A 60948-nucleotide genomic window follows, 5' to 3' on the forward strand; every position below is an offset into this window, starting at 1 on the left:
TTTAGCTAAAGAAGTATGAAGCTAATTGAACTATAAGAACAAAAGTGAAATTTGAATAATATTATGTCAAGCTTAAATATTTAAGTATTTGATAACAAAGGGTAAAACTGGAGACATAATAGTTGAAACATATAATATAAAATAAGATTTGAGAGCAGGTGAAGTATTGCTGAACAAGATTTTGTAAATGGGAACACAGAAAAGGGAGATGTGAGGGAGTCAGAAAAGAGGGTTATGGAAATTTGGTTGATGAAATTGAACTATTTTTTATGTCTTTTTAATGATTTTTTGTTGTCTTTTTTTTTGTATGTCTTTTTTATTGTGGGGATGGTGCTTTTTTATTGTTTTTGGGTTGTGAATGGTGTTATATTGTCTAAAACTTTCAATAAATATTTTATAAAAAGAAAGAAAGAGAGAAACAGGGTTCTTGAGACGCTTCACATGGGACACCCGGGAATGGTCAGGATGAAGTCGCTAGCCCGATGTTATGTGTGGTGGCCTGGAGTGGACCAGAGCATAGAACAATGGGTACGAACATGCAAGGCATGCCAAGAGGTGCGGCCAGAAGTGGCCAGAGCACCAGTCGCCAGCTGAGCTGCTCTTGGGTAGGAGACTGGTAACGGTGCTGGATTATGTCCACCCGGATAAAATGCCAAACCGTAATTCAAGAGCAACCCCCCAGGCTGAGACTGACACAACAAGGTATCTCGCCCCTGAAGATCTGGTCTGGGTGAGGAACTATTCACGAGGTTCGCGGTGGGTGGCTGGTGTGGTCACCCGGGCTAGTGGACCTATTATATGACCTTGGAAAATGGGCAAGTTTGGAAGAGACATATAGATCAGCTGAGGCACTGGGCGCTCAGCAGGGGGGAGTCAGATAATTCATCCCTGGCTTACGATGCAGAGCTGCAAGACCAGAGTGAAAATGGCCCAGAGGTGCAGTCACCAGGGGCTTCAGCAAATGAACCAGGGTCTGCTAGTCCTCATGATGACGAGGTACAGGTAGGGGACCCTGAGATGTCTGGGACTCCATCTGTTCCTGACGAAACCCCGATAGCAGCCCCTCTACCACAGGTAACACCCAATCCAGAACCGGCAAGATCTGCTGTCAGGAGATCAAGTAGAAGTTGTAGGACCCCACAGTACCTGAGAGATTACGTCTGCTGTGCTCACTGGGGGGGAGGGGTGTTGTGTATTGAGTCAAAGGATTTTATATCTGTATTAGTATTGTCTGTGTTTGCATTAGGGTAAAGTAACTGCCTTTTGGTTTCAGAGGGTACAGCTACTATTGGTTCATTTAAGCTGCTGTATTTGGATCCTCTGTCTTATTGGTTTCCTCCAAAAGGCAGGACTGTGATTGCCTGATATTGTTCCCTCCAAAATGTATCCTTTCTAGCTAGTCCCCTGTCCCTATAAATGTAGCTTTCCCCTCCTCAGGTCTCAGTCTTGTTGCTTTAATAAAGAAGTGTTACTAGAGAACTGTCTCCAGCATATTATGTCAAGAGAGCTGAAATCACAAACCCCCACGTCACAACAGACACTACCGTGGTGCCCCCAACTGCGCTCATGGCTCCGGAACAGAGACTTACAGATGCCGAGGCTCCACCTACACCTCTCTCGCAAAATGAAGGCGTGCAGCCGAACCATGCCGCTTCGCACAGACTCAGACCACTGCCGTGCCTGACATTCCGCCAACTCCACTTGCGGAGGTTCCACCCACAGCAGCGGATCCAGGGGACTTGGTTTCAATGCCACCTAGGGTCACGCCACAGCCTCAGCAAGAATTGGGCGGCCCCCCGGACTTGGGTACCGCTCCCCGGCAGTCTGGCAGAGTTTCCAAGCTCCCAACTTATTTAAAGGACTATGTTGTTGGACATTGTCAGAGCTGCTTGAAGATCCTAGCTCACACAGGATCACGCTAGCCAGCGATCATTAAGTAAAAGTCTTTATTGAATTACAGTTTCCATTCTCACGCTGCTGCGCGCAACTCTACGTCTAGTAGCTAGATCGGCGAGGCTCCGTCTGAGTCTCCGCCCCGTGTGCACCAACTTAATATCCTAGCCTTGCTCCACCTTTTCCGCCTGACTGTCCTCCTCTGGGTCCCTCTACCCCCCGGGGTTTCTTCCTTCCGGGATTCTTCTGACGCTGACCCGGACCCTCCTGTCTCCTTGCGCCGGGCTTTAGGACCTGGCTCTCTTTCGGGGCTGCTTACTGCGCCGCCTTCCTCTGCATTTGAACTTGGCGCGCGCGCCCAACCTTCCACTTTCCTCTTAACCGTTTCTTCGCTCCCCGATGGAGGTGTGGCCACTCCTGACTCATGCCCTCCCTCCTGTGGTGAGCTGCCAGCGCTTCCCCCCTGGCTCCCTTCCTCTTCCCTGCTTCCTGGCGGTGACGCTGGTCCCGATTTCCAGCTGCTCTCCCCTGAGTCCCCTCTGGCTCTATCTTCCTGGGGTGCCCCCCTAGACTCCCCCCTTGCCCTGGCCACTGGTGCTCCTTTCTGTGAATCCTCTGATTCACTGGAAAGACTAGGAGATCTCGGGTCGTCGTCATCACTCATCTTTTCTTCTGCCTCCTCCCCTTCGCTCTCTGTTTCCTCCCTTGCCCGTGCCTCTGCTCCTAAACCCCTGACAGACATGTAATACTGCCAGTCTAATGGAAGTAGGTGAAATGTAACCGATATGCTTTTGTGCCTAATTGAATCATTACGTGTAGTGCTGTATATAAGGAAACCATTACGATTGTAACTAACGCCTTATCTCGGTGGGGAGGGGTGTTATGTACTGAAGAGCTGTTTGAAGAATCACTGTGTTGTCCCACAACTTAACACAGGTAGTCTTCTCATGCTGTGGCCAAAATATTGGAGTCTCAGCTTCAGGATCTGTCTTCCAGTGAGCACTCAGGGCTGATTTCCTTAAGAATGGATACATTTGATCTTCTTGCAGTCCATGGGACTCTCAAGAGTCTCCAGCACCATAATTCAAAAGCATCAATTGTTCGGCAATCAGCCTTCTTTATGGTCCAGCTCTCACTTCCATACATCACTACTGGGAAAACCATAACTTTAACCATACGGACCTTTGTTGACAAGGTGATGTCTCTGCTTTTTAAGATGCTGTCTAGGTTTGTCATTGCTTTTTTCCCAAGAGTTGTTGGGAGTTGATAGGCAGGTGCAAAAGGTGTCAGGCACATGGCAAATTTCCAAAGCTGCTGCTGAGATCATGATCACAAAGCAAGTGTGGCCATATACACAATACAGCTGGGCAAAGGTAAAAGGAGCCCAGGAGCGTTGCAAAGGATGCTGAAGGCAGCAGAAGTTGTACAAATGCCAATACAGATATGGAATGACTTTCCAAGAGAAGCTATACTACTGTAGTGCACTCTGATTATAGCTGCCACCGAACACTGCCTGGAAGCTTTAGAGAAATGCAGCACCTCTCAAAAGACTAGAATATTTTCTAGTTACAATTCAAGGTGCTGGGCTTGACTGAGAAACCTTGAATACAAGGGAGATTGCCTCCTTCTCTTGTGAACGCCAAGATCAACAAATTGGTATTTAACAATGCCATCCACGAACTATGTTCTGATGCAAGTAATGAATAGAAAGGCTGTCCGTTAGCTGAAGCACAAGCCTGAGTATCATTCCGAAAAGTTACAAATACTCATTTCATTTTTTTACTTGGTGAAGGCTAAGGTAGCCAAGGTGAGAACTTTCACACTGAATATACTTAAATCCATTTTTAGTCCTGAGTCTTCAAGTTTGGAGGAAGCACACATTTTATGAACGAGTGAATGAAAGCTTAATGAAGGATTTGAAACAGAATGAGGAAGCAAGTAAGCAAGGGTGAATAGAAAGGAGCAACTTGTCCAGCAATAGGGAAGGGCTTGCTAGAAGGTCACAAAGACAGGAGTGGCAAAGGGAAAAAAGAACCAATGTGGTTTTTGTCACAAAGCTGCACACTCCAACACTTTCATTTAGCTGATTTTCTGCTAAATGATTTTCTATCACCATGATAGGCACGGAACATTAGTTAGATAAGATAAAAGATAGTATCTCCTAAAGTCAGGAGCTAGATCCCAAGGCCTGTGAGGACACTTACTTGCTTGTCCTTAGTTACAATTTTCAACCTACTAATAAATACACTGGTACCTCAGGTTAGGAACTTAATTCGTTCTGAAGGTCCATTCTTAACCTGAAACTGTTCTTAACCTGAGGTACCACTTTAGCTAATGGGACCTCCCACTGGCGCCACGGCACGATTTCTGTTCTCATCCTGATGCAAAGTTCTTAACCCGAGGTTCTATTTCTGGGTTAGCGTCTGTAACCCAAAGTACCACTGCATAGCTTTTGCTTCTCTCTGTCTCTCTGAGAGGACACAGAGAGAGATCACATGTTTCTTTGTCCTGATTTATGATTAATAAATCCATAGTATGCTTCCACAAGCCTCACGCCTATTCTGTTTGCGCAGTTCACTCGGCTGATATATTGTACCCTAGCTTTGAAGCCTGGGTCACTGATTTACATTGGAGCAGATGGGTCTTCGCAGCGGGATGGCTGGAAGGAGATGACCCAGCTGGGGATACCCAGCTGGCCTTGCGACCCTCTGCATGCCAACAACTACAACTAAAAGGAATGCTATTTCTCTTTCTTCTTTCTGAAGCACTTTCCAAAGATGGTGGGTGAGTGGGTGAGTATATATTGGGAAGGGACCCCAAGGGTCATCTAGTCCAACCTGCTACTGAAGGAGCTGAGGACAGGTGACCCCACCAAGGCCCGAAGTCACCCCAGGCCTCAAGACTTCACCCCAGACCTCGAAACCAAATTTTCCCTTTCTCTCTTCTAAAAATCCACAGCTTCAGCTTTTCTCTGCTCTTCTCTGCTTTCTCACAAGATGCTGCTGCATAGGCAAAACATTATTTTTATCAGTACGAGAGAGCTTCAAGAAGCTAATGAATAGAAGCTATCAACGCCAAGAATAAGCAGGCCTGGGAACGGAGTCTTATCCAGTTGCAACACATCTTGGACATGCTGAAACGCAAGGCTCCTCAACCCCCTTGGCTTCTCATTCCCCTTTCCTGGGAAGGGCGCCAAGAGTCCCAAGACAGGAGTCTTCTGATCATGCTCAGGAAAACTCATGAGGCCAGACTCCTGAGGAGGGGGAGGGGGGAGGGAACTGGAAGGGAATATATGCTCTGTGCAAATGGCTGTGAACTTCTTCCTTTCTCCTCCTGCGATGAGGCTACATTTTAATATTTTAATGCTTCAATATTTTAATGTTGCTATTTATGGACCTTAGGGTCCTCCGTGGGACATACCGGGAGAGGCGGTCCCGTAGGTACGAGGGTCCTAGGCCGTGAAGGGCTTTTTTTAAAAAAAAGTTTTTTATTTATACAAGAAAAACAAACAAAAAAACACAAATACCAAATTATACACAAAATACAAAAATAACCATAAACACATAATATTCTTAGCAAACAATAAAACATCTATTGGTCTTAACACTAAAGACCCAACCTCCCATCTATTCCATACTTCAAATTCATATTACTTATTGCCAATACACTTTTTTTTCGTAATTCATATTACTTATTGCCAATACACTTTTTTTCTCATTAAATCTAATTTCTTATATCTACCTTACAACTATTACTGAAGTTCCTCGAATGCTGCAACAGAATTTAAACTACTATATTTATTTTTCAGATATTCTTTAAAAACCTCCCATTTAGAAACAAATTCCTGTTTTGATTTATTCTTTATTTTTTCTGATAAACCATCTAATTCAGCATATTCTGTCAGCTTTGGATCCAATCTTGAATAGAGGGGATTTCATTACTCTTCCATTTTGCTGCGATCAAAACTCTTGCTGCCGCCGTCGCATATAAAAAGATACCCTTCCTCTTTTGTGGAATATCCAAATCTGTTATTCCCAGGAGGTAGGCCTCTGGTTTTTTATTGAAAGAGATCTTTAGCATTTTTTGCAGTTCTGCATGTATACTCTCCCAGAATACCTGTATTTTCCTACATATCCACCACATATGGAAGAATGTTCCTGAGTCTCCGCATCTCCAGCAATTACTTGATACATTTTTATACATTTTTGAAAGCTTCCATGGTGTTAGATACCATCGATGTTACATTTTTCTGAAAGTTCTCTAATCGTGTAACAATTTGTGAATTTCCAATTGATCTTCCATAAATTGTCCCATTGGGTCATGGTTATTTAGTGGCCAAAATCCTGGGACCACCTCACCATTGCCACTGTTACCTCCTCCTCCTTGACTGTCCAGTCAAGGAGGAGTCGGTAAGTTTTGGAAAGAGTTTTTCTTTTAGAATTTACAAGATCAGATTCGAATCGGGAAATTTCTGTTGAGAACCCCTTTTGTTTGTCAGATTTAAATTTTTCAAATAACTGATGGTACAGTATTGGAACCAGTCTGAAATGTGGTCTCTTATTTCCTCAAAGTTTTTTAATTTTATTTGGTTATCTTCATTTTTTAGAAGTATTTTATATGTTGACCAGCTTTCCTGAGTATTTTTCCGTTTTACTGCTATGGCTTCTACTGGAGAAGTCCACCAGGGGACTTTAGGCTCCATCAGGTCTTTATATTTTTCCCATACAGCAAAGAGTGACTTTATTATTATATGGTTGGTAAAGTTTTTATGAATTTTTGCTTTTCCATATATTAGGTAGGCGTGCCATCCCCAATGGTTGTCAAAACCTTCCAGGTCCAGGAGGTCCGAATCCTGCAACGTGCACCAATCTTTAAGCCAGGTGAAACAGGCTGCCCCGTAGTAAAGTTTTAGGTCGGGTAGGGAAAAGCCTCCTCTCTCTTTTATGTCTATTAAGATCAGGTGTTTAATCCTAGGTTTCTTCCCTTCCCACAAGAATTTGGAAATTTCTCTTTGCCATATCTTGAGACAACTTGCTTCGCCCAGTATTGGAATCATTTGAATTAAAAAGATTAATTTTGGAAGCACAGTCATCTTTATAATGGAAATCCTACCCAGAAATGTTAATTTTAGTTTACTCCAGGTTACAGTTTTTTCTAATCTCTAACCAAGTTTTGGTGTAATTATCCTGAAATAAGTTTATGTTCTTGGGGGTGTTCCAAATACCCAGGTATTTCACTTTTGAGGAGATTTTCAGGCCTAATATTTTTTCTAAATCGTCCTTTTCTTCTGTGGTTACATTTTTAACAAGCATTTTTGTTTTTGTTATATTCAGCTTAAAGCCTGCCACTTCTCCAAATTCTTTAATCAATTCCAGCACTCTTTTCAGACTTTCTTTAGGGTTTTCAGTCATAACAAGTAAATCATCCGCAAAAGCTTTAATTTTATATGTTTTGCTTCCCAGAGTGATGCCTTTAACAAGCTGATCCTTTCTTATCTGATTGTTCAATACTTCCATCACCAAGATAAATATCAGTGGTGACACTGGGCAGCCCTGTCTTGTTCCCTTGTTTATTTTGCACTCCTCAGTAATTCTTCCATTGATGATCAGTTTTGCATATTGTTCCAAATAGATGGCATTTATTCCTTTACAAATATTTTCTCCCAGTCCGATTTCTTCCATTATTTTTTTCATAAACTTCCAGGACACATTATCAAAAGCTTTTTCAGCGTCCACCAACATAATAACCTGGTTTATCAATTTTAATATCCAAATATTCTAATACATTGATCACACATCTAATATTGGATTGCATAAATCATCCGGGAAGAAATCCAGTTTGATCTTTATGAATTATCTCTTTCAGCACCATTTTTAATCTATTTGCAAGACTGTCTCCGAATATCTTGTAATCGTTATTTAACAGTGCAATGGGTCTGTAATTGGCCATGTTTGAGGCATCTGTTCCCTGTTTGTGGATAAGAGTAATAAAGCTGTCCTTCCAGGTTTTCGGTAGCTTTCCATTTGCCAAAATATTATTCATTAGGTCTTTCATGGGAAGAAATAATGCTTGTTCTAACTTTTTATAGTAATTAGCTGGGAGACCATCTGGGCCCGGTGTCTTTCCTAATTTTGATCTCTGTATAGCTTGTTGCACCTCCATAGCTGTTATTGGTGAGTTCAAGATTTCAGTTTTTTCCTTGGGTATCATTGGTAGTTTATTTTTGCCCAAATAATCAATTATTTTTTCTAGAGTCTCTGGACCTTCTTTATATAGTTTTCCAAAAAAACTAGCAAAGTTTTTACTAATTTCCTTCGGTTCTTGAATCCATTTGTCTTCAATTTTAATTTTATTGATAATTCTATCTTCCTTTTTCCTTAGGGCCTGGGACCACTAGGGTGTTGCTATCTATGGACCCTTAAGGTCCTCCGTGGGGCAGAGGCGGTCCCATAGGTACGAGGGTCCTAGGCCGTGAAGGGCTTTAAAGGTCAAAACCAGCACCTTAAATCTGACCCTGTACTCCACCGGGAGCCAGTGCAGCTGGAAAAGCACTGGATGAATATGCTCCCATGGCAGAGACCCCGTGAGGAGCCTCGCTGCAGCATTCTGCACCTGCTGGCAGAATTTTAGTGCTGTCCACTACAGCAGGGGCTAATCCCCATTTATTCTTGTAGTGTTCAATTCAGAGTATCTGTTAGCTGTATTTTTACTGTACTGTACTGTGCTGGTTAGGGGGGGGTCGGTGTGATATATCAGGACTGGGGTTGTTTAAAAATATTCTTAAGTGTTATATGTCAATTTTTATTTATATTTTCCCCCTTTTACCTTCATGCCTGTTGGGATTCGCAGGATACTGGATAAGTCTGCAGGCTTCAACAGGATGATGCAATACTCTGCTGGGTCAGAGGGACTCAGCAGGAGTGTGATTAGTGTAATTGGCTATCACCTGTTTTAAAAAGGAAAGCCTGTTTAACAGGGGGTGTGGTGGTTGTGCTGTAGTGTGGTGGTGCTGTGGTGGAGAGTATTCATTTGTAAGTACTCTGTATGGACCGTTTCTTTTGTATATAGCCTGTATATAGCTCACATTAAAAAAGGACTGCACTGAAAAACCTGGAACTCTTAGTGTTTCGCTGAAAACACCGCGTGGAAAACGCGACAGGGTTATGGGCCCAGCAGTTATCTAGTTATCTAGCCGTGGGTGCTGGAGGTGAGCTGCAGGGATGGAGCAGTCCAGAACTGGCGTGTTGCTGGAGAAGCTGACGGCCACAAACTACAGCATCTGGTCGGTCCGCATGCAACACTTCCTCAAGTGTGAGGGCCTGTGGAAGGTGATGGAAACTCCACCGCAGCCCCCTGAGGAGGATGAGGACGATGATGAAAAGCTGGCACTAGCAGAGGCCCAGCTTGAAAAGGATGAGAAAGCTTTGGCTACGATCTTCCTTGGAGTGGACGACAGCTGGCTAGTCTACGTAGCTGATAAGGTGATGGCAAGTGAGGCGTGGAATGCGCTCGAGGCTGTCCATGTGCGAGAGACAGCTGGCTCACTGATAACACTGATCAGGAATGTGTTGTGTGTGCCTAGTTTGCAAAACAATCTCCTGAGCACTCCTGATTTGGCAAAAGCAGGCTTTGAAGTAAATTTTGTGGGAGATCAGTGCCAGATAAAGCAAAATGGGGCAGTGTTGGCAAATGCAAGCCTTAGAACTAATATGTATGTACTGCAGTGTGAATCTAAGGTTGCGAATGTGCAAAATGTCCCGACCCATGATATGTGTATTCATCTCCTGCACAGGTGTCTGGCTCATGCTAGCTATAAGGTGCTAAACAAAACATTGGAGTTGTGTGGGGGGATGAAAAACATAAAAAGTTGTGATAATTACTTGGACTGCAATATCTGCAAGGAGGTTAAAAGCAGGGCTTGCCCAGTAGCAAGAGCAAGCCAGAGAGAAACAAAAAAACCACTGGAATTGATTCATCCTTTTCCACCAAGTGTCTCCCACAACAAGTACTGTTTGATCCTAGTGGATGATTTTTCTAGATTTGGCTGGGTCTATCCATTAAAGCAAAAGTCTGACGTTGCCCAAACTTTGAAGTTCTGGGTAAGAAGGGTAGAAAGGCAACTTGGTGAAAAGGTGTGCTCTATTCAGTCAGACAGGGGAGGGGAGTTTATGGCAAGCTCCCTAAGAAACTAGTTGTGTTCCCAAGGGATTAAACATAGGCTTACCAATGTGGCCACGCCTCAGAACGGAGTAGCAGAGCGTAGGGGAGGTGTCTTGCAGACACAAATGAACACCTAGAAAGGAATGCTGTGATCACCAATAGTCAGCATGGATTTCTGAAAAATAAGTCATGTCAGACTAACCTGATCTCGTTTTTTGACAGAATTACAAGCCTGGTAGATGAAGGGAACGCAGTGGATATAGCCTACCTTGATTTCAGTAAGGCATTTGACAAGGTGCCCCATGATATTCTTGTAAAGAAGCTGGTAAAATGCGGTCTTGACTATGCTACCACTCAGTGGATATGTAACTGGCTGACTGACCGAACCCAAAGGGTGCTCATCAATGGTTCTTCTTCATCCTGGAGAAGAGTGACTAGTGGGGTGCCACAGGGTTCTGTCTTGGGCCCGGTCTTATTCAACATCTTTATCAACGACTTGGATGATGGACTCAAGGGCATCCTGATCAAATTTGCAGATGACACCAAACTGGGAGGGGTGGCTAACACCCCAGAGGACAGGATCACACTTCAAAACGACCTTGACAGATTAGAAAACTGGGCCAAAACAAACAAGATGAATTTTAACAGGGAGAAATGTAAAGTATTGCACTTGGGCAAAAAAAAAATGAGAGGCACAAATACAAGATGGGTGACACCTGGCTTGAGAGCAGTACATGTGAAAAGGATCTAGGAGTCTTGGTTGACCACAACTTGACATGAGCCAACAGTGTGACGCGGCAGCTAAAAAAGCCAATGCAATTCTGGGCCGCATCAATAGGAGTATAGCATCTAGATCAAGGGAAGTAATAGTGCCACTGTATTCTGCTCTGGTCAGACCTCACCTGGAGTACTGTGTCCAGTTCTGGGCACCACAGTTCAAGAAGGACACTGACAAACTGGAACGTGTCCAGAGGAGGGCAACCAAAAGAGTCAAAGGCCTGGAAACGATGCCTTATGAGGAACGGCTAAGGGAGCTGGGCATGTTTAGCCTGGAGAAGAGGAGGTTAAGGGGTGATATGGTAGCCATGTTCAAATATATAGAAGGATGTCACATAGAGGAGGGAGAAAGGTTGTTTTCTGCTGCTCCAGAGAAGCGGACACGGAGCAATGGATCCAAACTACAAGAAAGAAGATTCCACCTAAACATTAGGAAGAACTTCCTGACAGTAAGAGCTGTTCGACAGTGGAATTTGCTGCCAAGGAGTGTGGTGGTCTCCTTCTTTGGAGGTCTTTAAGCAGAGGCTTGACAACCATATGTCAGGAGTGCTCTGATGGTGTTTCCTGCTTGGCAGGGGGTTGGACTCGATGGCCCTTGTGGTCTCTTCCAACTCTATGATTCTATGATTCTATGATTCTACTTCAGTTTGTATTTGTTACCTAGGCTGTTTATAAACCAAGACACTTGCTTTTGTGCAGTTGTTATTAGAGAGATATCATCAACATACAAAAGTAAATAACAAACACTTCCTTGCACCATTGCTGAATATAAACAGGAATCAGCCAGGCTTTGTTTGAATCCCATCTTTTTCAAATTTGTGTCTATGCATTCATGCCATAGACATGCACTTTGGTGTAAACCGTATAGTGCCCTTTGCAGTTTTAACACCATGCTTTCTTTTTCTAGCTCATAACCTGGTATTTGCTGTAAATATACCTCGGCGTAAATAGGAGCATTTAAATATGCTGAGGCAACATCAAAATGATTAACTTTTAACCCTCTCAGACTTGCCATTGCTAAAACTGATTTTACTGTTTCAGCCTTTGCTGTTGGGGCAAACACTTCATCATAATGTATCATTTTCCTCTGTGTAAAGCCCCGTGCAACCAACCTGGCTTTCCTCTGACAACTACCATAAGCCAGCTTTTTCACTTTAAAAACCCACTTACAGCTTATGGGCTTTTTACCTTCAGGCAATTCTGTAGGTACAAACACATTGTTGTTTAGCAGAGAGTTTTACTCTGCCTGCATTGCCTTTAACCACACCTCTTTCTCTAGAGTAGGTAACTCTTGCACTTCTTCAAAGTTTTCTGGCTCAGTTACACAAACCTGGTTTATGGTGGCTGGGAACCCGTAACGGTCTGGAGGTTGACCTTTATTACTTCTTGCAGACCTCCTTGGTTCATTAATCTCACCCCCTGGGCTACCTTCAGGATTGCTTTTGGGGTGGATTGACTCTGTAGATCTACCTCCTCCTGTCCTTGTTGCACTTTCTTCTCTCCCCTGCTCCATGCTAGCAGCTGGAGAAAAATGCTCAACCTTTACCTCCTCCCTTTCAGTTTCTCTGGGAGAGCTGCCAATTCTTAGCTTTGTTTCAGCTGCCTTATCAGGTATGCTCGGCAGTAAAACTTTTTCTGGCAGCAGGTTTGCATGTATCTTGGGCCAATTTCTTTGCTCGACTATAACTCAAAAGGTTTTTATCATCTTCAAACCTGTAGGCTTTCGTACCACTTTCATACCAAAGAAATAGCAACTGCTGTGCCCTTTTCCTACCTTTTCTTCGGTTTTTCACAGGTATGTCCTCGTGCCTTTGTCCCAAAGATTCTTAAATGTTGCAAACTGGGACTTTTGTTATAGAGAATTTTATAGGGTATGTCATCTAGTACCCTTGACCACAAGCGATTCCCAATATAATTCGCAGTCTTAATACTTTCAGCCCAGTACTTAATTGGAAGGTTTGCATCTGCTAACAATGCTTTCATTTGTGTCTGCAAGACACCTCCCCTATGCTCTGCTACTCCGTTCTGAGGCGTGGCCACATTGGTAAGCCTATGTTTAATCCCTTGGGAACACAACTAGTTTCTTAGGGAGCTTGCCATAAACTCCCCTCCCCTGTCTGACTGAATAGAGCACACCTTTTCACCAAGTTGCCTTTCTACCCTTCTTACCCAGAACTTCAAAGTTTGGGCAACGTCAGACTTTTGCTCTGCTCAGCGCTCCCTTTAAAGAATATTTTTTTCTGGTATTCCCCTCTAAAAACTAGGTGTGTCTTTATGGTCAGGTGCGTCTTATGGAGCCAAAAATATGGTGCCTGGTTACAAAACCACTGCTTAAAGAAGTGGTTCATCTGAACAATACTTTGTTTCAGATACAGTTTTTTCAATATATTGTTTCAGATACAGTTTTCAATACACTGCTTGCTCACCCTTGGTTAGGCTCACAAAGGCGGCCTGAGGGGGAAAGCAATGGAGATCTGAACTCACAGCCAGTTACTCTGGAGTTGCTGTAGCCAAGGGGAGCTTCCCCGCCCCAATTCAAATAAATAAAAATACTATACTGTTAAGGCTTAGGGGGGAAGAGGCCATGTCCCACTTGGGTGGGTGTGATTAATAATAATAATAATAATAATTTAACATTTAATGATAATGATAATTTATTACTATTTCCCAGTCACCAACAGAATATTTAAGAAAGATAAAACATAATATACTACAAACTTCCCTAACCCTTTTATAAGAATAACAATTATAATAATGATAATTTAAAAATTAATGATAATCATAATTTTTTAATAAATATTTTATTAAGTTTTCACAATAAAAGAGCATTCAAGAAAATATACAAAAACAAAGAAAATACAAAATCACAAAATACAATACAAAAATACAAACATTAAACACATCAAAAGAAAAAAGAAAAAAAGAGAAAAGAGAGATAAAAACACATATAACAAAAAAACAAAAATTCCCTCTTTCTTAATTTCTCATCTTCAATTAACTTATTTTCCCGACTTCCTCACTCCCGTTCTTGTATCCCTTTTAAAAATTAATTCAGCAAATTCATATCCTATTAATTTATCTGTTATTAATCCAATCTTACATTTTACTTTGTTGCTAAAGCCCCTGCGATTCATTTCAATGTCCTCAACATTCAAAAATTTTACAATATTTCTGCAAATAAATTTTAAATTTCTTCCAATCTTCCTCCACCGACTCCTCTCCCTGGTCTCGTATTCTGCCAGTCATTTCCGCCATCATATAGTCTATTAGTTGCATCTGCCAGTCTTCCAAGGTGGGTAGATCTTGTGTCTTCCAATGCTTTGCGATGAGGATTCTTGCTGCTGCTGTAGCATACATAAAGAAGGTTCTATCCTTCTTTAACACCGATTGGTCCACTATGCCCAGGAGGAAGGCCTCTGGTTTCTTCGGGAAAGTATATTTAAATACCTTTTTCAGTTCATTATATATCATTTCCCAGAAGGCCTTGATCCTTGGGCACGTCCACCAAAGGTGAAATAATGTACCTTCAATCTCTTTACATTTCCAACATTTGTTATCAGGCAAATGATATACTTTTGCAAGCTTGACTGGGGTCATGTACCACCTATACATCATTTTCATAATATTCTCTCTTAAGGCATTACATGCAGTAAATTTAATCCCGGTGGTCCACAACTGCTCCCAGTCAGCAAACATAATATTGTGACCTATGCCTTGTGCCCATTTTATCATTGCAGATTTTACGGTTTCTTCCTCTGTGTTCCATTTCAACAGCAAGTTGTGCATTCTTGAAAGTGTCTTTCCATTGGGTTCTAACAGTTCTGTTTCTAACTTTGATTTTTCCACCTGGAAACCAATTTTTTTATCCGAATTATAAACCTCTCTTATTTGGAAATAGTGTAACCAGTCTCGCACCTTCTCTTTAAGTTTGTCATAACTCTGCAGTTTCAATTTATCGCCTTCCTGTTCTAGAATTTCCCAGTATTTTGGCCATTTGGCCTCCATGTTCAGTTTTTTCAAGGCTTTCGCCTCCATAGGTGATAGCCACCTTGGAGTTTTGCTCTCCAAAAGGTCTTTATACCTTATCCAGACATTAAACAGAGCTTTTCTGACAATATGGTTTTTAAATGCCTTATGCGCTTTTATCTTGCTGTACCATAGATATGCATGCCACCCAAATACATTATCATTCCCTTCAAGATCCAAAACATCTGTATTCTCAAGAAGTAGCCATTCTTTCAGCCAGCAAAATACTGCTGCCTCATAATAAAGTTTTAAATCTGGCAGGGCAAACCCCCCTCTGTCTTTAACATCAGTAAGAATTTTTGCCCAGAATAAAATAATAATTTATTGTCCTTCCCCAGCCACTGTGGGCTGCTCCCAACAGAATATTAAAAACACGACAAAACAATATATATTACAAACTCCACTAAGCCTTTTATTATAATAACTAAAAAATAATAATTTAAAAAGTAATGATAATAATAATTTATTACTATTCCCCAGCCAACAGAATACAGTATTAAAAACACGACAAAACTTACCAGCTTCTTCGCGTGTGAGAAACACTGAGGAGAAAACAGGTGTAGAGAAAAAGCGCCAAATGGCTGGCTCCGCCCACAGCCCGACCTGTGATTGGCCAAAAGGCCAACCTATTGCTGCCGAGATTTTGAGTGTTGCTGGGGCTGCTTGTGATTGTTGCTGGGGGAAGAAAGGGCAGAGGACTCACCATCGCCGCCATGTTGGCAGAGGGCAGCGCTGGTCTCCCTCGTTAGGTGGGCGCATTGTTGGGGGTCCCTGCGGAGAAGGAAGGCCGGAGGCCCCCCCCAATCCCCAACAGTGCCTGAGGGGCCTGGTTTTGCCTTATTATTATCAATGATTATCCTCATTATTCACCTTCTCCTTATTCTCCTCCTCCTCGCAGCGTTTCCCTGAGTGCTGCTTCCAAGCTCCCTCAAGAGCAGCCCAGGTAGACTGCCTCTGGCCCAGGAGGCTCCGTCAGAGCAGAAGAGGCGCCTGGGATGCCAGGGGAGCCCCACGTCTTTTGGGGTGCAGGGGCCAAAGTCCTGGTTTCTGCCTCCACCCCGGCACGCAGGTAAGTTGGGGGCTTATCTGTCCTACTGGGCGCTGCTGGGAGGGTGGCGCGCCTGTGGATGCTGTGGGGTGTCCTGCTGGGCTGGGGTGAGCCGGGGGGGCGAAGGGAAATGGGGGCTGCAAATCCTGTCCCTCTCTCTCTTCCCTCTCTCGATTCCCAAAGTCCTGGGAATTATAGCTCCAAGCTTCCTTGCAGTGGGTTGGACTAGATGACCCTTGAGGCCCTTCCATCTCTCCCATTCTAGGATGCTCCCTGTCTCTCTCACTCTTCCTCTCCTTTTAATGGCACTTTCCCCTCCGCCCCCCCCCCAGCTGGGTCTCCATTTCCTAGCCTATGGGAACTCAAGTGCCAGCGCCTGCAACTTCACCTGCAACCACTGGGATTGCTCTGACGAGAGCCATTGCAGTAAGTTTTGGCGTTGCCAAAGGAATCTGGGAGTCGTGCCTCAATTCCCCTCGTAGAGAGTGATTTAACCCATCTTAACATCCCTCAAAGCACCCTGGGAACTGTAGTTTCCTACGGGAGGAGAATATTCCGCACAGCCTTTCCAAGGGAACACTGGGAGTTATAGCTCTGAGAGGGTCTCCTTGGGAAACTGAACAAACTACAGTTCCCACAATGTCCCCCAAAGCACCCTGGAAATGATTGCTTGCTCTGGGCATTGAGGGTTGAGATTCCCTTGACAGAACTACAGTTCCCAAGCCCATTTCTCTTCCTAAAGAACTCTGGGAACTGTAGCTCATGAGGGGAACAGGGGTCTCCTAACAGCACTTGGTGCCCGGAATGCTGGGAACTGTAGCTTTCTCAGGGCACCTGATTCCTTCTCCTTCCAGGCTACCGGAATGGGTTGGCACCGCCAGGCACAGCCAGGCACCGCCTTGGCCTGCAACTTTGAAGGCACCACCTGCGGCTGGGAGGACATCATCACGTCTGGGTACCGGTGGCGCCCAGGGCAGAGCGGAGGCTGGGTGTGTGGTGCCAACCCCCCCTTCAACCACACGCTGGGCACCGACCAGGGTAAATGTGCTTCATTTGAAGGGAGGGGAAGCATTGCTTAGCAGTTAGAGCACCCCTTTGACCTGGTGCCCCCGACCTCCCCTCAGGCTGGTACATGAGCACCTCGGAGCAGAGAGCCAAGCCGCCTGCCGCCCGACTCCGCTCCCTGACCCTGAGCGACGCGACCTCAGCATGTGAGCTCCGCGCCTGGTACAGCATGGCCAAGACAGGTAAGCTTGGGGCACTGGCGGTCAGAAATCCAACAGGCGCAGAGCCACCTGCTCGGCCTTTTCTCCGGTGTTGTGGGGGAAATGCCGCCTGGCCCGGTTCTCATAATTCCATATCAATATCACATAATATGTTTCTAAACTGCAGGACATATCATATCAGATAATTATTATTTATTGATTTCCAGACTACTGACCCGCCTGTTAGGGAAAAGAAATACCATCCTGACCATTCTTATCATTTACTGATGCCCACCTTCCTGTCCCCCATTGGGGACTGATAAAAACGAGAGCGGCTGAGACCAGATGGCAATTCGCAATCCTCACCGGCTTCAGACTAGATGACCCATGGATTCCTCACCCCTCCGCCCTTCCCCTGCAAGACTCAACGGGAGCTTCTCATTGGAGCTGAGCCACGGCGGCCACATTGTCCCCTGTGGTGAAGCCCCGCCTCGCCCTCTGGTGCTTGGCGCCCCCTGCTGGCCTACACTGAAAGAGTCTGCGGCCCTTTCCAGGTGGGTCTTGGGCACCTCGCTCTCCCTGGCCGGCTCCTTCTCTGGAGCATGTCAAGAGGACTGCCTCCCCCTCCACAGGTGACCTTCTCCTCAGTGGCGAGTGTGGCACTGGACAATGTGCAGTTCAGGAACTGTGGCCCCCAAAGTACGGCTTTCTTTTCCGCCAACCAGATAGACTGCCTCTGGGCTTGGAGACTCCCCATTCACCATCTCAACTTTTCCAAGTCCCCGGAGCTGCACCCCAGGCAAGCACCCGTGCCTGCCAAGCACCTGTGTGGCCCCTGTCCGCCATTGTGATGGCACTGAGGACTGTTGCAATGAACAGGGTTGCGGTGAGCAGTTGGAGGGCATTGGGGGCCGGGGGACGTGGGCACCACCGGAAGTGGGGGAGGGTGGAAAAGGCACCCTGGGACCCCCCCACCTACCTTTCTCCCCCAGAGACCTTCCACATGAGCCCCTTCGAGGAGGGCTGGTGTGGGTAGGCAGTGGATGCCAACCAGAACCTCACCTGGGCGAGGAACTGCAGCTCCCAGGCGTCACTGTCCACAGCCCGCCCCACCCACGACCACACCACCAACAGGCCTGAAGGTGGGTGCCGGCTGCCTCCCTCGCAGGAGAGGGCACCTCGGGGCACAAGCAGAGTGCAGCGCCTCCAGGAGCTCACAGAGAACATTTATACGTGTGTGTGTGCAGGCATGATATTGACACAGGGAGAGATCATTGAAACGTAGAGATAATTTATAGGCAGAGATATACAAAGATTCCCAAAAATTTTAGGGGTATGCACACCCCTGCGTCCCCCCAGAAAAAAGCGCTGTATTTATATATGCGTGTGTGTGTGTGTGTGTGTGTGTGTGTGTGTGGTGTATGTGTGTGTGTGTCTGTATAATATATAATATATACGGATATATATACATCCATAGGCAGACGGAAATCAACCATCTTGGGATAAAATGTGTGTGTCTTTATAGATGACACAGAATCATAGAATTCTAGAACTGCAGAGTTGGAAGGGACACCTCGGGTCATCTAGGCAGGAATCTTTTGCCCAAATTGGGGCTCGAACCCACAACCCTAAGAGGAGAAACCCAGCCAGATGGATGGGGTATAAATTATTATTATTATTATTATTATTATTATTATTATTATTATTACTATTACTATTATTATTACTATTATTATTATTATTACTATTACTATTATTATTACTATTATTATTACTATTATTATTACTATTATTATTATTACAGTCTTGTACTCTATCAACTGAGCTATACATATATTTATAGATTTTGTGATTGTATAACAGCTTTGCAAACTTTTACGATGGGTCACAGTGATGAATAAATCTTGCCGTGCCTCAGCTCCCTCTTTTGTGCTCCTCTCTCACAGGATACTTCATCTACGTCGCCGGCACCCACCTGGGTCGAGCTGAGCTAATCCCCCGTCCCACCCCCAGCCTCATCCCCCTTCCACATGCCAGAGGCAGTCTACCTGCTTCCCTGCGATAAGAGGGCCAGTGTTATGTAGTGTAGTTTCACCCTGGGCCAACAGGGGGATACTGTATATAGTTTTCACTCAGGTCTGTAGATAGTTTTCACTCAGGTCCGCGCCAGTTATTTTAGGCGGGAACTCTGGGCTGTTGTGGTTACAATGTTGACAGCCGGCTGCTTATAAATACAGGCCGGCTGAGCTGTTCGCTGTCAGTTCTACTCCAGCTTACTAAAATAAAGAGCTACTTGAAGAAATCGCTGTGCCGGCTGCTATGTTAACCCACGACTTAACACTGGCGACGAGGATGGGATGGATGGACATCAGAGCACAGCCAGATGCGGCCAGCCTCTGAACTGAGCTGAATCACAGAGCGAAATCACTGAGCGAAATCACTGGGCAGAACCAATTCAGAGCTGACTGTTCTGGCTAGAGCACTGTGTTCCATCCATCGCCCTTCACGCCGGCATCGGAATCATGGCTTCACTTGTGCCTCTACCGCCGTTTGCGCCAGCCTCTGAATCATGGGACTCCTACCTCGCTCGGTTCGACTGCTACCTCCAAGCCAACGAGCTGACAGCAGTATCAAAGGATCGGAAGCGGGGCCTATTCCTCAGCCTCTGTGGGCCTGAGGTGTTTGAGACGGCCCGGGCGTTGGTTGCGCCTGAAGCAGTCCAGGCAACACCATGGGACACGATCCAAGAGAAGCTCCACAACCACTACGCACCAAAGCCGTCCAAGATTGCTGCCCGCCATGCGTTCTACCACCGGAACCAGGCAGAGGGGGAGTCAATCAACAACTACACCACCGCCCTGCGACAGGCTGCAATGCACTGTGAGTTCCGAGACTTAGACGATGCCCTGATGGATCGAATCGTCTGCGGGGTCCGGGACATCCATCTGCAACGGCGTCTCCTAGCCAAGCCAGACCTCACGCTACAGAAAGCCATTGAGGAGGCTGTGGCCTCAGAAGCTGCTGAACGCTCCGCCCAGGAGATCCGCAAGTCCAGCAGCCCGCGTCTTGCTAGGGAGCCAGTTCCGGTGCATCATGAAGAGGCCAGCAGTGAGGAGGATTCCTCCAGTGAAGACGATGACATGCACCAGACAAAGCGGGAGCGCAGGAAGTTCCAACAGAAGTCCAAGGGCCAACCGGAATGTGCTGGCTGCGGAGGCAACCATTCCCGTGCCAAGTGTCGATTCAGAGACGCCATCTGTAGGAAGTGTTCCAGAAGGGGCCACATCGCTAAGGTCTGCCGATCGGCTCCGTCTGACACCCCCCCTTCATCGACTCGCAAGTCCAAGTCTTCACTCCAGTCTGCCAAGGAAAGCTGTTTCGCTCTCACCAACTGCCGCTGCCCGTCTGGAACCACGATTGGCCAAACCGACTCGCCTACGCGACGCAAGCTGAACGTCACGGTGCTCATTGAAGGAGCTCCATGTGACATGGAGATCGACACCGGGTCTGCCCTGTCCATCGTGTCATGGAGCACCATCAAAAGACTGGTACCCAGAGTGTCCAAAAGGCAACTCGACTCTCACCGCGTACACCTGAGAGACTACCAGGGAAACGACATTCCCGTGGTAGGCGCTGGCCGGTTCCGGGTTCGCCTTCAAGGATTTTTCGGGCCTGCTCCGGTTGGTGGTGGTCGAAGGTCAGCGGCCAAGCCTCCTAGGGCTAGACTGGTTTGATGCCCTCGGCCTGGAAGTCACCGGCATCAACTGCATTTCTAACGCAGAGACTGAGGGTCTGGTCAAAGACTTTGCCGAGGTTTTTGACGGCACCTTGGGCCAATATACAGGTACGCCCATCTCCTTTAGCCTTGATCCACAAGTCGCCCCCATCAAGCTAAAGCCACGCCGGGTTCCCTTTGCTCTCAAGGCTAAGGTGGACGAACAACTGGACAAACTGATCGCCCAAGGAGTTTTGGAGCCGGTTGACCACGCAAAGTGGGAAACCCCCATCGTCACGCCTGTCAAGCCAGATGGGTCGGTGAGAATCTGCGCGGACTACAAGTGCACGATCAACAAGGCACTTCAGCAGCACGCTTATCCGGTTCCTGTTGTCCAACACCTGCTGCATTCCCTGGGTGAGGGTAAGGTCTTTGCTAAGCTGGACCTTGCCCAAGCCTATCAACAACTGCCAGTCGATGATGCCACTGCTGAAGCCCAGACGATCGTCACCCACCGGGGGGCATTCCGTTGCCGCCGGTTGCAGTTCGGGGTGAGTGTGGCTCCTGGCATCTTCCAAAGCCTTATGGAGCGTCTCCTGCAAGGGCTTCCGGGCGTGGTACCATATTTTGATGACGTCTTGGTGTCTGCAGACTCACACCAGCAGCTGTTCGAGCGCCTCCGTGCCGTGCTGACCAGGTTCCAGGAGGCCGGGCTCAAGGTAAAGAGGGAGAAGTGCCAGATCGCCGTGCCACAGGTAGAGTTCCTGGGCTATCTTATCGATGCCTCCGGTCTTCATCCAACCACATCCAAGATCCGCGCTATCCAGCAGGCCCCCACCCCAAAGAACAAAACGGAGTTGCAGGCATTCCTGGGGCTGCAGAACTTTTATAACATGTTCCTACCCCACAAAGCCACAGTGGCTGAGCCTCTTCACCGACTCCTTAGCACTAAGACGCCTTGGGCCTGGGGTCATCGGGAGACGGCGGCCTTCAACGCGGTCAAGGCTCTCCTTTCTTCAGACAGTGTGCTGGTACAGTACAGTGAATCCAGGCCGCTGGTCCTTGCCTGCGACGCCTCACCTTTTGGCATCGGTGCTGTCCTTAGTCACCGTTTTCCAGATGGAAGAGAAGCACCGCTCGCCTACTTTTCCAGGACACTATCTCCGACGGAACGGAATTACAGCCAGCTCGACAAGGAGGCATTGGCACTTGTGGCTGGAGTGAAGAGGTTCCATGAATACCTCTATGGCAGGACTTTTGACCTCATCACTGACCACAAGCCACTCCTGGGCCTCCTCGCCGGTGATCGTCCAACTCCACCGGTCCTCTCACCACGCATGCTGCGATGGACTGTTTTCCTGGCTGCCTACCACTACCGGCTCATCCATCGCCCGGGGAAATCGATGGGCCATGCCGACGCCCTCAGCCGTTGCCCTCTTCCAGCATTTGTGGAAGACCCGGCTCCAGCTTCATCGCTCCTTCTGATTGAGGATCTTCCGGCAGCGCCTGTATCGGCTGCCACTGTGGCCTCCGCATCTGCCCAGGATCGCACCATCAGCCGGGTGCTCAACTGGGTGTGGAGGGGGTGGCCACAAGGGCCTTTTGCATCGGAGTTCCAGCCCTTCGCAACCAGACAACATGAACTCTCAGCTCATCGCGGCTGTCTGCTGTGGGGAGACCGCGTCGTGATTCCCCAGGGACTCCGTCAGCGTGTCCTGGAGGCTCTGCACGTTGGCCACCCGGGAATTGTCAAAATGAAGGCGTTGGCTCGGTGTTACGTCTGGTGGCCTAATATGGACGATGCCATCACTGCCTGGGTGTCCGCCTGTCAAGCGTGCCAGGAGTCGAGGCCTGCACCACCGGCAGTTAAGGGACACACCTGGGAGACGCCAAAGACACCCTGGTCGAGGGTGCACATCGATCTGGCTGGCCCCTTTCACGGCCGGACCTTTATGGTAGTGGTGGACGCCTATTCCAAATGGCTGGAGGTCGCCCTGATGCCCTCCACCACTACCGAAGCTGTCATCCGGGTGCTGCGAGGCCTGTTTGCAACACATGGGTGTCCTGATGTCCTTGTCTCTGACAACGGACCGCAGTTCACGTCAGGCACGTTTGAGCGGTATCTTTTGGGACTGGGCATCCGCCATGCCCTAACGGCACCCTTTCATCCATCCAGCAACGGGCAAGCGGAAAGAATGGTGCACTCGACAAAAGAGGCACTGGCGCGCCTGGACCGGGGAGACTGGCATGAGCGGGTCGCCGAATACTTGTTCGTGCAACACATCACCCCTCATGCGGCCACAGGGAGGAGTCCTGCTGAACTGCTTATGGGCCGCTGCCTCAGGTCACCGCTCGACCGGCTACACCCAGACTTTGCCGTGGCTGAACCCCCCGGCTGTGCCAACGCACCACGGTCATTTGTCCCAGGAACTATGTGGGGGACATCCCTTGGGTGCCAGCCACAGTAGTGGGAGTCACTGGACCTCGCTCGTACCAGGTGGCACTCGAAGACGGACGCTTGTGGCGACGGCACATAGACCAGCTTAGGCGCAGGGTTGGGGACTTGGACACTACCGAGGTGCCCCCAACTGCGCTTGCGGCTCCAGAAGAGACACGTACAGATGGCGAGGCCCCACCTACACCTCCCTCGCAAACTGCCAGCGTGGAGCCGAACCAAGCCGTTTCAGAACAGACTCAGACCACTCCACTTGCGGAGGCTCCACCCACAGCAGCGGATCCAGGGGAGTTGGTTCCAACGCCACCTAGGGTCGCACCACAGCCTCAGCGAGAACTGTGTGGCCCTCCGGACTTGGCTACCAGTCCCCGGCGGTCTGGCAGAGTTTCCAAGCGCCCAACTTATTTAAAGGACTATGTTGTTGGACAGGTATCACTGTTGGTCTAAGTATGGGAAATGTAACCGATATGCTTTTGTGCCTAATTGAACCATTACGCGTAGTGCTGTATATAAGGAAACCATTACGATTGTAACTAACGCCTTATCTCGGTGGGGAGGGGTGTTATGTAGTGTAGTTTCACCCTGGGCCAACAGGGGGATACTGTATATAGTTTTCACTCAGGTCTGTAGATAGTTTTCACTCAGGTCCGCGCCAGTTATTTTAGGCGGGAACTCTGGGCTGTTGTGGTTACAATGTTGACAGCCGGCTGCCTATAAATACAGGCCGGCTGAGCTGTTCACTGTCAGTTCTACTCCAGCTTACTAAAATAAAGAGCTACTTGAAGAAATCGCTGTGCCGGCTGCTATGTTAACCCACGACTTAACAGCCAGGGCAATCTATCTGCTATCCTGTGCTAAGAGGCTCCTACTATATTTCAGTTGAACCTCCAGGGTCAGGAGCACTCTTCCTGCCTCCCTGTGATAAGCGCTGGAGTCCCCAGGGCCAGACGCAGCCTACCTTTGTGAATTCCATGCCTTGCCATGAACTAACCGCTTTGCATTCGCAGGACCAGGTCCGGATCGTGGAGCTGCCCGTCGGCGCGCCAACAGACTAGCCCCTTTCTCCCCAGAAGGATACCTGCCTTGCTGGTGGGTTGGACTGGATGACCCTCCGATCCCTTTCTGACTGGGCACGATTTCTCTGGACGCGCCGAAGGCGGACGACACAAAACAAAGGAGAAAAGCGTGGTGTTATTTCCGTAGCCGCTCTCGTCTTCCGTGAAATAAAACGGGATTTCATCCCCCAAAAATGGTGTCGGGGTGTCTGTGCACGAACAGGGCTCAGAGAGTTTGGGACGGAGGCGGGGGGGGGGGGGGGAACAGCCTGCTCCCGGGGCCGAGGAAGAGATCCGTCTTGGTCCCTGGTTCGTGGGGGACTGGACTGGATGCCTCTTGGGGTCCCGGCTCTATCTTTTGGGTGGAGATTCCTGCATTTCAGGGGTCAGACTAGATGCCCCTGGGGGATCCCATTTTTCCATTTCAGGGTATCCTAATAGATTCTTCTCGGGATCCCATTTCCCCATTTCATTGGCTGCGAAGCCCCCGCGCGGTACGATGCCTCTCCCATCCACCAGGCGTCGCTGCGGGCTGCGCTATGCTTCGTCACCCCGTCCTTTCCGACCCGGATATATAACCTCCGGCCGGCAGAAGTGCTCTCCTTTTGCGTCGAGAGCCCGCAGCCATGGTGAGTGCTTAGGGTATGGGTCGGTGGAGCGATCTGTCGCCGTCGGAGGCGGTGGGGCTGGGGGCGCGGGAGACGCCGCTCTTCCGTGGGGCGGGGAAACGGAGGCGCCGCGTCTGGGCTCTCTCGGTCTTGGGGGGTGTGGGAGCCTGCGCAGTGCGGGCCGCAGGGAATCAGGCCGCCGGCCAGACATGCCCTCTAAACCAGTCTTTCTCAACCTGTGAGTCCCCAGATGTTGTTGGATTACAACTCCCATCACCCCTAGCTAGCAAGGCCAGAGCTCAGGGATGATTGGAGTTGTAGTCCAACAACATCTGGGGAAAGCGATCGCTTGGGAAGGGGCCGGGGGAACTTCCTGCCACTGGACTGGGGTGCAGGAGCGGGGCTGGGGGGGTTGCCCTAAGGGAGAAGGGAACCTAAGGATGTTCGACTAGAAACTAATTGGGAATAAATTAAAATGGCGATTACTGAAGAGCTGGGGGTGGATTCATAGAACAGGGGCGGCTGGAAGGGGCCCGAGGGTCATCTAGTGCAGCCCACCGCCTTGCGAGAATGATCTGCTTAAACATCTGGGCTGATTCGAACCCACGCCTTTGCCTGCTTTCGCCCCCTCAGGCTCGAGGACCCAAGAAGCACCTGAAACGGGTGGCAGCCCCCAAACACTGGATGCTGGACAAGTTGACGGGAGTCTTTGCAAGTATCTTTTTGTAATTACCTTTTACAAGCCTTTTTAAAAGGGGAGCCTTGCACTTCAGGCGTTAGTTTGCACCTGGGCTTCGTTTTACCTTCTTTATTAAACACCTTACCCTTAATCCCCCCCCCCTTATTTACATATTCAATTCCCTGTGGTTGTTTATTAAATCTTTAATTTTCTTGTGGTTTCTTATTAAATCCTGCCGTTCATCCCAGGATAGTTTATAGCAGAAAAATGCAAAATTAGAACACAATGCATAATAACAAGTTATAGAGAAACTAACACAACATTATAGATCAAAATAACAATATGTAGAAAAATAAAGGATCTTGGGGAAGGATAAGTTAGTGAGTCGGTCGAACATTCTGACAAAACAATGAAGGGATGTAAAATAACATCTGGGAAAATGCATGAATAAAACACTAAATAAATAAATACATAGATTATTGAGCTTCCATGCCCAGTGGAAGTCTGTCGATATTTTATAAATAGATTTTTAAAAAAATAATACACATGGAAAAGCTTCCCTAGAGATGGCTGCCTTCAGATATTTTCTCACGGTTGCATCATCATAATAATAATAGCAACAAGGCCAACCGGATTCTGGGAGTTGCAGTTTCAGGTGCTCTAGGTTTGCTGCCCTGTAACCTTCCCTTTTCTTTTGGGGGTTCTAGGCGCCACGCCCATCGACGGGACCCCACAAGTTGCGCGAGTGCCTCCCGCTCGTGATTTTCCTCCGCAACAGGCTCAAATATGCCCTGACGGGCGATGAGGTCAAGAAGATCTGCATGCAGCGCTTCGTCAAGATTGATGGCAAGGTTCGCACCGACATCACCTACCCGGTGGGCTTCATGGGTGAGGCCCTAGGTTTCTAGTAGCGGGGTTTGAAATGCCCGATTTCCAGCAGTGGGACATTCTGCAGGGTGGAAAACTGGGTTTACGTGACAGTTGCACCACACTGGCATCCCACTGTAACAACCGCCCTCTCTCCCCACAGACGTGATCAGCATCGAGAAGACGGGCGAGCACTTCCGCCTGGTTTATGACACCAAGGGGCGCTTTGCCGTGCACCGCATCAGCCCCGAGGAGGCCAAGGTGAGAATTGGGGAACTCGATTTGAATCCTTCTCTTACCGAAGGTCTCAGCCTTGCTGGCTTAAGATGGACAACCAGAGGAAGGAATGATCAGTGCTCGGAGTGCTTTTGTGATTTAAATCCCTCATAAGTTAAACCAGATTCAAATCCCGTTTTTACAGAAAGACTCACCTTTCTGGTATCCTCTTAATCAGGCTTCCTCAACTTCTGCCCTCCAGATGTTTTTGGCCTACAACTCCCATGATCACTAGATAGCAGGACCAGTGGTCAGGGGTGATGGGAATTGTAGTCTCAGAAACATCTAGAGGGGCAAGGTTGAGGGAGCCTTTTCTTAATATTGACAAAAGGACTGATTTCTCCCATTCCTCCCGGCAGTACAAGCTGTGCAAGGTGCGCCGCATCCTGGTGGGCACCAAGGGCACCCCCCGCCTGGTGACGCACGACGCCCGCACCATCCGCTATCCGGACCCCCTGGTCAAGGTCAACGACACCGTCCAGGTCGACCTGCAGACGGGCAAGATCACCAACTTCATCAAGTTTGACACAGGTAGCGGTTCCTCTGAGCGCGTCGAGAGCGCTGAAATCCTTCCCCAATGGGGGGAGACTGCCTCTGGCCCTGGAGGCTCCCTTCCAGGACACCCATATTTTTTGAAGCAGTTTTATTTTATTATTTCCATATACATGCATATGTATGTATGTATGTATGTATGTATCTATCTATCTATCTATCTATCTATCTATCTATCTATCTATCTATGTATATCTGTCCCCCCTGCCAGTCCCAATTCCACCTCGCAGGACCATTGTTGCCCAGACACCTTCTGACCCTTTCCCTCCCTCTTCTCTCTGACAGGCAACCTCTGCATGGTGACGGGGGGTGCCAACTTGGGGCGCATCGGGGTGATCACCAACCGCGAGAGGCACCCTGGTTCCTTTGACGTGGTCCACGTCAAGGACACCAATGGCAACAGCTTCGCCACCAGACTCTCCAACATCTTCGTCATTGGCAAGGTGGGCACTGGCCATATTATTTCCATTTTTGAAATTATTTTAATTCATTTTCTCCTCTGCATTTTTTATTAAAAAAATATTTCCATTTTAAAATATACTTACTTTTATTATTCTCCTGTTTTTATTTTTCAAGGATTTGTTTCCACAGCTATTCCAAATAAATCACCACCCAATTGATTCAGTTCAGTGCCATTTCTGTTCTTGCATGTAATTTTTTTTTTTTAAGCAAGTATACTGTAATGCAAGGATATTTGTGAGGCATGACCTGATATTAACGGGGGAATGATGTGACACCAAGGAGAACCAACTTCATCAAAATAAAAAAAATCCTTCCATTAGCACCTTAGAGACCAACTAAGTTACTTTTTTAAATTTTGTTTTGAATACGGCAGACCAACACGGCTACCTACCTGTAACTACGATCTCATCAAGTTCGGGGTTCTCCTGAGCACGTTAAGAGTGCACTGAGTCCCTTTGGGGCGTGAAATTTGGATTTGGTTTAAATTGCACTCAGTTTGTTTCAATGAGAGTGCAGGTTGAAAAAGATTGGGATAATCAATCCAATAATAATAAGTGCCTCTTATCGCTCCTTCCAGGGCAACAAGCCGTGGATCTCGCTGCCTCGCGGGAAAGGCATCCGCCTCACTATCGCCGAGGAGCGAGACAAGCGGCTGGCGGCCAAACAGAGCAGCGGATGAAGACGTGTGCAGAGGAATGAGGAAAGCAGAATTATTTTTCACCAATAAAAGCATCTTGCAATGTGGCTCTGGGGCTCCTCTTGAGTGGCTTTATTCTTATTTCCGCCTGGAAACATTTGGGGCCGGCTCCTACTTGGCCCTTGGAAAAATAATTTCAATTATTATTACAATAACGGTGGCAGGTATTATTACAAAAAATAATTGCATACAATAATGATTGCCATTATTATCGCAATAATTATCGCCGTTAGTACTACAATGATGGTTGCCATTATTGCAATAATTGCAGTTATTATTACAATAACTATTGCAGTTATTGCAACAACGAACACAGTTATTATTGCAATAATGATTGCAGCTATTATCACAAATAACGGTTGCAGTTTTTACAGTAACAAATGTAATTATTGTCGTTTAGTCATGTCTGACTCTTCATGACCCCATGGACTAGAGCACGGCAGGCACTCCTGTCTTCCACTGCCTCCCGCAGTTTGGTCAAAATGCAATTATTAGCAGCCAACAAAAAGGCCTTTTGAGTTACAGGGAAGGGAGCTGAATATCAAGTGACAGCCGCCGATGCCTTTTGGAGGGACTCCTTGCTCTGATCTAAATCCGAACCCGAGACCGAAATATAAGTGGCAGGCTAAATATAAGTGGCATTTCCAGGGCATTTCTCCTGACTAGCTGACTGCCTATTCTATGGTGCAGTTCCTGCATTTCAGCGGGTTGAGATAGATGAACCTTGAGTCCCATCTCTGCCCATCATGGTGGGTTATTGCTTTCTTACTGTTAAGAAGGAAGGAATAAGAAAGCCATACAATACTAAGAAGAAAGGAGCAGTAAGAAGAAAGCATTATTATTGCTTTTTTTAAAATAATAATAAAAGCAATAATAAGGCTTTCTTATTGTTCCTTCTTAGTGCTGCTTTCTTATTGCTTCCTTCTTAACAATAAGAAAGCAATAATAAGAAAAAAGTAATAATAAAGCAATAAGTGTTATTGCTTATGAAGAAAGGAAGAAAATGTGAAGGGCTCTTAAAGCCCTCCACGGCCTAGGACCCTCGTACCTATGGGACCGCCTCTCCTGGTATGCCCCATGGAGGACCTTAAGGTCCATATATAGCAACACGCTAGAGGTCCCGGGCCCTAAGGAAGTTAGATTAGCCTCAACCAGAGCCAGGGCCTTCTCAACACTGGCTCCAGCCTGGTGGAATGCTTTGACTCTTGAGACCAGGGCCCTGCGGGATCTGATCTCTTTCCGCAGGGCCTGGCCTTTGGCTCAGAATCAGTTTGATTCCCTCCCCCTTTTTCTTTTTCCTTTCTCCCCCTATGATGAGATTGCTCCCTAATTGTTTTAATGTTGTATCTTAATCTTTTAAATTGTATTTTCATCAACTTGTTTTTATTACAGTGGTGCCTCGCAAGACGAAATTAATTCGTTCCGCAAGTCTCTTCGTCTTGCGAGTTTTTCGTCTTGCGATGCACGGTTTCCCATAGGAATGCATTGAAAATCAATTAATGCGTTCCTAGGGAAACCGCCTTCAGACCAGGTCCGGGGACAGTCTGTCCCCGGACCTCTTCTGAAGGCTGGGGGGGGGGGACAAGGGCTTTTCTTCCCACCCCCAGCATTTTAAAAAACCCGGGACAGCGGAGGACTTCTCCGCTGTCCGGGCGATCTTAAAATGCTGGCGGGCGGCATTTTAAAATCGCCCTGGGACAGCGGAGGACTTCTCCGCTGTCCGGGGCAATTTAAAAGCCCCTGGGAAGGCAGGCAGGGGGGACAAAGACTTTTGCCCCCCGCCAGCCTTCAGAAGAGGTCCTGGACCTGGACCTCTTCTGAAGGCGGGCGGGGGGTGAAAGTCTTTGCTCCCCCCCGCCTGCCTTCAAAAGCCCTCCGGGACAGCGGAGAAACGCGCTGTGTTTCTCCGCTCTCCCGGGAAGGCAGGCAGGGGGGAACAAAGACTTTCGCCCGCCTTCAGAAGGTGTTCCCGCCCCGCCGCCCGGCTTCGGAGCATCGTTCCAAAGCCCGGCGGCGGCGGGAGGAGGCGTTCCCGCCCCACCGCCCGGCTTCGGAGGAGGTCCGAGGACAGTGGGGAAGACGCGCTGCGCTTCCCCGCTGTCCCGGATATTTCCCTATGGGCTGTCGTCTTGCGAAGCAAGCCCATAGGGAAATTCGTCTTGCGAAGCGCCTCCAAATCGGAAAACCCTTTCGTCTAGCGGGTTTTCCGTCTTGCGAGGCGTTCGTCTTGCGAGGTACCACTGTATTGGTTGTTAGCCTCCCTGAACCCGGTCTTGGCTGGGGAGGGTGGGGTATAAATAAAAATTTAGTAGTAGTAGTAGTAGTATCAGTAAGAAGGAAAGAAGAAAAAGAAAACAAAGCAAAAAGAAAAATTGTTTATTAAGAAGAAAGCAATACTAATAATAAAGCAACTTAAGAAGAAAATAATAAAAAGAGGAAGAAAGTGTTATTATGATTGTTATAATTATTAGGAAGAAAGCAATAATAACAAATAAAAACTAGTAAGAAAACACGAAGGAGTAGACGCAGTTCCTTCTCTGCCCGCAAGGGGGAACGCCTTTCCCGAAACGCTTCAGGCCAAACCGCTCAGTATAATAGGAGCTATCCGGAGACGCCGGGTGCAGGTCCTGGCAGGGCCCTAGTCCACACCCCGATGGGCGGGGCGGAGGTGAGGATTCGGCGCAGAAGCCCCGCTTCTGGTGGAGCGGCTCCCGGGGATCAGTCTGAGCCCCGGTTTTTTTTTTGGTAAGGGTTTCGGTCTCTTGGGCTACCGCGCTGCCAGGGTCGGCAAGAGGCGCTTTAACCCCTTTTCTGCTGGGCAGTGTCGTATAGAGCGGGTGGATCGGGAGTTCGGTGTCTGCAGAGGAGGGGTTAAGTAGGCGGGGCCAGGAGAGGTTGGTTACGTTGGCGCACCAGCTGGGCTCCAGAGCAGCTTGAGAGTCATGCGGAGCAGGAGCAATTCTGGGGTCCGCTTGGACGGCTATGCCCGCCTCGTTCAGAAAACGATCCTCGGGCACCAGGTCAGGCAGGCGGAGGTTCAACGGATGGAGCGGAGCGTAGGGTTTGGGGTGTAGGCGGGCAGGTGGGAGTTCAACAGGTGGTGCAGCGAACAGCTTTTTTGCCTTGAATGCAGGCGTGGAAATGTTCGGCCTGAAAGCCAGCGGAAGTTCAACAGGTGGGTGGGTTTTTTGCAGGGAGGCAGGCGGGAATTCAATAGGCGGAGCTTTTTTGCAGGCAAGAAGGAGTTCAACAGGTAGAGCGGAGGACGGGTCTTTTTTGTATGGCGGGCAGGCATAGAAATAGGCAGGCGTAAGTTCAACAGGTGGGCGGGGCTTTTGGGCAAGTGGGAGTTAAACAGGCGATGCGGCAAACGGGGCTTTTTTGCATTTAATGCAGGCATAGAAATGTTCGGGGTGCAGGCCGGAAGTTCAGCAGGTGGGTGGGTTTTTTGCAGGCAGGCGGGAGCCCAACAGATGAAGCAGTGGATGGGGGTTGGAATGGAAATGTCCAGAACGCAGGCAGGCTGAAGTTCAACAGGTGGAACTATGGGTGAGGTTTTTTGCAGTGCATGAAGCCATGGAAATGTTCTGCATGGAGGCAGGCAGAAATTCAACAGGCGGAGCAGCAGATGGGGCATTTTCTAGGACAAGTAGGCAGGCGGGAGTTACAGGTAGAGCAGCGGATGAGGGATTTTTCAGGGTGTGCAGGCAGGTGGGAGTTCAACAGGTGCAGCAACAGATGAGGCTTTTTCAAGTATGGGCAGGCATGGGTATGTTCAGCACACAGGCAGGCAGAAGTTCAAGAGCTGGAGCAGCAGATGGGGCATTTTCTAGGGTGAGTAGGCAGACGGGAGTTAAACAGGTTTAGCAGTGGATGGCTTTTTTTGCTGGGCGTAAACATATGGAAATGTTCAGCACATATGCAGGTGGACGTTTAACAGGTGAAGTGGCATATGAGGGCTTTTTCAGGGTTTGCACACAGACGGGAGTTCAACAGGTGGAGTGGCGGACAGGGCTTTTTGCATTGTGTGAGGGCAGGTGGGTGGTCATCCGGTGGAGCAGTGGATGGGGCCTTTTTGCAGGGCGGGAAGACTTTGGAAATGTTCAGCATGCAGGCAGGCAGGCGGATGTTCAACAGGCAGAGCAGTGGGTGACAGGTATGGAAATGCTCAGCGTGCAGGCAGATGGGAGTTTGACAGGTGGAGCGGCAGACTAGGGCTTTTTGCAGTGCATGAAGCCATGGAAATGTTCAACAGGCAGACAGAATTTCAACGGGTGGAGCTGCGGATGGGGCATTTTCAAGGATGAGTAAGCAGGCAGGATTTACAAGTGGAGAGGTGGATGAGGGAAATATCAGGATGTGCAGGCAGATGGGAGTTCAACAGGTGGAGCGACAGATGAGGCTTTTTGCAGGGCTTATGGGCATGGAAATGTTCCGCACGTTCAACAGGCGGAGTGGCAAAGACGGGCTTTTTGCAGGATGGGAAGGCATGGGAATGTTCAGCATGGAAGCAGTTGGACAGCACTTTTTGCAGGACATGAAGGAATGTTCAGCACCTAGGCAGACCAAAGTTTAACAGGTGGAGCAGCAAACGAACGGCCTTTTGCATTGTGTGAAGGCATGGAAATGTTCAGCAGGCAGGCAGGAGTTCAAGTCAGAGCAGCAGACAGTGGCTTTTTGTACGACGGGCAGGCATGGAAATGTCCGGCACCCAAGCAGTTGAAGTTCAACAGGCGGAGCAGTAGGTTTTTTTTAAAGGGTTTGAAGGCATGGAAATGTCTGGTAGGCAGGCAGATATTCAACAGGGCTTTTTACAGGGTGTGCAAGCAGGCAGGTGTTCAACAGGCCCATCTCTCTGCAGAACCCCGTGACGGGCCTGCTGCCAGCCAGCGCTGACCACCCGGACGCCTGGGTCCGCGACAATGTCTACAGCGTCCTGGCAGTTTGGGCGCTGGGATTGGCTTACCGCAAGAATGCTGACCGCGACGAGGACAAGGCCAAGGCGTATGAGCTGGAGCAGGTAACTAGGGCAAAGTTGGAAAATAATATAAAATAATATAAAATAATATAAAATAAAATAGGGAGGGAAAGAAATTAAAAGAAAAGAAAAGAAAAAAAGAAAATAAATAAATTGAAAGGAAAGGAAAGAAATTAAGATAAAGGAAATGAAAAGAAAATAACATGGAAAGGAAAGAAATTAAATGAAAAGAAAAAAAGAAAAGAAAACAGAAAAACAGAAAAAAATAGAAATTAAAAGAAAAGAGAAAAATGAAATAATGTAATGTAATAAAGTCCAATAAGATAGAAATGGAATATAATAATTAAGTAAAAATAACAAAAAATAATAATAAAATACAATAATAAATACAATAATAAATTAAATTAGGAAGAGAGAAATGGAAAGAAAATTAAAAGAAAAGAAAAATACAATACAATAAGATAGAACACAATAACAAAGTGAAAATGAAATGAAATTCAAAATAATATTTTCCAAGGCGCCGAGCATATTGCTAGGCTGCCACCCCTCTGGCCTGAAGGCTTCCTGGTGGGTAAAGAACTCGCACCCACAACCCAAAAACCCATTCCCCAAAAGACTGGCTCCCCCCCCCCGACCCTGGGGTGGGGAAGCACCCTTCTTGGGAATCCTCTTTTGGGTCCTCCTTGCTGGCAATACATCTCCCTACCTCGCGCTGTAACCTGAGAGCCGCAGCGCCACTCAGCCGGGGCAGCTGTTTTCGGCCTGTCCTGACATGACCCCGGGGCGGGGGTGGGGGCGAGATCGAAACCCGATTCCTAGGCCAAATGCCTGAAATGCCAAGTCGAAAAGCAGAGCAGAAAAAACGAGATACAGACAAACAAACTCCATTGGCTGCAGATCTCCAGGTCGGCAATTCGACCCCTGGCCTCAGGCCTGGGTTGGAGGAGCTTTGGGGTTGTTCGTCCTGAGTTCGAGTTTTGAGTTTACAGTGACGTTTTTCTTCTCCCCGCAGAGCGTGGTCAAGCTGATGCGAGGCCTGCTGCAGTGCATGATGAGACAGGTAGGGGATCTGGCTTGATGACCGCTAGGTGTACCTTCCCATGTTTTTGCAACATTTCCCGGATCTGATATTTGGGGTCCGGCTAAATGACCACTGGGGTGTCCCATCCCTCAATTCCCTGCCATTTTATGGACCACACAGGGAGGTTTTTCCAGCATTTCCCAGAGCTGATATTTGGGGTCAGGTTAGATGTCCCATTTTTCTTCCAGGTGGACAAAGTGGAGGCCTTTAAATATACCCAGAGCCCCCGCGATGCTCTGCATGCCAAATTCGCACCCGGAACCTGCGCCACCGTCGTTGGTGACGACCAGTGGGGTCACTTGCAACTGGACGCCACCTCCTTGTACCTCCTAATGCTGGCCCAGATGACGGCATCAGGTGAGATATTTTATTTAATTCTTTTATTTTATTTATTTATTTATTTTATTCTTTCATTCTTTTATTCTTTTATTTTATTCTGCTATTATTATTATTATTTTATTATTAATGTATTATTGTTGTTGTTGTTTTGGTTTTCTATTATTATTTTATTTATTCTGTTTTTATTATTGTTTTTTATTTTTATTATTGTTTTTTATTATTATGCTGTATATATATATATTTATATATATAGTATACTATATATACATGTATTTATAAAAAATACATTTTTCATTCTTTAATTTTATTCTATTATTACCTTTCTTTTTGCAGGGCTGCATATCGTCCACAGCCTGGATGAAGTAAACTTCGTGCAAAACCTGGTTTTCTACATAGAAGCAGCGTATAAAACGGCGGTGGGTTGGGGTGGGTGGCACCGAGTGCAGCCCCTGAGAAAAATAATCACAATAAAAATAGAAACCGATAAGAACCCATTACGATAAGAACCGTTCAGAATAACAAACCCATAACAGGAATCTGTAAAAATAACAACCCCTAATACTAACCCATAAAAAACATAACAACCATGATAATATTAAGCTGTAAGAATAATCCTTAATAAAAATAATAATCCATAAAAATAACCCATAATAACAACCCATAATAAAAATTATAAATAATAATTACCCATTAGAATAAAAGCCCCTAAGAACAACCTATTAGCATAATAAACCATAGTAGGAATCAATGAAAGTAATAACCTTTAATGCTAACACATCATAATAATAATAATTAGCCATAAGAACAACCCATAAAAATAAATCATAATAAAAATAATAGACCCTTAATCCGATCATAATAACTCCTAATAATAGCAAGAAAAATAACCCCTAATAAAAATTGTAACCCCTAATAAGAATAATATAAGAATAATACCTCATAAGAATAATAACCCATATTAGTAATCCATAAAAATAATAACCCCTAGTACTAATCCATAATGAATATAACCCATAATAACCCATCATAATAATAAGACATAAGAATAACCCATAAAATAATAAAAATAACCCATAAAATAATAACCCCTAATAATAGCAATAATAATTGCCCCTAATAAGAATAATAACCCCACAGAATAAGAAACCCCAAAGAATCACACCTAAGAAGAACCCCTAATAAAAATAATAAACGCTTGATCCGAACCCATGATTGTAATAAGTCCCTAATAATAGCAATAATAATAATATCCCCTAATAAAAACAGTCACTCCTAATAAACCACAATAATAATAACCCCTATGAGTAACAAACCTAAGAAGAATAAACCCACTAAAAAATAAAAAATTATAGGAACCCATGATCGTAATACAGTAGTACCTCAGGTTAAGAACTTAATTCGTTCTGGAGGTCCGTTCTTAACCTGAAACTGTTCTTAACCTGAAGACCACTTTAGCTAATGGGGCCTCCCGCTGCCACTGCACCGCCAGAGCACGATTTCTGTTCTCATCCTGAAGCAAAGTTCTTAACCTGAGGTACTATTTCTGGGTTAGCGGAGTCTGTAACCTGAAGCGTCTGTAACCCGAGGTACTACTGTAACTCCTAATAATATCAATAATAATAACCCCTAATAAAAATGGTCAACCAAATAAGAATAACAAACCCCTAAGAATAACAAACACCCCTCAGAATAATTCCTCATAAAAATAATAAGCCCATAATTCGAACTCAGGATCATAATAGCTGCTAGTAATAGCAATAATAAAAACAGTAGCCCCTAATACCCCCAATAATAATAATAACCCATGTTTTTTGTGGGGCAGGATTTCGGGATCTGGGAACGTGGCGACAAGACTAACCGGGGCATCACAGAGCTCAATGCCAGCTCAGTCGGCATGGCCAAGGTGAGAGGCACGGGGCGAGGCGGGATCAGGTGCCCACTCAGGGGTGCCTAAGCATGGGTGCTCATCCATGGGTGCTCTTTCTCCCTCTGCAGGCAGCCCTGGAGGCCTTGGATGAGCTGGACCTCTTCGGGGCCAACGGAAGCCCTCAATCAGTGATCCATGTGTTGTCGGACGAGGTGCAGCACTGCCTGGTACAGACCTGGGTTCGGCGGGGGGGGGGGTCGAGTTACCGAAATACTTTAATTTCTGAAAATTTTGAAAATTTACAATTTAGAAAATTCCCAAAATTAAAATCCAGAGGGTTCTAGGTAGCCTCCTCCTCAGGGTGTTTGTTTGGAACGCAGAGCTCAGAGGGCCACCCGTCCCGGATGCCTGAGACTTTTAAAATTGAAAATTGAAATTGAATAGAAATGGAAATTTTAAATGGACATTGAAACTTTACAATTTTAAATTAACAAGGAAAATGGAACAATTAAGAAAAAAATGGCATCAAACAAAATTATTAACATTAAAATTTTAAATTAACATTTAAAACTTAAAATTAACATTTAAAATTTAAAATAAAGAAAAAATAAATTAACATTTAAAATTAACATTAAAAAATTTAAATTTAAAACTAACATGGGAACTTTGAAATTGAAAACATTTAAAATTTTAAATTAACATTAACAGTTAAAAATTTTAAACTCACTTTCACAATTTGAAATTAGCCTTGAAATTTGGTGGCCCTCAGGTCTCTTCCGGCTCTGTGATTGGATCCTGCTTTCCTGGTCTCTCTTTTCTTGAGGGGGTTAGACCAGATGACCCTTCTAGGATGGTGCTCTATGATTCGTCTGCCTCTCCCCGCAGTCCATCCTCCATTCGATGCTGCCGAGGGCGTCGGCTTCTAAGGAGATTGACGCCAGCCTCCTGTCCATCATCTCGTACCCAGCCTTTGCCGTCGAGGACGCTGAGGTGGTGGAGAAAACCAAGCAGGAAATCATCGACAAGCTGCAGGCAAAAATTTTCAAAAAATATTCCATTTCCTGGGGGAATAAAAAAGATTCAAAGAATTTTTGGGGGGGGGAATGATTTTCAGAAAAGATTCAGAGTTTTTTTTTTGGAATGGCCGAAATCATTTGGAAACAATAAGGATTTCTCAAAACAATTAATTCTTTTCAGGCAAAAAAAGCATTCAAAGAAAATGAAAAATTCTCCCCCCAAAAATCAAAGAATTTTTCAGGGGGGAAATTGGGGGAAGTCAGATTTTTTTGGGGGGGGAGATGTAATGTTTTAAAGAAAAAAAACACAAATAAAACAAATAATTTTTTAATTTTTTCTTTAAAAATTAATCATTTTCTCATTTCTTTTTTAAAAAGTCACATTGGGAAAAATCAGTAAAAATTATTTGTAAAGCAGTTTCCCCTTCCTCCTCTTCCAAAGGGTCGCTACGGTTGTTGCCGGTTCCTCCGCGATGGCTACCGGACTCCCAAAGAGGTGAGTTTTGTTCTGTTCTGTTTTGTTTTGTTATTTTATATGTTTTTCAATTTTAATTTTGTTTGTTTGTTTTTAGTTTTTATTTTATTTGTTCATTTCATTTTTATATTCATTTCTTTACTTTAACTTATTTATTTTCTTATTTTCCCAGGACCCCCAACGCCTCTACTACGAACCCTCCGAGCTGAAGCTTTTCGAGAGTATCGAGTGCGAGTGGCCACTCTTTTGGACCTACCTGCTGATTGATGGAATCTTTCGCGGCAATGACGAGCAGGTTGGGGGGGGGGCTTTGATGACCCGGGTTGGGTTCAGGGTTCAAATTCCGATTCCCTGATTGATGCATCTGTCCAAAGGTCCAGGAGTACCGGGAAGCCCTGGAAGGCATCCTCATCAAGGGGAAGGACGGGATCCGCTTGATCCCAGAACTCTACAGCGTCCCATCGGACAAGGTGAGCGGTTTTATTTGGGGGGGGTCTGCCGTCTGGATTCCCATTTCTAGAACCCGCAACCTTCTCTCCCTGCAGGTCGACGAGGAATGCCAAAACCCTCACACGGTGGACCGGGTTCCGATGGGGAAGCTGCCGTTGATGTGGGGCCAGTCCTTGTACATCTTGGGGTGCCTCCTTTCTGAGGTGAGCACCCTTGGGTGCCCGGGGTCCCAGGTTCAGGGTCCTGCTCTGGAATCAAACCCGTCTCCCCCCTCCTTAGGGCTTCCTGGCGCCGGGTGAAATTGATCCTCTCAACCGGCGCTTCTCGACCGTCCCCAAGCCAGACGTGGTGGTCCAAGGTAAGCCCATTCCGGGGGGGGGGGTAAAAATAAAATAAAATTATTTAATAATTTTTTGATACAAACATCAACCAATTAATTTGAATTAATTTGTTAAAATTTGGATAAAATTGTATAATTATGTTGGAAAATTAATAAAAATTTATTTGGAAAAAAAAACATCAACCACAAAAGACACATACAACAAAAACCATAATAACAATAATAACACAGTTTGACAATTCAGATTTGGATACATTGATATACCTATGACCACCTTTTTAACAATATTTCCCCGCCTCTCTCTCCTCTCCCTACTTCCCACCACTATCCGCCTTATCGCTTAAATATTCCTTCCAGATTTATTGATATTTATCCATTCTTAATTTGCACCGACATGCAATTTGTTCGTATGTAGCTAGTCTGTCCATATTATCAATCCATGTGCTCAATTGAAACTTTTTGCGGCTAGTCCAATTCATCAAAACAAGTTGTTTTGCTTCTAACATAGCACGGTACATCCATTTTTTTTGACCCCTTGAAATCTCCCATATTTCTGGAATATAATTTAGAATTAAATTCAGTTCCCCTAAATAACAATTTCTTTTTATTACTCTTGCTATAAATATCCTCACCTCGCACCAAAATGATCTTATCATCGGGCAGTTAATCAACATATGTACTAAGTTCGCATTTTTACTCCCACATCTCCAGCAGTTGTCTGCATTTGTAATTTTCTTCTGGTATAGTTTTGCTGGAGTCCAGTGGAATATTACTATTTTCTGCTGAATAAGTCTTAGTCTTAGATCCATGGAGACTATTTCTGTTGACTTGACTCCCATATATCATTTGTTATCTGTACCCCCATCTCTTTACTCCATTTTTGTCTATCATATTCTAAATCATATTTCTTCCTGTTGAGTAGGGTTTTATATAGTGCAAGTGTATTTTTGTATATATAGTGCAAGAGCTTTTTGTTTTTGTTGCACAAATTGAATCTTGTAGCAGCATGGGTGTTTCCGATGCTGCTATAGCCAAACTGCCTTTCCAACATGTGTTTCAATTGGATGTATTGCCATGGTGTTTCACTGGTTAATCCATACTTTACTTGCAGTCTTATATTCCACAAATTTTTAATTTTCATCAATTAATTGATTCAATGTCAAAATACCTTTTTTCATCCAATTTTGCCAAATTATTACTTGATTTCCAATTTTTAATTTTGGGTTGGCCTATATTGTTAGTTTCTCATGTTGATAGGGGTCATCCTTATTATTTTTATTTATATTCATCCAAATTTTTATTGGTGCTTTAATAGTCTCCAGGATAATAGGATATTTCATAAAATTGGAGCCGAGTTTAGTCCGGGAGGCTTTGACGACCCAGGTTGGGCCAGACTTGGGTTTGGGGTTTGAATTCTGATTCCTTGATTGACGCCTGTTTTGGGGTTTTCCGGGACTGGAGCGGCTCCAGATTAACTCCGGTTTCCCCACAGTATGCATCTTGGCCGAGACGGAGGGGATCCAATCGGCTTTGAGGAAGGAGGGAATTGAGGCGGAGACGGTTTCCGGCGTCTGTCCGATCCGGGTGCAACCGGCGAGGATCCTCAGCCATATCTACGCCCGATTAGGTGATGTGGAAAGGGAGCCCAGGTCATTTAGTCTGACCCCAAAAAATTACAAATTGGAGGAACAGTGGAGAAAAGGCATTCGAGTGGGATTATGGGAAATAAAATAAAAATAAAATGAGCAAGATAGAATTGGAAGAGGAGAAAGGGACTCTTGGGTCATTTAGTCTGACCCCAAAACATGTGCAGTTATTGATTCCGTTTAGAAATAAAGGGGAGGAACGGCAGAGAAAAGGTATTCGAGTGGGATTATGGGAAATAAACATAAACTGAGCAGGATAGAATCAGAAGATATGTGGGGCGCCTTTAAGGCAACATCTAAGGTGCGGGTTCGAAACCCTATAACATTTCCTTGAATGACATTTTAGGGAAGTTTTAAACAACTGATGCTTTGTTGTTGTTTAGTTGTTTAGTCGTGTCTGACTCTTCGTGACCCCATGGACCAGAGAACGCCAGGCACTCCTGTCTTCCACTGCCTTCCGCTGATATTTTAATGTATTTCTATTTTCTTTTGTTGGAGTGGCTAGGGAAACCCAGCCAGATGGGCAGGGAGTAAATAATAATATTATTATTATATTATTATTATTATTATTATTATTATTATTATTATTATTATTATTATTATTATTTATTATTATTATTTCTCCACAGGTCGTAACCAGCACATGACCCTCAGTGGGCGCCCCTTCCGCCACATGGGCGTTCTGGGCACCTCCAAGTTCTACGATATCCGGAGCACCATCTTTGCCTTCACTCCACAGGTGGGAAGTTCCCTGGCTGTCATCCAGTCCAACCCCCTTCAAATCCCCCCCCCCCCGCCCCGCAAATTTGGTGAATCAGGAGAACGCCGCCAATTAGTTTATCCTCTTAACAAAAAATCCCCAATTTGATCATAGCTGTTATTTCCCCCTCTGGGGGAAAGCACCGTTTTCCATTCTCCTCTTTCATGGATACAACGATCAAAAAAATGTTTCAATATATCCCCCCCTTCCCCTCCCCCCCCCTTGTTTACCCACCTCTCCCTCCCTCCTCACAGTTCCTTGACCAGCAGCAATTCTTCCTGGCGCTCGATAACAAAATGATCGTTGAAATGCTCCGTACGGATCTCTCTTACCTGTGCAGCCGCTGGAGGATGACAGGGCGTCCCACCATCATCTTCCCCGTCTCGCACATGATGCTTGGTGTGTCTCATGCTGTTTTAAATTTAAAATAAATTTGTAAAAAAATTAATAAATTGAAATTTCAGAAATTTCAATTGAATTTCAGAAAATTAATTTTGGAATTTTCAACTAAATTTCAATTAAATTTCTGACATTTAAAACCCTTTTGAAATTTCAGAAAGTTCAATTAAATTGCCTGAATTTTAACAAATCAACTTTTGTAGACGTTTCCCTTTTAACAATTTTTAACAACTTTGCTTCAACTTTCATACATATTGCCCTTAACAGCTCAAATTGGATCTTTATTAAAAGTCAGAAGTTTTGGCTTCCTGTTTCTGGCGGTGGGAAATGGCAGATTCCCACACGATCGGACTCCAGCCGTTCCGATAATTCAGGGCTGATATGGGGGTAATTAGCCCTGGCAGCCTCCCCAGGGCAGGGGAGGACTGTCTCGATGACCCGCGGTTTGCCCCACGGCAGGGGCACTGGGTCACGGAGCAAGGAACGGATGGACACTCCTGTGATGCCACCCCATAGCCAGAGGCATCTGTTTGGGAAAATATAAAGATTTGAAAACCAAACAGACATGCTCTGAACTGATGAAACTGGAAAAAAACCTGCAGTAAGTACAGTCTCTGGTGTAAAAGATCGAAGTTCAAAGAGATCCTCATCATGATGTTTGGGATCTGGAGGGGCTTGGTATGTTTTTTCTTCTTCTTCTAACATTAACAATTCGTTTTGCATGCCAAGCCTCATTAAGAACCTAAATTGCTCTTCAAAAAGTGAGTACAGATGGACTTTTATATGTAATTGGGACCTATTCGCAGCCACTTTTCTTTTAAGATTTGAAATGCCCGTTAAAGACGAAAACAAAGAACAAAATGGCGTCTACCCACTACGCACTTATGGAATATCTGAAATACCTCCCTGATTAAGAGAAACAGGAGCTAACTGATGGTTGGTCATAAAGACTGGAAACAATATTATATATACAACTGTTTGCAAAAAGAAGTTTTTTATTATGAGCAAGAGAAAGGGCTAAATGGATATCTGGCAGCCCCCCTTTAGGGCCCAGAGAGGGGACTGGGTGGATTCCAAAGGCCAATTGTTAACTGTCTGATATATGGCTACATTGCAAACAGTCTGCTTAAGAATAAATCAACAAGGAGTTTTAGAAGGAGGTTTCTCTCTGTTTCTTTGATAACAGCTTGACGGGAAAGATTAACGATTTGGGAGCTGCCAAAATAACAATTCTCAAAGAGTCTGGAATGGATGCAATTAAATGAAGCGGTGCGATGAAAAACAAAAACAGCTGAAAGAGTATAATATACGGACAAATCTGCACTCCATAGAAAAAAAAGTGTCTGTTTTCTGACATGAATGAGGATCCCAGAGCCAGAGACAAAACGTGGAGGATAAAATCGCGATATGGAATTATGAAAACCACTGATGATGATGAGAGGCAGGACTATGATGTTGAAAACACTTCAGAATTCAGACCGTGGGAAGCCAAAACAAAAATTATTACAATTTGGAAGACAATTGGAAATTTTTTATTTTAGATTTTTTGGTTTTTTGGATTTGATATGTTAATTGGATGTTCTTATTGGAAAATTAATAAACGCTTAAAAAAAAAGTTAGACGTTTAAAGAAATTCACTTCAACTTTGATACGTATTTCACTTAACAGCTTGACTTTAATTCGTATTACATTTCAGAAATTTTAACAAATCAATGCATCTTTCCCTTAATCTTTTGACTTCCATATTTTTTGAAATTTCAATTTCAGGAATTTATTAAATGTTATAAATCTTAACAAATTCAACTTTAGTCCGCATTTCCCTTAACAGTTTGTCTTGAATTTTTATGACATTTCAGAAATGTTAACAAATCAATGCGCATTTCACTTAACTTTTTGACCTACTTTTTTCTAACTTTTCAGGTCTTTACCGTATTTTTCGCCCCATAAGACGCACCGGACCATAAGACGCACCTAGATTTTTGGGGGGGAAATAAAGGGGGGGAAAATTATTTTTCCCCCCCCAGGTGCGCTGCGCTACACCAGGAGCTTGGGGCGTGCGGAGCTCAGCGCGCCCCAAGCTTCTGCGTGCCGGCAAGGTCTCCGCTAGCGTGGGAGAGCCGGGCGCCTCTCCCAGGGCTAGCGGACCCCTGCGCTAATCCAGAAGCTTGGGGCAAGCTGAGGTCAGCGCGCCCCAAGCTTCTGCGTGCCGACAAGCAGTCCGCTAGCCCTGGGAGAGCCGCGGGGCTCTCCCAGGGCTAGCGGATCGCTGCGCTATACCAGGAGCTTGGGGCGTGCTGAGCTCAGCACGCCCCAAGCTTCTAGGTGCGCACAAGCAGTCCGCTGCCGCCCCAAGCCTCGCGCACCCGGCAGGAGGTCCCACCGGGTGCGCGAGGCTTGGGGCGGCAGCGGACTGCTTGCGCGCACCTAGAAGCTTGGGGCGTGCTGAGCTCAGCGCGCCCCAAGCTTCTGCATGCGCGCAAGCAGTCCGCTAGTCTTGGGAGAGCCGCAGGGCTCTCCCAGGGCTAGCGGATCGCTGCGCTACACCAGGAGCTTGGGGCGTGCTGAGCTCAGCACGCCCCAAGCTTCTAGATGCGCACAAGCAGTCCGCTGCCGCCCCAAGCCTCGCGCACCCGGCAGGAGGTCCCACCGGGTGCGCGAGGCTTGCAGACACTCGCCCGAAGCAGGGGGAGCCCTCCCGAGGGCTTCCCGTGCTTCGGGCGACAGGCTGCCGCCCCAAGCCTCACGCACCCGGTGGGACCTCCTGCCGGGCGCACGAGGCTTGCAGGCATTCGCCCCATAAGACGCACCCCGATTTCCCCTTCATTTTTGGAGGGGAAAAAGTGCATCTTATGGGGTGAAAAATACGGTAAATTTCAAAAATTTATTAAATATCATACTTTTTAACAAATTAACTTGAACTTTCCTTCAACTTTCTCTCAACCTGTTGACTTCCTTTAAAAAATATAATTCAGAAATTCCACTGAATTTCAGGGATTGATTTGACTTGAGTTTTCATGGCCACACTTTTATGCTGCTTATTTCGATCTCGTTCTTCTCTCTTCTATTCTGATGGCTGCCTTTTCCCATCCTAACTTCTCTCTCCTTCCCTTTCTTCCCTTTTCATTCCTTTCTTCCGCCTGGCCAGATGACAGTGGTGATGGCATCCACCCGGCCGTTTTTGCCATGCTGCGGAAATTGCAGGACGGATATTTCGGAGGAGCGAGGTGAGGATTGCAGGAATCGTTTAATGCTGTCAGATGGGAGGCATCCAAATAATTAAATTATTATTATCGTTATCATTATCAGCCCAACAGAAGAATCTGGCTCTGGGTTGAATTATCTATGGGAAGCTTTTGCCAGTATTTCATTCTTAGGATGGTCGATTTCGGAGGGATCCCTCGGGGGTCACCTATGATTCTCTGATCCTTGCAGGATCCAGACCGGTCGCCTGTTGGACTTCCTCACCACCTCGTGCCACTCCCACCTAAGTTTCATGGATGCTGGGCCGGATGGTAAGCCCTTGCTGTGTTCCCATGCCGCAGCTTTTTTGAAGCCATCCTGGCTTGTGATTCGAACCCAGAACGATCAGAGGGCATTGGTGGCTTGAACCCGGAACATACCTTCCGGACGTCCCTCTTTGCAATCGCTCGCTCGGACTGGAGACGAACCTTATTGTTCTGATCGCAGACTTAAAAGCATCCCAGTCAGAGTGCTGTCCCATGTCATCGGCGAAAAGCCGGAGGGGATGGAATAGGACATCCCCATTTTTGGCAAAGGGTTCAAATCCGGACCTTCTGGGCTACACAGACACTGCCTTAAAGGTGTCCCAGATCCCATCGGAGAGATGTCAGAAGGGATGGTAGGATGTCCCCTCTTTTCACAGAGAAACATCACCCCTCCCTCTTTTCCAGCGGACATCTGTGACGAGGTGGCCCAATACCTGGACCATCTCCTCCAACAGGCGGCTCCCAAGGCCCACCTCCCGCCCGTGGGTCAGAAAGCCGGCTTGCACCGCTTCCGGGCAGCGGTGCGCACCACCCAGGACCTGGTGTCTCTGCGGTCGAAGGCGAAGGAGCTCCACGTGGAGAGTAAGTATGGCCTCCCAGAAGCGGGTCAGACTGGATGGCCTCTGGGTTCCAGCCCAACCGTTCCACCTTCTCCTTGCAGACATCGACATGTACATCCCTTCCAGCCTCTTCCAGGAGTCACGCCACTCAGTCCACCTTCTGGGGTCGCCGCCAGATGGCAAGGTGAGTAGGCAGTTCTGATTGGGTTTGGGGGTGGGAAAAGCCATGCAAGAGGGAGAGCTTTTCAATTCTGCAGAAAACACTCGTTTCTCAAAGCCAACCCATAGAAGGTAAAAATCCCTTTCCCCCTCCCTTTCTTTAAAGCCACGTAAGAGGGAGGGCTTTGCCCTCCTGCCCTAACCTCCCATTTCTTGAAGCCCATTGGGAGCGAGGCTTTTCCCTCACAATGCCAGACTCCCATTTCTCAAAGCCAAGCCAGAGGGAAGGTTTCTTTCTTTCCCTTTTTTAAAAGCTACATAAGAGGGAGGGCGTTTTCCCATTCCATTTTGAGACCCCTCATAGTGGGTTTTGCTGGGTGACATTTGGGGTGCCTCCTCACTTAACCAGCCTCCCTCCCTGCCCCCAGACGTCTTTCCCCGCCGAGGCGGACCTCCCAAAAGATGCCGACGGAAACGTGGACTGCCGGTCATTGGTGGATCAGCTCCGGGCTTGCGCCACCCTGCAGGATCAGGCCAACTGCCTATCCATATTGTACAGCCTCAAGTAGGAACTAAAGTTTTCTTCCATTGGCGTTTCCTTCATGAGAACTTCGGGCCTCGGTGAATTGATTAAATCTGTATATCGCCCTGCGTTGCGGGGAGTTAGACTGGATGACCCCGGGTCCTTTCTCTGGGATTTAAGACCACTTGCACAGGATCCCTTCTCTCTTCCCTCCTTCCTTATTTTATATTATTGTTTCCCATAATCTTTCCCATAATCCCACTCAAATGCTATTTCTCTGCCATTCTTGGCTTTTAAGATGGTGTTGGACTGGATGACCTTCTGGGGTCCCCTTCCGACTTGGACACTTCCTTTTAGGGGTCCCGATTGGGAGACGGAGCTATATGGTGAGGCGGGAGCCACCGTGGGTGACCTCCTCACGGAGCTGTATTCGAAAGCTGGCACCGCTCGGCAGTGGGGCTTGATCCGCTACATTTCCGGTGTCCTGAGAAAGAAGGCGGAAGCTTTAGATGAGGTTGGGATATTTTGAAAAAATATTAAAATTTTGAAGAAAAAATAGGGTTCTGGGCAGCCTCCTTTTGGGAAGAGTTCAAGGGGGTCAATGTAGATGAGAAGGTGCCCTTTTCTCTCCCCAGGCCTGTACCAGCCTCCTGTCACACCAGAAGCACCTCACCGTGGGCCTCCCCCCGGAGCCTCGCGAACGGACCATCTCAGCGTGAGTTTTTGGGGTCACCACTCGATTCCAGCACTGGGCCATTCCAACATGGAGGCAATCGGGGGGGCAATCCCAACTGGGGAGATAATCGGGGGCAAAATGGGGGGTATCTGGACCTCCAGAAGGGTTCAAACCCATGTCTCTTGCACCAGGGGCACGTTGGCCTTAGTCCCAGTATCCTTACTGGGAGCGGGAGGATGGGCTCATTTTTAATTTCCTAGGTTAATCAATCAATCAATTAATTATTTTGATTTTCTTGCATTCTCGTACAAAAGTCATCTCTCCTTTCAGAGACTTAATTTAATTTAATTTAACTTAAAGCTTTTTAATTTGCTGGTACAGGCCAACTGAAAATGGGCCATGACATGTAGAATAATAAAGGTATGAATTTATTGTTATTACTGATTGAATTTTTAAATTTAATATTAATTTTAAATTATAAATTATTGTCATTTTTTCATTTTCATTTTAATTGATTTAAATTTAATGCTAATTTTGTTTTAAATTACTAATAAAATTTCTAAATTTAAGTACAATCCAAATTCATTTTGCTTAAAATTTTGAAATTTTAATAATAATAATAATAATAATAATTTTTTCTTATACCCCACCCTCCCCAGCCAAGGCCGGGCTCAGAGCGGCTTACAAGCAATAATAAAAACAAGTTGAATGATTACAACTTAAAAACAAAATGATTATTATTGAATGTTTACATTTACATTTAACTTGAATTTAAATTCTACATTTAAATTTTCAAATTAAAGTGGTTAGGTATTAAATATTTAAATTCAATTTCAGATTTAAATTAAATGTAAGCTTAAATTTTTTGACTTACCATAATGCCTTATTTTTAAAATTTAAATATTTACTTTCCATAAATTTAAATCATTTAAATTAAATTAATTTTTTTAGATTTGCCAATTTAAGTTCAGATTTAAATTAAATGTAAGCTTAAAATTTTTAACTTAGTATTATCACTTTTTTAAAATTATTCTTAATTTCCGTAAATTAAATTATTTAAATTTAAATTATGATCCTTATTAAATTTGTCATCGAAATGTTGCGTAAAAATACAAAACAGTTGGTAGAGCTGGCGACTCTCGATCCCAGTGTCCTGGATTCAATTTTCATGTCGGGTGAGACATTATTCCCTTCATCGGGGTCAGACTACATGACTCTCGGCTTCCCAACTCTGCTGTTTTTCCCTGCTAGCCCCCTTCCGTATGAGGAGCTCACGCGCCTGATCGAGGATGCCAGTGAGGGGAACCTTAGCGTCTGCATCTTGACCCAGGTGAGTGCTGGGTGCTGGGGAGAACAGTGGCGGGGACCCCGTTTTCCAGGAACTCTGGGCACCCGGCTTTCCCGGGAACAGTGGTTTGTTCCCTGGAAATTTGCTCCCTGGGAACCATAGTCCTCCAGGAGTCGTAGTTCATTCCCTGGAGATTTACTCTCCAGGAACCGTAATCCTCTGGGAGTCGTAGTTTCTCCCTCTCTTCTGGTTCCAGGAAATTATGGTTTACCTGGCCATGTACATCCGGACGCAGCCAGCCCTCTTTGCCGAAATGTTCCGCCTCCGCATTGGGCTCATCATCCAGGTGATGGCGACCGAGCTGGCACAGTCACTGTCGTGCTCAGGTAGGCAGGAGCCTAGTCACAAGGCCACCAGTTCCATAAAATAGGCGAAATTGTCCCATATAATAGGAGAAATACGGTATTTTTCTCATATAATGGATATACGGCATTGTGCCATATAATAGGAGAAATACAGTATACCCCCTCCCTCGCATAATAGCAGATGTAGGGGATTGCTCCGTTTAATAGGAGAAATACTGTATTTTCCCCATATAATAGCAGATATATGGCATTGTCTTTCTCTGCTTCTTTCTCTTCTTCTTCCCTCTGCTTCTTTCTTTCTTTCTTTCTTTCTTTCTTTCTTTCTTTCTTTTCTTTCTTTATATTCATTCCTTCTTTCTGCTTTCTCTTCCTTTCTCTTTCTGCTCTTTCTGCCTTTCCATTTTCCTTCTTCCTCTGTTTTGTCTTCTTCCTTCCTTCATCTCCTCTCTCATTCCTTCCTTTCCCTTCCTTCCTTCCTTCCTCTACTTTCTCTTCTTTATCTCTTTCTTTCTCTTTTTTCTCTTTTTTATGTTTTTTCTTTCCCTGCATTCTCCTTTCTTCCTTTCTCATTCTTCCTTCCTCTGCATTTTATTTATTCCTCTCTTCTTTCATTCTTCTTTCTCTTCCTTCTTCCTTTCTCTTCATTCTTTGTTCTTTGTTCTTCCTACCTTTCTCGGCATTTTCTTGTTGCTTTCTCTTCTTTCTTTCTCTTCTTCCTTTATTCTTTCTTTGCTTGCTCTTCTTTATTTTCTTTCATTCTCTGCTTCTTCTGCCTTCCTTGCCCTCTTCCCTTCTTTCTTCATTTCCCCTCTCCCTCCCTCTCTCCCAGCCGACGAAGCCACGCAGACCTTGTTGAACCTCAGCCCATCAGACGTCAAAAGCCTCCTGCACCACATTCTGAGCGGAAAGGAATTTGGCGTCGAGCGCAGCGGTCAGTCCTTGCAGGGTCAGACTAGATTCCTCTGGGGGCTCCCTTCTACCCTGATCCAGCACTGAGAACCCCGCTATCTCCCTGCAGTGCGGACCGCTGACTCGGCACCAGGTGTCTCCATCCACGAAATGGCTGGCGCCACCAAAACAGAGCGTGCCGGAATCGCCCAGCTCCGGAGCAAAATCCAGCAGGGGGGTGATTGGCGCCCCACCAAGGAGACGCGTCAAGGCGGGTGGCGACGGCGACGGCGTCTCGACGGCGCCCTCAACCGGGTGCCAGTGGGCTTCTATCCGAAGGTGTGGAAGGTCCTGCAGAAGGTGAGTGCCAAATCTGGTGTGACTCCAGAACAGGATCAAATCTCCCAGATTTGAGTTTTATGAGGCCAAATATGGAGTGAATGCGAATCTCCTGGGTTTGGATCTGAAGTGTGCAAGGTCGAATCTGGTGTGTGTGCAAATCTGAGCAAGACTCTGGAGCAGGCACACATCTGAGTATGAATCCAAAGTGTGCCAGGCTGAATCTGGAGTGAATGCGGATCTCCTGAATTCGGATCCTAAGTGCATGAGGATGAATCTGGTGCTTTCGCTAGTCTCTTTGAGTCTGAATCTAGAGCAAGCACAAATCTGAGTGTGACTCTGGAGCAGGTCCTGGGTGCAAATTTGTCAAGAGGGTGACTCCATTTCCACTCTTTTCTTCCTAGTGCCACGGTCTATCCATCGGTGGCTTTGTCCTCCCGTCTTCCGCCACCCAAGAGGTAATGGCAACTTGGTTTCCCTACTGGCACATAATAGTAATACTGATGATGATGATGATGATGATGATAGAAAGATGGAAGCAGGGAGAGGCAGAGAAATTGAAAGACAGATAAAGAGAGAGAGGGAGAGAATGAGGGAAAGATGGAGACATAGAGAGATGGAGAGATTGAAAGAGAGAGAAAGATGGAAAGCTTGAGAGAGGTTGAAAGAGAAAGAAGGAAAGAGATAAGAGGGAGAGAAAAAGGGAGACAGATGGTGATGTAGAGAGAGAGAGACATCAAGAGAGAGATGGAGAGAGAGATTGAAACAGAGTTTAAAAAAGAGGGATCAAAACAGAGATGAAAAGAGCAAGAACGAGAGAGAGGAGAGTCTCCCCTGGTTTCTTTACCGTTTCCCTCTGGACACGGGTTCAAATCCTGACGCCCATTTTCCATTTTTGACAGATGACACCGGGTGAGATCAAGTTTGCCGTTGGCGTCGAGTCGGCGCTGAACAAGATCCCGCAGCCAGAATACCGGCAGCTCTGCGTGGAAACCATCTGGGTGTTGACCCTGTTGGCTGAGGTCGACTTTGATGGAGCCGGGAGGCTTGTCAGCATCGATGACATCATCAAGATGGCGGATGAAGCGTTCCGCCAGGAGCAGGTGAGGGCGGGCACCCTTGGGTGGGGCAGTTGATTGATCACCCAAGCCCCACAGCACCATTCCCAGGGAAACAGAGCAGCGTTGCTTGCAAAATTGGTGTTAGAAGTGGGATCACGGCGCCAAACGGCGACATCTCACCCGTATTTTGGGCCGATTGTCTTTATTGATTTTCTGCACCTGTTTGGGATGATTTATTGATCGATCACCCGGCCCCACAGCATAGTTCCTGGGGAAACGGAGCAGCTAAGCTGGTTACATTGGTGTCAAAAATGAAATCATGGCACAGATTTCTGCTCTCTGGCCTTGACTCTTGTCTCCTCTTTCCTTTTTTGCACCAAATGCAGAAAGTCCTGGGTGCAGATGACGCCATGTTGGAGAGGGACCCCGCCACAGGCATCTGCACCTTGCTCTATGACAGCGCCCCCAGCGGGCGCTTTGGCACCATGACTTACCTGTCCAAAGTGGCCATCACCTACCTGCAGGAGTTCCTCCCCGAAGCCGGCTGCAGCATGCAGTAGCCAAGAACGAACAAATCTCTCAATAGTCTTTCTATCTTGCCTTTGCCTTGCAAATTATATGCAAATTAGGTTTCCCAACACAATTAAAGGGAGTTTTTTATTCAGGGAGGGAAGATTTTTCAAGGCTGTGTGGCATTGGAAGGCTTGAAATTATGAAAAGTATGGTTTTAATTGTTGAATTTTAAAAATCATTTACCCGGTAATCATTTCAATGATTTTTAAATTTAACAATTATTTAATCATTTCAATTATCAATTTGAAAAATGATTTAATCATTTCAATGTTTGTTAAATTTAAAAATTATGTAATCATTTCTATAATTTTAAAGTTTAAAGATTATTTAATTTGAATGATTTAAATAAATGCATGGGTTTTTAATTTTTTTTAATTACATCAATCCTTTAATTATTCAAAGTATTTAATCATTTTAATAATTCTTAAACATAATAATTTAAATGATTATTAAAAATCAAAAATACCATGCGCCCAAGGAAGGTGATGGAAAGCCCCAAATAAAATGTATTCCTTTCCTTTTGGTTTTGAAATGATTTTGATAACTTCTATAAAATGTCCTTTTTATGTTGGAAATGATGATTTTGTAGATTGAAAGTCTCCAATTAAATGCCTTAATTCCGTTTTCCGATCTAAAATTATTTTGGTTTTGAAACAATTTTGGCGATCAAAAGTTTCCCAATAAATGCCTTAATTTTGTTTTCTGATTTGAAATTATTTTGGTTTTGAAATGATTTTGGCGATCAAAAGTCTCCAATAAAATGCCTTAATTTCGTTTTTCGATTTGAAATGATTTTGCTTTCAAAACGATTTGGGGGAATGAAATCCTACTATGAAATGCTACTAAATGTGTTGCATATTTAGATATCTTGTAGCCATTTCCTGTCCACATTTCCGAGTTCGAATCCTCTCCACAGCCTGTTCATTTCTCTACTCTTCAATGGAAAGTTTATTCACTTATTCGTAATTTAATGATACTGCCCAATATTGCCCAAAATTTCTCATACAAATCACAATTTTCTCCCCCCCACCCAGAAAACCCCACACACTTCCCCTCCTGTTTTCATTTTAGAAGTGAAAAAGTTTGTTGCTTGGAGCTGATTGTAAATATGGGTAGATAGAAAGATGCAAATCAATATAAATTATATAGCTAATTTAGAGATACATTATGATATATTATACATATGATATAAAAGTATACACACACACATATATACTTGGTGGTCTCAGGGCGGTTCATGGAAAATAATTATAAATAATTATAAATATAAATGGTAAGTAAAAATAATATATATAGAAATATTAAATGATATATACATCTATATTTCACTGCATAGTGGTTGCATTTCTTCTGCCAATATTTATATATATAACCATAAACAAGATAAATAATATTATGCAACACATCATTATATTATTTATATATATCTAATAATATATTGAATATAAATATATATCAATAATATAAGGATATATCAATAATATGTCTAAGCATGTGTGTATATCATATAAATATAAATGAGATCTAATTAATATCTATATATTATAGATGATGTTTTATAATAAAACATAGCCCCGCAGCCCTGTTTTTGAAAGGAAAGAAACGGACACCGGTTGTTGTTTTTCTTCCAAGGCCGTATATTTAAAGTGAAATTCTCCCGATTTTATAAGGGGGAAAAAAAGACGAGAAAGATTCCCAACCGACGGATATCGAACAGTTTCCAAAATGTGTTTTTTAAGGTTCATGTACATTGCTTAGGGGGGGGAAAGGAACTCTGCACACGCTCAGGAGCACTTTCCCCAAATCCCTCCCAGAACAACAAGGGAAAAAAACCCAAAATGTGAGAACGGAGAGATCCCATTGGTCGGTCGGTTGCTAGGTAGAAAACTGTAAACTCGGTTCAAGTCGGTTCCGGAAAAGACCGTCCACCGGAACCTGTAATGGCAGAAGCAACGGAAGGGAAGTGGCCGGTGGGAAGGAAGCCCAGCCGGTCCGAGGAGGAGGAGGAAGAGAAAGTACTGGAAGTTGGGAGGCGTGGCTTGTTCCTCGTTTCCCGTTACTCAAAACGGTGGGTTCTCCATGGCTGGTTTGGGGACAGGAAGCGGCTGCAAGGGGACAGGAAATGGGGAGGGAAGGAGAGGGGAAGGGACAGAAAGGTGCTGTGAGGGAACAGTAAGGAACTTTTAAGGGAACAGGAAGGAGCTTTTAAGAGAACAGGAAGGGACTGAGAGGGAACAGGAAGTGGCTGTGAGGGAGAAATGAAAGGGACTTTAAGGGAACAGGAAGGGACTCAGAGAGAATAAGAAGGGACTGGGAGAGAACAGGAAGGGACCGTGAAGGAGATGAAAGGGACTATGAGGAAACAGGAAGTCCCTGAGAGGGAACAGAAGTGGCTGTGAGAGAACAGGAAGGTACTCTGAGGGAGAGTAAAGGGGACTGAGGGGGAACTGGAAGTGCCTGAGAGCAAAGAGGAAGTGAATTGGAGGGAACAGGAAGGGACAGGGGTAAAACCAGAAGGGGCTGTTCGAAAACAGGAAGGGGCGGTGAGAGAACAGGAGGGGCCTGTAAGGGAACAGGAAGTGCCTGAGAGTGTACAGGAAGTGACTCTTAAGGGAAGAGGAAGGGACAGTGAGGGGACAGAACAAATGGGAAGCGGAGAGGAGGCAAGGCTGGGGTAGGAGTGGGGGCAGAACCTGAACCCGGCGCCTGGAGCTCTCCCTGTTGGACGTCAGTTGACATAGTACAACCAGTAGAGAAGGTTGAAGAAGCCGAAGGTGATGGGGAATAGAACCCGGGACCACTTGTCAATGGTGCTGACGTCGGCCAGGTCGGGGATCTTCAGCTTCAGCTTGGAGGACCTCCGGCGCAGGCGGCAGTTGGCCCGGGTGGTGCGGCAGGCGGGTGCCTTCCGGGAGTGTAGGGCGGTGCCTGAAGATTCGAACCCGCGCAGGCCACAGGGGCGCGGGTCTGGAGAGGGCGACGTAGAGAAGAGCGGGCAGTTGCTGTCGGAGACGCCGGCTAGGAGGAGGTTGCCGTATGGGTCGGGCTAGAAGGAGAGAAGGGAGCTCAGGGTCATCTATCCCAACCCACGGGGATCCCGGCCTCAAATACAGGACCCTGAGGTTCACCCATCCCCACCCACTTTTTAGGCAGGAATCTCGCACCTGAGTCCGGGGCTCCAGGCGCCGGGCGCGTCTCTTCTGCTGGCGGGGCCCTCGCCCAAAGAAAATGTAGTTCACCAGGGCATATTCCAGCAGCGCCAGGAAGACGAAGACGAAGCAGCCCATCAGGTAGACATCAATCGCCTTGACGTATGGGATCTTGGGCAGCGTTTCCCGGAGGTGGGTGTTGATGGTCGTCATGGTGAGGACGGTCGTCACCCCTGGGTGCCGCGGCGGGTGGGAGAAGAAACAGGGTTAGTTGGGTGGCCGAGAATTATAGCGCAGGGAAGGCACCATAATTCAAACCTCCGTCACGATCAACAATCGAAATATATTTGTAATATCCAAAGATGGGACTGATATATTGAAATCAAACCTTTTCATACTCTGAAATCAATCGATATCATGATTGAAGACGGATATATAGAAACGCCTAGTGAAATCAAACCTTTTCATACTAGAAGTCAAGCGATATTGTGACTTAAGATGAATATATAAAAACATCCATGGAAATCCAATGATTTCATATTGAATCTGGATTCCATATGACCTTAATGGGTTGGAGAACTGGGCACCACTTCACCAAATGGGATCAAGGTCGGGTCCTGCCTTTAAGGAAAATCAGATGGACCAATAGAAGGATGGTGGACCTCAGGGTCTTGGTGGACCACCAGCTTGCTACCGGGATATGGGAGAAGGTTCTCAGTGGCTTGGTGGTCCTCCAACTTCACCTGAATCCAACCCAATGAATGTCAAGAGGTTCCTGCATTTAGGGAGGATCACATGGACCCTGATGGACTCAGGGTCTTGGTGGACCTCCAACTTGCTAGCAGGACATAGGAGAAAGTTCTCAGGGTCTTGGTGGACCTCATACTCACCTGTGTCCAACCCAATATGTTTCAAGAGAGACAAAGGTCAGGTTCTGCCTTTAGGGAGAATCACATGGACCCTTGGTAGCAGGACCCCAGAGCAAGATCTCAGGATCTCCTCACCTAGGGCCACCCGGGCGGCTGAAGCATCGTAGTTGATCCAGAAGGAGACCCAGGAGAGGATGGTGATGAGGATGGAGGGCATATAGGTCTGCAGGATGAAGTAGCCGATGTTCCTCTTGATGCGGAAGCTGAGCGACAGACGAAGGTAGGAGCCTGTTGGAGAAAGAGGAGATGGTCAAGCCGGACAGGACCCGAGGATCCAGATGAATCAGTGAGGACATCTCTGGTATCTTCAGCAGAGGGTGGACTGGAGGACCGTGGTCTCCCACCCTGTGTCTGACAACCCCAGGATTTCAGGCAGGGGGTTAGACTAGATGACCCGACAGGACAACCCACCAGTGGTGAAGACCACCTCACGGGTGACCAGCTTCTGCTCGATGATGGTGAACTGGGGCAACTCCAAGACCTCCATCCCTGTCACGGCCGAAGAGTTTCCTTGCCAGAAGAAGACAATGTCGTCAACGGTGTAGCCATCTGGGAGGAAAGAAAATAAGAAATAATGAGAATGATTCCTGGTTGAAAACTATTCCTGTCTTAAAATTAATCCTGGGTTAAAATTAATTCCCAGATTAGAATTATTCCTGTCTTAAAATTATTCTCATTTTAAAATTATTCCCGTTTTAAAATTAATCCTGGGTTAAAATTAATCCTGGTGGAAAAGTATTCCTGTTTTAACATTATTCCCGGATTAACATTATTCCCCTATTAAAATCCTCCTGGTTTAAAATTAACCCTGGTTTAAAATTATTCCTGGATAATACTTTTCCTTGATGAACAAGGAATAATTTTATTTTATTCCTGCCTTAAAATTATTCCTGGTTTAAAATAAACCTGGTTTAAAATTATTCCTGCTTTAAAGTTAAATTCATTTTAATTATCCCTTGATTAACAAGGAATTATTTTATTTTAATTTATTTTATACTTATTCCTGTTTCAAATTAATCCTGCCTTAAAATTATTCATTGATTTTTCCTGGATAATACTTTTAATTATTCCTTGATTAACAAGCAATAATTGAATTGAATTGAATGATACGCACAGCTCTCAATTTCCAGGGTGCAATTCTGCTGATCCAGGGGGTATCTCCGGAGATCCATCATACAGGCGGCGGTTGTCGTGATCCTGCAGAAAGAGAGAGAGAGGGGATTCCCAGGATCCATTATGGGGATCCCTGATTGACGGATGCAGGGAATGCTATATATTGATTTTGGGGGGATTTTTCAACCCCTTTTTGGATGATATTCCTGGTCCAATGTCTGAACTCGCAAATATTTCTCTAATTCTGCCTATTGATAAGTATTACCGTATTTTTCGCTCTATTGGACGCAGTTTTTCCTCTCCAAAAATTGAGGGGAAATGTGTGTGCGTCCTATAGAGCGAATGCAGGCTTGTGCCATAGCCACGCGCAACCCCTCCGGCAATGAGAGGCTGCACGGGGCTAAAGGGGAAGCCAAAACAGCGAGCAGCCTTGCCTTCTTCCATAGCTGCGCGCAACCCCTCGGGCAAGGAGAGGCTGCACGGGGCTATGGATTCTTTAGCCTCACGCAGCCTCTCCCAGTAGGTAGAGGCTGCACGGGGCTAAAGGGGAAGCCAAAACAGCGAGCGGGATCCATCCCGCTCGCTGCCTTGCCTTCTTCTATAGCTGCGCACAACCCCTCTGGCAGGGAGAGGTTGTGTGCAGCCTGTACACTGTTCTTTGGGGCTGGGGGGGGATATTTTTTCCCTTGATTTCCCCCCCTAAAAACTGGGTGCGCCCTATGGTCTGGTGCGCCCTATGGTGCGAAAAATACGGTAATTGATAAGTATTAATTGGATGGTTAATTTTATGGACTATTAATGTGTATTAATTGATAAGTATAAGTATTTATGTAAGTATGTAAGTATTTATCGGATGGCTAATTTTTATGGACTATCAAAATGTATTGAAATGGATAATATTTAACCGTGATCACTATGCAAGGATGAAAGTTGTCATTAATCATGATCCATCCAGTAATCATGATCTGTCTATTAATAATCATTAATCATGATTCGTCCATTAATAATGACCTGTCCATTAATCGCCCCGCCCTGTTATGATCAACACGCACAATAAAAAACTGATTAGCACCCAGTTTGCAGTGATCACTAGGCGAGAACGAAACCACCCATTAATTGACCGTATTTGCAATAACGAACTGGCAGGAGCGAATCGGTTCTTGATTACTGGTGATTACTATCATTAATATCTGCCCACCTCAGGCCGTAGAGGACGGTGCCATCTGGGTGCAAGCGGATCATGCGGTTCTTGACAGTGACCCCATGCAGGAAGGACTTTTTGTCATTAAGAAAGTAGGTGTCTGGGAGCCAGAGCTGGTCGGCGACTCGGTTGTCGAGTGTCAGGTTGAATGGCAGATCGCCGTAGGCAAGCCGCTTGTCCCGCCAGCTCTGCTGGAAGTACATGGTTATGGTATAGTCCTGGCAGAGGAGAAAAGAAAGAGAGAGATGGGGAAAATTGGAGGAGAGAAGGACAGGAGGAAAGAAGGAAGAAAGGAGGATAGGATAGCCGGAAAGAAGGATAGAAGAGGAAAAGGAAAGAAGGGTAGAAGGAAAGAAGGACAGAAGGAAATCCATCTTTTCCAGCAGGATTCGAATCTGGATCCAGTGGAAGTTCGTCCAACTTACCATGTTGACTTCAGAAATCTGGTCGATGCTCGAGATGTGGATGCTCATCCCCACCACCACAGGGTTCCCTGAAATAATAACAATAACAAAACAACACCAAAGCAACAGATATATTATGTTATATTATTATATTATATCATATTATATTACAATAATATATTAGTATATTAAAATGAAGTAATAAAATTATTAATTGCTAATGAAACTCATAACTGGTTAATTTATTGACTTGTGATAAAATGATAAAGATGATCACATGATGAAACCATAAAATCAAATCCTCAATGGGAAGATGAGATAATAAAAGGAAATAATAAAATAGTCATAAAAAATAACCCCATAAAATTAAGAAATTAAATTATAAACAATAAATAACTTTAGATAATAAATAATAAAGGTTAAAAGTCAATAAGGAATAACAGCAAATCGAACAAGAAAATGATAAAAGAGATAATAAAAGGGGATAAGAAATAATCATTTATTAATTTATGCCCTAACTTATTATTTATGATTAATTATCTAATTTATTATCGATTAGATTTATGCTCTTTTAGGCGGCGTTGCCTTACCTCCGAAATAAAACCGAACCATAGATTAATAATAAAATAATAAAAGTGGATAATAGGTAATCATTTATTTATTTATGACCCAGCGTATTATTGATTACCTGATTTATTATCAATTGGATTCATGCTCTAACCTTTAGGCCACGCTGCCTTACCTCCAAAATCGGGCCGCAGGCGGACATCATAGCCTTTGAGGAGCTTGTCCACAATGTCCTTGACCACCGATATGTTGCCAGTGGAGGGGCTGCAAAACAGGAGAAGACAATGGTTGGTCCTCAAAGCAGTTGAGATAAAATTTTGGGGGTCCCCATTGAGCCCCACCCCATATGGCACCCTATACATTTTGGGGTCCTTTGAATATTTGGGTGCCCAGCTGGTTTAAAACATGGAGGGTCCCACATGGCATCATTTAAACCTGCCCCCGAATCTATTATATTGGGGTTCCCAGCTGGAATGAAATTTTGGGAGAAGATATTGGGAGCCCCAATAAACTTGGCAGGGCCCATCATATATTCTATTGGGGTGTCTAGCTGAAATAAAATATTGTGGGGTTCATATAGATTTGGGGCATTTGAGATATTGGGCATCATGCTTCATGCTTCTCACAGCCTCCTTTAAACTTGCCCCCCTGAATTCCAGCTGGGAACCACAATATATTATTTGAATTTCATGTAAATTGGGGTGGGTGGGTGAAATATGGGGGCATCATGCTTTTTGTGGCAATTGGAGGGGTCTCTCCCCTATTCTGTGGGGGGCAGCTAGGGGACCCCAGAAACCCCCCCCACAAGTGAGCCCCTTGCAAGTTAGCCTACCTGTGCACCCCCTAAAAAAACCCAGGTGACCCCCACAGGTTAACCTACCTGTGTGCCCACTAAAACCCCCACAGGTGAACCCCCTGCTACCTTGTCGGTCCCCCCAAACCCCAGGGGAGCCCCCAAAGTTAACCTACCTGTACCCCCTTAAAACCCCACAGGTGAGCCCCCACTACCTGTCTGCCCCCCAAATCCCTAGGGAAACTCCCGCTACCTGTCCACCCCCCAAAAACCCCAGGGGGGCCCTGCTGCCTGTCCACCCGCTAAAAAAACCCACAGGTGAGTCCTCCGCTACCCGACAGCCCCCCCACCCCCCAGGGGAGCCCCCCACTCCCTGTGCTCCACCCCAAAACCCCAAAGGAGAACCCTGCTACGTTTCCGCCCTCCAAAACCCCCAACCTACCTGTGCGCCCAGCAGCAGCAGCAGAGGAGGAGACACAGCGCAACCCATGCGCCGTCGCGCAGTCCCCGCATTTCCGAGGGGTGGGAGGTCGGGGTGGGGTGGGGGGCAGCACCCCCAAATCGGGGCAGCGGTGGGGCCGGCCGGTTCACCTGAAGCGAATGGAAATCCGAATCGAAAAGTGGCGCTCAGCAGGCACTGGAAAAGGCTCCTCCCGGCAGCCTCGCCATGGCGCAAAACGGACGGGAGAAGAAATGCGCTCCAGCTGCGCGCAGGGTGGCGGCGGAGAGGAGCCAACGGAGTCTCTGGCGAGCGGGCGCACGTGGAAAAGGCGCTTTGGGAGACGGCGGCGGGACGCGGAAGTTGCGCTCCAGAGGCCGCAATCCGAGACGCTGCGCTCAATATGGGGAATGCGCTTTGGGGGGCGCAGGCGAGAATCGGCCAACGGGATTGATGCGCTCTTGAGCGCGAAGACAGGGAAAGGCTGCGCGCCAACGAGGGAGATGCGCTTTGGAGGGCGCAGGCGAGGATGGGCCGCCGGCAGAGAGTCTCTGGCCAAGAGGAATGATGCGCTCTTGAGCGTGGAGAC

At 46.0% G+C, this 60948-nt stretch overlaps 3 protein-coding genes and 1 long non-coding RNA gene across 9 annotated transcripts; 3 read left to right on the forward strand and 1 right to left on the reverse strand.

Moving 5' to 3' along the window:
* The first annotated feature begins 17093 nt into the window (after nucleotides 1-17093).
* On the forward strand, nucleotides 17094-17808 carry LOC310697986. Its single transcript, XR_014521283.1, has 3 exons — nucleotides 17094-17151; nucleotides 17337-17663; nucleotides 17742-17808. It is a non-coding gene; the product is annotated as an uncharacterized lncRNA (long non-coding RNA).
* A 7010-nt stretch (nucleotides 17809-24818) lies between these two features.
* Nucleotides 24819-28522, forward strand: LOC310697985 (small ribosomal subunit protein eS4-like). 3 transcript variants are annotated; one of them, XM_083484568.1, is made up of 7 exons: nucleotides 24819-24963; nucleotides 25576-25667; nucleotides 26329-26509; nucleotides 26652-26749; nucleotides 27124-27295; nucleotides 27602-27759; nucleotides 28356-28522. In XM_083484568.1, exons 1-7 carry the CDS (start codon nucleotides 24834-24836, stop codon nucleotides 28455-28457), a joined length of 933 nt encoding a protein of 310 aa, XP_083340694.1. In that variant the 5' UTR covers nucleotides 24819-24833; the 3' UTR covers nucleotides 28458-28522. The 3 variants fall into 3 exon arrangements, with proteins under 3 accessions (XP_083340694.1, XP_083340695.1, XP_083340693.1); XM_083484569.1 differs by having other exon boundaries at nucleotides 24877-24963; nucleotides 25576-25653; XM_083484567.1 differs by lacking the exon at nucleotides 24819-24963 and adding an exon at nucleotides 24970-25180.
* Nucleotides 28523-31348: 2826 nt separating this feature from the next.
* PHKA1 (phosphorylase kinase regulatory subunit alpha 1) lies at nucleotides 31349-52540 on the forward strand. 4 transcript variants are annotated; one of them, XR_014521352.1, is made up of 31 exons: nucleotides 31349-31650; nucleotides 33337-33495; nucleotides 34466-34513; nucleotides 34723-34891; nucleotides 35207-35289; nucleotides 36696-36776; nucleotides 36869-36967; nucleotides 37626-37772; nucleotides 38199-38252; nucleotides 38404-38526; nucleotides 38606-38701; nucleotides 38777-38884; nucleotides 38961-39039; nucleotides 40514-40648; nucleotides 41297-41406; nucleotides 41682-41826; nucleotides 44972-45050; nucleotides 45259-45338; nucleotides 45738-45914; nucleotides 45994-46076; nucleotides 46480-46616; nucleotides 46932-47088; nucleotides 47210-47289; nucleotides 48502-48580; nucleotides 48795-48924; nucleotides 49733-49834; nucleotides 49922-50151; nucleotides 50535-50588; nucleotides 51033-51233; nucleotides 51578-52360; nucleotides 52438-52540. XR_014521352.1 is itself a non-coding variant. In XM_083484871.1 (30 exons), exons 3-30 carry the CDS (start codon nucleotides 34481-34483, stop codon nucleotides 51749-51751), a joined length of 3225 nt encoding a protein of 1074 aa, XP_083340997.1. In that variant the 5' UTR covers nucleotides 31349-31650; nucleotides 33337-33495; nucleotides 34466-34480; the 3' UTR covers nucleotides 51752-52540. The 4 variants fall into 4 exon arrangements, 2 of the variants coding, with proteins under 2 accessions (XP_083340997.1, XP_083340996.1); XR_014521353.1 differs by having other exon boundaries at nucleotides 31350-31495; XM_083484871.1 differs by having other exon boundaries at nucleotides 51578-52540.
* Nucleotides 52541-53377: 837 nt separating this feature from the next.
* Nucleotides 53378-60499, reverse strand: LOC310698804 (gamma-aminobutyric acid receptor subunit beta-4-like). The gene is made up of 9 exons (XM_083486493.1): nucleotides 60363-60499; nucleotides 59303-59391; nucleotides 58582-58649; nucleotides 58154-58374; nucleotides 56957-57039; nucleotides 56254-56391; nucleotides 55918-56070; nucleotides 54929-55146; nucleotides 53378-54810 (listed from the first exon to the last, which is right to left on the reverse strand). The coding sequence occupies exons 1-9, from the start codon at nucleotides 60431-60433 to the stop codon at nucleotides 54493-54495; spliced, it is 1359 nt and encodes a 452-aa protein (XP_083342619.1). The 5' UTR covers nucleotides 60434-60499; the 3' UTR covers nucleotides 53378-54492.
* Between the last annotated feature and the right edge of the window lie 449 nt (nucleotides 60500-60948).

The sequence above is a fragment of the Podarcis liolepis genome, assembly GCF_965112155.1.
Source record: "Podarcis liolepis genome assembly, chromosome: Z".
NCBI lineage: Eukaryota > Metazoa > Chordata > Lepidosauria > Squamata > Lacertidae > Podarcis > Podarcis liolepis.

Bases quoted from the DNA above. Each gene is read 5' to 3' on its own strand.
- LOC310697985 (XM_083484567.1), top strand. From the start codon at position 24,979: ATGGGTCGGTGGAGCGATCTGTCGCCGTCGGAGGCGGTGGGGCTGGGG. The intron at 25,668-26,328 runs GTAATTACCTTT...TGGGGGTTCTAG, and splicing joins GTCTTTGCAAGTATCTTTTT to GCGCCACGCCCATCGACGGG. The intron at 26,750-27,123 runs GTGAGAATTGGG...TCCTCCCGGCAG, and splicing joins TCAGCCCCGAGGAGGCCAAG to TACAAGCTGTGCAAGGTGCG.
- PHKA1 (XM_083484870.1), top strand. From the start codon at position 31,418: ATGCGGAGCAGGAGCAATTCTGGGGTCCGCTTGGACGGCTATGCCCGC. The intron at 38,527-38,605 runs GTTGGGGGGGGG...ATCTGTCCAAAG, and splicing joins TTCGCGGCAATGACGAGCAG to GTCCAGGAGTACCGGGAAGC. The intron at 47,089-47,209 runs GTTGGGATATTT...TTCTCTCCCCAG, and splicing joins AGGCGGAAGCTTTAGATGAG to GCCTGTACCAGCCTCCTGTC.
- LOC310698804 (XM_083486493.1), bottom strand. From the start codon at position 60,433: ATGCGGGGACTGCGCGACGGCGCATGGGTTGCGCTGTGTCTCCTCCTC. The intron at 56,392-56,956 runs GTGCGTATCATT...CTTTCCTCCCAG, and splicing joins CACCCTGGAAATTGAGAGCT to ATGGCTACACCGTTGACGAC. The intron at 55,147-55,917 runs GTGAGGAGATCC...CGCGGCACCCAG, and splicing joins AGCCGCCCGGGTGGCCCTAG to GGGTGACGACCGTCCTCACC.